The sequence below is a fragment of the Eublepharis macularius genome, chromosome 1 (assembly GCF_028583425.1).
Source record: "Eublepharis macularius isolate TG4126 chromosome 1, MPM_Emac_v1.0, whole genome shotgun sequence".
NCBI classification, from domain to species: Eukaryota; Metazoa; Chordata; class Lepidosauria; order Squamata; family Eublepharidae; genus Eublepharis; species Eublepharis macularius.
Window position 1 is genome coordinate 128,338,882 of NC_072790.1, and position 62,381 is coordinate 128,401,262.

The 62,381-nt window shown below is 41.1% G+C and overlaps 1 protein-coding gene across 1 annotated transcript; it reads left to right on the forward strand.

The window, feature by feature from the left end:
• Nucleotides 1-22,796: 22,796 nt before the first annotated feature.
• On the forward strand, nucleotides 22,797-60,600 carry PCMT1 (protein-L-isoaspartate (D-aspartate) O-methyltransferase). The gene is made up of 8 exons (XM_054978530.1): nucleotides 22,797-23,061; nucleotides 30,178-30,282; nucleotides 33,200-33,231; nucleotides 35,950-36,054; nucleotides 39,468-39,588; nucleotides 47,572-47,657; nucleotides 50,210-50,432; nucleotides 59,801-60,600. Exons 1-7 carry the CDS (start codon nucleotides 22,815-22,817, stop codon nucleotides 50,387-50,389), a joined length of 876 nt encoding a protein of 291 aa, XP_054834505.1. The 5' UTR covers nucleotides 22,797-22,814; the 3' UTR covers nucleotides 50,390-50,432; nucleotides 59,801-60,600.
• Nucleotides 60,601-62,381: the final 1,781 nt, after the last annotated feature.

The following is a 62,381-nucleotide window of genomic DNA, read 5'->3' on the forward strand; positions in this document are numbered from 1 at the left end:
CCGTGTCATTTCTCCCCAAAGCGGCGGACATCACTCGCCCTTCTATTTTATCCTCACAACAACCCTGTGAGGTAGATTAGGCTGAGAGCGCGTGAGAGGCCCAGCGTCACCCAGCAAGCTTCGAACCTGCGTCTTCCAGATCCTAGTCTGGCACTCTAACCACTGCCCTGGCTGTTAGTGACAGCCCCTGGAGGTAGAATATTCTGGGAGTGCACTCGCTGTTCCAGGTGTGGAACGATTTTACTTACGTCATTTATACCCTGTCTTGACCCCAATTGGATGATGTTGTTGTCTTGTCCTCCATTTTATCCTCACGACTACCCTGTGAGGTAGGTTAGGGTCTGTGGTGAGCGTCCTTGTGTGACTGGTCCACGGTCACCCAGCAAGCTTTCATGGCAGAGGAAGGATTTGATCCTGGCTTTCCCAGGGCCTAGCTCAAATCACTCTTAGCGCCACTACACCACATGTGAAATTAGTCCCTGAAAGTACAACAGTCTGCACTGCCCAGAGCCAGTTTGAGATCGATACACATAAACTTTAGTAATTTATATAGCATGCCTTTCTCAGACAGATTAAAATCTGATTACTTTCATTCCAGATTAATTATTGCTCTCCCATTGAGCTATTTGTTCCTGATCCAGAGTATTCGTTCTGCTCCCCTGGATCATGACTGACTAAATCCATTATCTCTTTCCTTGTTTTATCAGCACCTTGGCAGTATTTCAGCGTGTTTCAGTGAAACACAGTGAAGGCTCTTGGAATTCTTTGCGCCCAATATATCAGAAGGGATTTCTCAGCCCCCTATTTCCAGTGGTCATTATAACCTTTTGTTTATGCAGCAAAGAGGCGCGCTGTAGGAGGCAAGTGGCCAGTTTCAAGCTGGGACCGGTGAGCTACACCAGGATCCAAGTATTGTAGCACAGCTATGGGCGGCATAATTCAATTGACAAATACTAAAAAGCAACACAATGCACCTTTTATTAGGAAAACACAAGCACAGGAATTAGCGAGAGAGACCAGTTGAACATGCAAGCCAGTATCCTCCATTTCTGAAGCAGCTAATAAACGATAATCCCGAAGTACGCAAAAGAGAATCAAGGAAACACAGACTTGGTATTTTCCAGCTTTCAAGTTCTAGGCCTACCAACTGACACTCTGCTGGGTTAGAATCCTTTCTTGAGGCAGAAGCATATAGTCAGGAAGCAGAACATTCACCTTTGCCACCTTAGCAGTGCAATAAAAGGAGTGTAGTCTCAGGCATCAGTCTTATGGCTCGTGGGGCAAGTCCAGTGAACACACACGGCATCACGCTGTTCCAGAAAATGGTACTGGTCCATCCCACCTACAAACGTCACCCACTAACTGTCCCTGCATGTGAATATGGTCTCGTCTGGACAAAGCCTTCAATGACTTGTGCTAATGTATATATAGTATTTTCTCTGCAAAGAAAACTTTAGCCGCACTTTTGTGTTTCAGTAAATACATGGTTCAGAATCTGTAACGTTGCATTAACTTTCAAAATGTAGTAAGGCAAAACAATCAACCTTTAATGGCACTTTAATAAAAACAATATGAAATATAACCTAAATATTAACAATACAATCCTTAAAAATACTTTTTTGAAACTTATTTCATTAAGACTTTGAATGGAGACCCATTTAAGGAAATCCCAAGTGAAATTCTGTCTATCAAGGTGTCAGTGTAAATAGGATCCATAGCACAGCTGTGGTCATCTAAAGTAGGCAAATCTGTGTCCCATGAAGGTGGTGTCAAATACATTTCACAATTCTTTCTTTACCAGTCTTGACAACTTGACAGTCTTTATTGTTGCTTGTATTGGCTTACTGAACAATTGTCAATATAGTTACTTTCAATTTGTGAACACTAGTAGAAATAAAGGAACCGCTGTTGTGCAATACTTAAATGGCAATTTCTTTACTTTATGGAAGGTTCAAATGGCTAGAGACTTCAAGATTAATGTAAGTAATAGCCGTATTGTATTCCAAATCATGTCCCTAGAATTTGTTACGGCTTTACTGAAGTATTATGGACCCTAAATTTAAAAATTAGAATCACAATTACAGTATTTTGTCATTTTAGTGGAATAGAAGTCATGCAAAGAGGTTCTTTTTAACATAAATAGAGTCTGCATCAGTTCCATATACAAGACATGATCCTAAAACATCTAAAGTATTAACAGAGAGTGTTGGACTTGAAATTAAATTGGTAGTCTCTATACGGTCTTTAGCAGGATCGTTGCTTAGCCACGGGGTTATTAAAGACTGGTTAATAGCATTGTGCGACAGAAATGTATTGCTTCTCCCACCTGTAATAAATGGAAAACTAGGATAGTCAATTTCAGTCTTCAAAACGTAAAGTGAGAAATAAGCAATGCATATAATTCTGCATGTCACGTCAGTAGTGTTTGACTTCAACATCAACATTCCCCAAAGAATCTATATCCTACTCAGTCAGAAGCTTTTAATTTTCTCATCTCTTGGTACACAAGTACTACTAGAGCACTGCTTAGTTCCATAGCACTGTAGAGAAAGTCTTTGTATTTGGGGTAGACAATGTGATATGCCACAAACTCCAGTACTTCCCCCTTCTCTAACATTTCATTTTATCAGTTCAGTGTGTCTACACCCTTCATCTCAGGTATCCCTACTAAAGCTGCAAGTAACTGATATTTTCATTTCCTGAGCTATCAGAGTGCAGCTGCAATTCATCCTTGGTACTCACATATTCCAACCTGTGTCTGTCATGCTAAGGATTAATGAGCAGGCCTTCCAATATCAAATTCGTCTGTAATTCACCTTTCTGAACAAGCCCTGGTAAATATTAACAATACAATCCTTAAAAATACTTTTTTGAAACTTATTTCATTAAGACTTTGAATGGAGACCCATTTAAGGAAATCCCAAGTGAAATTCTGTCTATCAAGGTGTCAGTGTAAATAGGATCCATAGCGCAGCTGTGGTCATCTAAAGTAGGCAAATCTGTGTCCCATGAAGGTGGTGTCAAATACATTTCACAATTCTTTCTTTACCAGTCTTGACCACTTGACAGTCTTTATTGTTGCTTGTATTGGCTTACTGAACAATTGTCAATATAGTTACTTTCAATTTGTGAACACTACTAGAAATAAAGGAACCGCTGTTGTGCAATACTTAAATGGCAATTTCTTTACTTTATGGAAGGTTCAAATGGCTTCAAAATTAATGTAAGTAATATCCGTATTGCATTTCGCTTAGAAATGAAACTGCCACACTAGATTTATGGAGTTTTAAAAGGAAACAGAAGGCTTATTTACAGGTAGGATGGATAGTTAGATAAGTAAGCAGATACTTTAAAGCTGAAGTAAGTAGGAGGATTTGTTCACAGATTACTTCACTGGTGTAAGGTACAAAACTCTTGGTATGGTTTAGTTTCTTAGGTTGCTGATTTAGATGAGAGAGGTTGGCGTTACCATGCTTTAACTCTAAAATAAAGTTCTTCCTTTGTTGGACACCATAGGTTAGGTGCTCCAATTTATGCACACACAGCACCTCTTCCTTTTTACTGAAGACCTCAGAGTACTCCATTGAGTTAAAACCATCTTCAGATACTGGGCAGGAGTTATACCAAAACTATAACCTTTTTACTTTGGCCAAAGGGGAGACTCCTTTCTACACACTTCCTTCGCCCACTACAAGTTCCCAGATCCCATGTGTCAGTAAAATTTAGTTCTATCTGTCCAACTTAATACAAGGACTAAAAGTGCTTCATAAACTAGGTTTTATTGTAAGGGTACGCTTTTTCCTTTCTTCCTCACACATGAATCTCTCTGGCTGACCCTCTCTGGTCAGATGCCAGACTCCCAACTCTTAACTCTTTAGTTAATTCCAGCTGTCAACCTCTCACTCTGTTAGCACCAACTGCCATTCTGTCTGGCTAGCTACAGAAGGGGGGAGGAACTTGTCAATCAAACTCCTTGCTGCTGTTTCAAGCCTTTACCTGCCTCTTGCTGGATGCAGCATTTGGCAATTGTGACATTTTTATGTCAATTCTGTCACATATACATATGCATTATTTAATAATGGGTGTAATATTCACAACTTCTGCAATCATGAAATACAAATGATGCCAATCACATGTAGCAACTGAGGCACCAAAATTTATAGCATGGTAAGAGAATTATGGATACTGTTATTTTCTTTGAATTGTGGGTTTGTTGGTATAAAAATATTTTAAAATAAAACTAGCCCTTTGTTTTGCTGTCATGCTGCCACCTGAATGTAGGTCAGGATAAAAAGGCAAGCATTGCCTGTATAAGTCCATACTGAATTTCTTTGAGGTCCAGGGTATCACAAGGTTCCCCTCTCTCATATAACTACTACCCAGTTCCAGGACAGCATTGAAGGAAATGCCACTGTTGCCTCTACTAGGGGGGTGCAATTCAGAATATCTGGTATGAAAATATACCTTTAGGTATATTTGGAGATCTTGATTATATTCAGGATTCTCAGATATGCTGGTATTTCTACCCCAATTAATCCTGGAAATATTTGGGAATTATGAGGCTTGCCATTTCAAACTTCACACTAGCTTGTTTTTCTTACTGTCACATGTTTCCAGGGCAAAAAAAAAAGAGGTAGGGGGTAGGGAGGCAACTCTCACAGGCAAATGGCATCATTTATTAGGGGGAGCTCAAGTGTCTGTCCAATCATCATGATTCTCTTAGATCATATGAGAGTGTCATGATTGGACATAGAACTGAGCTCCCCCTAATGAATGATGCCATTCACCTGTGAGAATCACCGTCCCTGTAATATTGGCTGTTTTTTAAAAAACGTTAATAATCCTTTGGGTTTGGATCTTCAATCAGCTCAGTCATGTTACCTTAAACTTATACCTCAGAAGGGCTTCAGTCACAACCAACACTCTCTTTCCTCTCACATACAGCTTCAGTTGCTCTCTAGTTTAACCAGGCTTTTACCTCAGTAACACTTTCCCCTTTTTGTTTGTGTGACCTATATATTGCTGCCTCCCTGGCTCCCTCAAAAAGTTTCTGCTACTTTTGTCTTAGACCCTTTCAGTTTAACTGGTAATATAGGCATGCTTGTTATAGATAGTCATTTCACAGAATGGTCAGCATGCAAGGGGGGTTGTGAGGGGAAAAAAAGATATTTTCAGCCCAATCCTGAGGCCCACCTGGTGCCAGTACACTCGTATCTGCATAACTGTGGCACTGCTAGTCTGCTCTCTAAGGACTTTGGTGGAAGAGCTGCACCAGTGGGCCGAGCCTGGCAAGGCTCAGCCAAAAGAGAATGCTTCGTAGTTGCCCAGGCAACACCGGTAGAATCCACCAATTGCAGGGGAGAGGAAGCTGCAGTTGACAGCCTCGTGAGTGGCAGGGAAAGGCGTAGCCAGTCCAATCAGAGTGGACTCTGTTCACCCATCCAACTCCCCTTTTTTATTTCAGAGGCCTGTATTTTAAAAAAACACAAAATATTAAAAACCTCGCATTAGCAAGCAGAAATAAAATCCAAATTAAATGCAATACAAACAAAAAGCAAAATCAGCACAGGTGTTGGCTTTAGCAGTAGGATGACGACATGAAGGGAAAAGAAGAGATTACTGATGGCTGAGAAGGACACAGGCTCAAGAAAGAAAATGGCAGAATTTCTGGGAATGAGAAAGAAAGCTTTAATTGAAACGTGTACTGAATTGGGAATACTTCATGAAGGAAAATCTGGGGAGATGTAACTGTTTAGGATTTGACTGTAAGAGCTCTGAAATTACAAGAGAAAAACTTCAGGAAGTAAGAATTAGTGCTGAAGTTAAGAAAGAGGTGCAAAAGATAAAAATAGAAACAAAAACAGACTTGAAGAAATAAGACTTAGAGCTGAGGCAGAGAAATTAAATTTTGAGAGGGAACAGCAGAAAAAGAAATAAGAGGGTGAGGCACAGAAATTAAGTCTTGGGAGGGAAAGGCTGAAATGTGAAGATATTTAGTGAAAAAAACAGATTGAATGAGAGACAATGACAGCAGAGGCTCTAAATCCGCCAAGTATGACACCTAAAGATTTTACTTCATATGGGTTGCCACATCCCCTCACCCTCCAGGCAGGGGGCGGGAGACCTGACACTCACCTTTGTTGATGTCTTTGTGTCTTTACAACCCCAGACTGGTAAGTCATATGTAGCCATTGGGGCAAAAGCGGAAATCTTTTTAATAAATGGAAAGCAAATACAGAAGAGAAAGTGAGGGAGCTGATGATACTAGATCAATTCTTAATACAACTTCTCTCCAATATAAAAATTCATGTCAAGGATAAGTTACCTGAATGTCGCGCAAGCAGCTGGGTGAGAAGACAGACTGATGGTTTACAGGGAAGGGTTTAACAAGAGAATAAGAAAACTATATTCCTTTAAGCCATTTTTCAAACCTGAGTACAGGAAGTAGGAAGAAAGGAAGAGGGAATATGTGAAAAAAACATTTTACCAGAGGAATGAACCACTCCAGCAAAAAGGCTGGATACCAGACTGAATATGGTGAGATAGAGCATGCTATGGCCCATGTAGGGTTCCCAGATGCCTGCTGGTGGCGAACAAGCTCCCAGGGATTTGCCCCCTCACCTGCCAATTGATCAGCAGGAGGTAGCAAGCCCCCCAGAGGTTTCCCACCACCGGGAAGCACCAAGGGAACATGCACCGTGAGCAAGTAACATCATCATGCCAGCTGTGGGAGCGTTCTTGTTCTTTGTTTGGGGGCAATTTGGGCCCCAAATGGGCCGAATCAGTCCCGTGCAGAGAGTGGGAGTGCTTGTGCAGCTGGTGCAGTGATGTCATTTCCAGAAGTGATGTCACCGCGTCAGCCTTGAGGCACACACATGCTTTATGTGCATGTGAAGAGCAACTTTGCTCTCAACATGAGGTAAATGCTATGGACCCTACCCTCCTGGCAGGAGGGCTGAGGGACCTGGCAACCCTAGCTATGGGTGTGGCAGAAAGAGGCACCATGTAAATACCTGTCCTACAACACTGTCTAAGGAGATGACTCTGAGCATAGGATGAGGATAGCTAGGACATCCTCTGATTAAAAAGGGAGACAGCCTTAGGGCCCCATCATTTTTACCACAACGATCAAGAGAACCTGTACAGTTCCATGTGGATCCCCAAGACAGAGATACTGAGAAATCATATCTGGGTGCTATCCAAGTCAGTAGCACATACATGGACATAGCACTTAATGAAAAGATACAATTAAATTAACCCTAACCCTAACCCTAGCCATTTTAGATTCTGGATCTTTAGTTACCTGTTCCTGTTTCAAATCAGTATGCCTATGGTACCCCAGGGCACCTTGGCAAAATAAATAGAATCAACAGCCCACTAATGTTTAACTCCAGTAATATTTTGAGCGAATGCCTGCCTAATTCTTCTGGCACAAAATATAAACTTTATCAAAGACAGAGTGACATGCCTATGAGATAGAAGAAAGGCTTAATACACTGTCTGGTTCATATATAGATTGCTTCAAACCAGTTACAATGAGAGATCTTAACACAATCCTGACATCTGTGAAAGCCACTACTTTTGCGCTGGATTCTTGCCCATCTTGGCTGTTAAAATAACAATAATAACAACTGTGCTTATATACCACTATTCTAGACATATTAGTGCCCCACCCAGAGCAGTGAACAAGTTAGTGTTGTTATTATTATCCTCACAATACATCTGGGGAGCTGTAGCTGAGAGGGGTGGCTTACCCAAAGCTACCTACATGAGGTCCTGGCAGTAGTGGGATTTGAACCAGTACAGTGCTGATTTGCAGCCAAACCACTGAACCACTGTGCTACGGCACAGCCACTGAAATATATTGTAAATCAATTGCTAACTCAGTGTGTCTTCCCCTGGCCACTCAATCAGGTGGTTATCCATCTGCTAGTTAAAAAAACATCCCTAGACAATAATGACGTGGCCAGTTGTCGCCCAGTTTCTAACCTGCTCTTTCTGGACAAAGTGATTAGGAGAGCAGTAGCTGACCAACTCCAGGTCTTCTTGGATAATTAGAGTTCTGGACCCTTTCAGTCTGAATTCAGACAAGGTAAGCGGACAGAGATGGCTCTAGTAGCTCCAGTGGATGATCTCCATCTGAATATAGATAAAGGCCATGCCTTGTTATTGCTCCTTCTGGATCTATCTGCAGCCTTTGGCCCAATAGACTATGCCACCCTGTTGAGGTGCTTGGGGACAGAAGTGGGTATCAAAGGTTGTGCCTTGGAAGGGGGGAAATCATTTTGTATGGAATGGACTAAAAGGGTTGCCGTCAAAAGATCAGTTATCTCCAGAATGGGAATTATTGTGTGGGGTTCCACAGGGTACAATCATATCTTCCATGTTATTCAATCACCATGTAAAACTTTTAGGAGCTAATTCACAGCTATGAAGTGGGATGTCATCAATATGCTCATGACACCCAATATATCTCACTATCCAAATCACCACAGGATGCAGTAGAAAGTTCGGGTTGCTGCCTGATAGCTGTAGTCAAATGGCTGAAAAATAACAAATTGAAATTAAACCCAGAGAAGATGGAAGTTATGTTGATTTGGAAGGCAAAGATCTTGAAAGACATTGCACTCCCCACTTTCAGTAGAATTTGTCTGAGCCTTGCAAACTCTTGTTAAGAGCCTAGGGATCCAGCACTAGTGCTAGAAAAGCAAACAAAGGCAGCTGGGGAAAAAACGCGTGCTACAACCTCACCCAAGCCTGGAAGCTGACCTCCTACCTCGACACAGCCCATCTGGCCACCTGGATCCATGCTATGGAAATATCAAGACTTGACTATTGTAATATACTATACATAGGTCTTCTGTCTAAGTTAACTAACTCCTGCAGGTTCCACCCTGCACATGAGTAAAATCAACAGCTGCCCAACACGGACATTCTCTATAGTGGCCCCCACTCTATGGAACGGCCTGCCTGAGGCGGTCAGGAGAGCCCCCACTCTCTTGGCTTTCTGCAAATGATGCAAAACTGATTTATTCAGGAGGGTTTTTTACTCAGATAGGAGGACTGTACTGTAGGGACTAAAGGAATTATTCACTAAAGATATAGGGACTATAGATTTCATCACTATGTACTATCTGTTGCTTCAAGTATGGGCTACTATATACTATATGTTGCTTTAAATATGATCCTACTGGGTAGTTCTATGTTGTTTAATGTCAGTCTTAGAATTACTTATACTCGTTTCAGCATTTCTTCAACTCTGTATTGGATTTTTAGTGATGTTATGTCTTTTTAAATTTGCATTTATATACCCTATGGCATTTTTATTGAAATGCCCTTGATACTGATTGTACTAATCTCACAATATGTAATCCGTCTCCTAGAATCTAAATTAACGGCCTCCTGATCTATTCTCCTCAATGATTTCAAAACCTTATCGCTAACACTTGAAATATCAAAAGAAGGAAAAGATAGATTAGATCCTAAACTTGACAAATTGTCCTCCATTAATTTATCCCAAGATGATTTATTGGGATCAAGCTGGATCCTTTTTAAAAGCTCTGGTAAAGACTCATGGTCCAGAAAAAAGAATTTAAACTTTACTGCAGCTACCCAGACCAAGAGAGAAATTTCATTGCAACATGATCCCAATAATAAACTGGAATTTGAAACACACTTAGGGGCACGCAAAAGAACATGCAAAAAGCCTGCATCAATTCTAGCTTAGCTAGAGCTGCCTAAATTCAAATAGGAGCACCTTAAAGTAAAAAAGGACAAAAAGTTTGCTTCGTAGGTCTCCAACTATTGGAATAAATTCACCCCTAGACTGAAAAAAACAACAACTCATAATAGCAGCCAAATGAACTTTTGTTCCTTCCAAAATATAATTAAGATGGGTAGACCAAGTATTAGAAGCTGTAGATTAAATAAAATGAACACACTTGCTCTATCAAATTGCCCTTTAATTATACAAGTCTGACTAATTTTTCTTTGAATACTCACTTTCTGAAAAATTAAGATTTTTGATTTACTATACTTAATAACCAGCTGGTTGCCCTGACAAAAATTCACCATAGCACTGAGTATATGGTTCAACCCTACTCTTGTAAAAGATAATAATATGGCATCATTTGCATACAATAAAATCAGCAGATGGTGAAAGTTCAATTTAGGAAGATAGAAGTTTCTGTGACTTAACTTGGAAGGAGTTAAGCATCTGACGAAGAGAACTGTGATTCTCGAAAGCATATGCTACAATAAAGTTGGTTAGTCTTAAAGGTGCTACTGGACTCTTTTTAATTTAACTTGGAAGGGAGATCTGTGGACTCTGTCAGACACTTTTCTTTACTGGAATTAGATTAGAAAGGTTCCTGTAGCTGAATATCTGACCTTGACAAAAGATGCAGAATACAAAGATTTAATTAAAAATAGTAATCTTGCTGGCATAGCCATTACTACTGGCACATGTTTGAACCTGTGTCAGCTGAGGCCATTTTAAATCAATTTGTAGTTTTCTAGTCAGAGTCATTGTACATGGCAGGCAACTTTGCACAGTTTTTCTTCACAGTTTTCAAATCTACTATCATGGGCTGGGGTTGTTATTATTTCTGGAAGGGAGGAAAGAGGCAGGTGCTCTCTTTGTATGTCCCTTCCATACCATACAGTACTGATATCATTAGTGGGATGCATAGGACCAGACCAGTTTCCCTTTTGAAAACACTAAAAAGACCCATTCACAGATCTCCTGGAGTCATGTTTCTTTTAGCAGCACTTGGGTGCTCAGTTGCTGTCTTTCTCCTGCTGTCTCCACTGCCTTCCCTCTGCATTCCAGATGGCAGTGCAGTGGCAGCCATGCATCAAACAACAACAACAACAACATTCGATTTATATACCTCTTCAGGATAGCTTAACGCCCACTCAGAGCAGTTTACGAAGTGTGCGACAATCACTCTGTGAGGTAGGTGGGGCTGAGAGAGCTTTGAAAAGCTGTGACTGACTGATAGGGAAATTTTTTTAATAGTACTCTGCTGCAAATTGTAAGTTCCCTTACTATCACTTACCCAAATATATTCAACACACCAAACACAGTGATACAAAGAGATATGAGCTTTATTTGCTAATAAAACTCAGATGCATATCCTTTCTAGAATATATGCATAAAAGACCAGTTACATCAGAGGATCTTCTATACCCTTAGCACTGATTGCTTACAGAATAATTGTTAATTGTTAACAGAATGAAAGATCAAGAGGGTTCATACAAACATCCCTTCAGAATTACATTTCCCAGGATACATGGTACCCAACTCCTGACTGACAGGCCAGTAAGATCTCACTGTAATGTAAACACCTCAATGCTGAAGCCATACTTTTGTTATGGGTTCAAAATGCTTCTGGAAAGTAACACGTTCAAGGTTAAAATCTTAGTTACAGAAAAAAAAAGAAAAATGTTTACAGTTCAAAGAAATTTTCTCACCTCACTGCAAGATTGAGCAGACCTGTAGTTCAATCGCAACAGTTAAGGAGAAAGAATCTGCCTACCGAGGCAAATTTGCCTCTTGTATGGGAGGTCAGCTTCAATAATGCTCACATAGGATTTTAGGAGCGGGGTCCTCAGAAAAATCCCTTAACACAGACCTAAGGTCACCCAGCTGGCTTCAAGCAGAGGAGTGGGGAATCAAACCCAGTTCTCTAGATTAGAGTCCCACTGCTCTTAACTACTACACCAACTGGCTCTCTAGGGGTGCAGACACCTCCTGCTGTCGCCTCCTTTCGCAGTAGAAAAACTGCAACCTGAAAGGTGAGTCTATTCAGCCCGCCGCTTTCTTCTTCCTGCTCTCACCTTGCTTCTTACTCTCATGGCCAGGCAGAGGAGTGGGGCTGCTTCACTCCACCTCTGTTCTGGATGGGACCTCACAGCTCTGTGTTAGAAAACTACAAATCAATTAAAATGCCCTCAGCTGAAACAGGTTCAGACATATGCCAGAAGTAATGTCCAGCTCTGCCCTAAGGTTAATGTAAACATGGAAATTTTGCTTCCTATCTGTATTGGGGTCCAATGGGAGTCATTGGACCCCTATTTTGGGGTCATTACCAGGGATGAACAACTTACTATGGCAAGGAGACCCTCCCGTGTTACAATTTAATGTAGTGGGGAATCAATTCAACATCACTTGACCAAATACAAAAAATCACTGAGCCAATTCATTTAATGATGGCAAAAAGGATTTACTAGAGTCAGGTAAACCTACAATGCAATAGCTACAAATGCAACAATTAATGCCCAAGCTACCACAATTACAGAACAGCAACAAGGACAGTCAGGCTTCCAACTTCTCATTAGTAAGGCAGTTGTAGATGTCAATGTATAGCCTTGAAGCTCTAACACAAGGCTTTGTTAAAATTGCATACAAAAGCAAAGGAAGAGTTAGTAAGACAAACACTAGAAAAACTACAAGGAAGACATACGCAGAATTTATGTTGACCAGCACACATTCCATAAGAAAAAGGGATTCATTTCTGCCATACATCAGTAAGTCTATGTTAAAATGAGGCTGTAAAATCTTTGTATTATGTTTAATCATGGGTGCAAAAGAAAAACCATACAACCTGTTCTGAAGAAAAAGGCAGTTAAGATGCTCTTCCCTGTAAGCCTCAACAAAAGATCTTCACATTTGGCAGTTTGCAAGTAGCATGAACTAGGTGATCAGTGAAGACAGGAAGGATGGCACAAGGTATGCACCAACTACTTTTTGGGGAGTTCCCTTGTACCTAGGCAATCCATATACTATGTAAATTAGGTAACTTAATATGGACACTTGGTATGTGTCTGTTATTAATTGGGTGATCTCACTTAGGCTAAGAATGGGAGTTGGAGTGATTCTGTATGCAGTGGGAAAACAAGGAGAATCCGATTGATGAGCCGTAAGAATTGCCTGGAGACAGACATCTGCGCCCCTGAGGTTTACAATTGGAAGCTTCCTGTTCCGTAGCACCTTCCATGCTGGCATTGTAGTGTGGGGAGGATGTGATATCCTGAGAAAACTCTGAGAGTCTAAGGCTCATACCCTGACAGCTTTGAAGAACAAGAGAAATTAGAGCTATATAGTATGCACTGATCACTGTGTTGTCACATTTCCATTTGATGTTTTTTACAAGAATGGTGGCTACAAATGCAAAAGACTGTTTGTTTCCCTTGTGACCTCTTTGTTTCCCTTGTGATCTCTTTAAATCAAGGTGGAGTTACTGGTTTATTTTAGGAGTTTGGTATGGAGTCTTTGAAGTTTTATAAAAAAATAACAATGCTAGCTATCTGTCTCTAAAAATTAATCTTCATGCCCTTATGCAAAAAAAAAAAAAAGGCTGCTGCTGATGAGGGGGTGTCAGCAATTGAGTGAGCAACTACGTCTTCTATGAAGTCTTTCTTCTTCCTTCTGTGCAAGCAAGGCTGGAGGGTTGAGTAATTCTTCCACTCTCTGCAGATGTCATAAGTCTGAGGGTGGTGTGTGTATGGGGGGGTCATTCCAAGTAAGCCGTATCTTCCTTATATCTTTCTGCTTGCTTTGCAGACTGGGCTGTCCATAGTTTCATAGTTGGCTTATGTGAAATATCTAAGCATTCTTATAAGATGGATACTGCATCATCACACCACCATAAAGAAAACACTGGACCACAGTAGGAGTGGGGCAATATACAGGTCAGGGAAGCAAATATTTTTCCTTAGAGAGCTTGTCACTTATCAGCAGATAAACTGCCTTTCCTAGTTGAGCCCCCCCCCCCCAAAGCACAAGTGTCAATAAGGAAAACTTTCATTGTCTCTACATAAATTAAATTTATTTAAGTTATTTAAAAAGTATACATCTTGAATTCCCATCTTACTCTGTTCAGTAGCACCTTAAAGACCAACAACATTTTCTATGGTACAGGCTTTTGTGCATCAAAGCTTAAACCCTGGAACATACTACAGACTAATACGCTTCTTACCTGACACCATCTTCTACAGAGCTGAACATAGCTAAATCCATTTAAATTCATGCAGCTATGCATACTGAAATTAGTGGTCTGAAGACAGGTTTCACTCTGTCTAGAAATGGACTGTTAGTCAAATAAACGTCAGTTTGGAAGTAAGTCTATAGTAGTCAATGAACATTATTTCCAAGTAGGTATGCAAAGGACTGTACCCCTAAGGAATACTAATTGTTCTTCACATAATGTGAAGATTGCTAACCTTGAAGGTGAGCTATCAATTAAGTGCTTTTTCCTATGCTTTCACATTCACAGATGCTGTGAAGGTCAACAGAACATACAGCTTGACATTGTTTTCCTTTAAACTCAATGCTCCTTTCTGCTGTACGTTTTGTTCTCTATCTTATGTAATGTTTTGATTCTAGGAATCTTGTCATATAAAAAACAGGACAGGTAACATTTTCCCAGTAAAGAATGTTGTGCTACATCAAGTGCAAAATCACAAATGTTCATTGTTAACATAATGAATGAATCCATTGGCTTCTGTATGTAACCAAGTGACAAATTTCAGTTCCCAAGGCATAGGTTGATATAACAGATGTTATGTTAATGTTTTGTTTTGCCTCAAAATAATTAATTGGGGATCCCTTAGGATGTAAGAAGAAACAAAATGTTCACCCACTGTTTATAGTTCCAGGTGAGTACCTGTGTTGGTCTGTAGTAGAAGAGCAAGATTTGAGTCCAGTAGCACCTTAAAGATCAACAAGATTTACAGGGTATAAGCTTTTGAGAGTGAAGCTTGACTCTCAAAAACTTCTATCCTGGAAATTTTGTTGGTCTTTAAGGTTCTGCTGGGTTTAAATCTTACCCACAATTTATGTAACTTTTTTTTTTTTTTGAAAAATTTTTATTGGGTTAGACTCCATTATTTCCACATTTACATTCAATTTTCCCCAATTTTTTCATCTCTAACCCCCTCCCTTCCCCCCCCCTTTTTGTTGACTTCCAACAGCTTTCCAACCCTTTGTCCCCTTTCCCTTACTTTTATTAGCTTCCTCTATCTAAAACAAATATATATTCTCCATTATTCTAAGCAGTACATCCTTAACTATTTTTAACATTATATGCCCAAACTGTAAGCCTTTGTTTCCATCTTAGATAAACAATTTATCCCAATTTTTCAATTTCAGGTATTTCTATGTATCATAAACCATATAGATCATACATTCGTTTATATCAAACAATTTGACTTATTCTCTATATATATTACTCATTCTATCTTTTTATAATAGTTCTATATATCTCTCCTCACGTAGTCAATCAATTTGACCCATCTATATCTTCAGACATTCAGTTTGGCACAAAACTTGTCAGAAAAAAAAGAAAATATTGTTAGTTAATCGCTCCTTATATTTAGTCCTTATAATTAATTATTTTCTCTATGTTCTGTTTGTTAACCTATATATATCTGTATATATGTCAATCTATTAATCTGACTGCTTATTAATTCACATTTATCTCTTCTCCCCCCGGTAAAGTCTCCCCCCTCTACTTCAATACTTCAGTAGTTCTCAAACTGCCACAGTTTTCCTCCCACCTCCCATTTCTTCTCCAGGTATTGTTTCAGCTTCTCCCAGTCTGTGTTGAACTGCCCTGAGTCCAGATCTCTCAATTTTCTTGTCATCTTGTCCATTTCAGCCATATACAGCAATTTGTAAGTCCAATCTTCAATAGTTGGCACTTCTTGTACTTTCCATTTTTGCGCATACAAAAGTCTAGCTGCTGCTGTCATATAAAATATCAACGTCCTGTGTTGGGCTGGAATTCCCTCCATTCCCAAGTTCAGTAGCAGGAGTTCTGGGTTCTTATTAATTTGAAATTGTAAAATTTCACTCATTTCTCTTATTATTTCCCCCCAGTACTGCCTGGCTACCTCACACGACCACCACATATGATAGAGGGAGCCCTCATGCTTCTTACATTTCCAGCATTTATTAGAAGTATTCAAATTCCCTAGCGCAATCTTCTTTGGTGTCATGTACCAACGATAGATCATTTTATAAATGTTCTCTTTGATATTAATACATGTCGTTGTCTTCATTGTAGTTTTCCACAAGTATTCCCATGCCTCCATTGTTATTTCTTTATTAAAGTTTATAGCCCATTTCACCATTTGTGTTTTAACTATCTCATCCTCGGTATACCACTTCAACAGTACTTGGTATACCTTGGATATTCTTTTCTTATCTTCTTTAAGAAGGGTCTGCTCTAGTTCCGAATTCTCTATTCGTATACCTCCCTTTACAGAGTCCGAATTATATAAGTCTCTGATCTGTCTATACTGGAACCAATCGTAGTTAGGTGATAGTTCCTCTTGTGTCTTTATTCTAAGTTTGGATGCTTCAGTTTTAGTTATTTCTTTATACGTTAAACATTGTTGTTCATTATCAACAGCTCTCGGGTCTATCACCTCATATGGAACCACCCACAAAGGGGTTCCTTCTTGTAGATAAATTCTGTACTTCTTCCAGATTATGTATAGACTTCTCCGAACAAAGTGATGCAGGAACATCGAGTTGACCTTTACTTTGTCATGCCATAAATATGCGTGCCATCCAAATATTTTTTTATATCCCTCTAGGGCTAATAGTTTCTTGTTCTTTAATGTCATCCATTCTTTCAACCAAACTAGGCAGATTGCATCATGATAAAGTCTCAGATTGGGCAGTTGCATTCCGCCTCTTTCCTTTGCATCTTGTAAAACTTTCACTTTCACTCGAGGCTTCTTGCCTGCCCAAACAAAATCTGATATTTTCCTCTGCCATTTTTCAAATTGTTTGGAGTCTCTGATGATTGGTATTGTCTGTAGCAAAAACATTACTCTTGGTAACACATTCATCTTAACTGCTGCAATCCTGCCCAACCATGACAAATTCAATCTATTCCATTTAATCAAGTCTCTCTCTATCTGAGTCCATAGTTTTTCATAATTGTTTTTGAATAGATCTATGTTCTTTGCAGTTAATTCGACTCCCAAATATTTCACTTTACTTGTTACTTCACAATCCGTTGTTTCCATTAACAATTGTTGTTTCTGCTTAGTCATATTTTTGCATAATATCTTTGACTTCTTTTTGTTAATGAAGAAACCTGCCAAGTCTCCAAACTCCTTGATCTTATCTATCACTCTTGGCATGTTCTCCAATGGGTCCTCTACAATTAACATTATGTCATCCGCAAATGCTCTGACCTTGTATGAATAGTCCTTTATTTTTATTCCACGAATTTCATCATCTTGACGTATTTGTATCATCAGAATCTCCAATACTAAAATGAACAACAATGGAGATAACGGGCAACCTTGTCTTGTTCCTTTACTTATCGTCAATTTCTTGGTCAATTCATCATTCACCACAATTGCTGCAGTCTGGTCTCTATAAATTTCCTTAATTGCTCTGATGAATCTTTCTCCCAATTGTAGCTTTTCCATAGTGGCAAACATAAAGTCCCAGTTTAAATTGTCAAACGCTTTTTCAGCGTCAACAAAGAAGAAACCAACCTCTTTGTCACAACGCTTGTCATAATATTCAATAGCATTGATCACTGTCCTTAAGTTGTCTCTTATTTGTCTGTCTGGCAAAAAGCCTGCTTGTTCCTCCTCTATGACTTCCGAGAGCCACCCCTTCAATCTCTCCGCCAATATCTTCGCAAAAATTTTATAGTCATTGTTGAGTAGCGATATAGGTCTATAATTTTTCACATTAGTCAGGTCTTGGCCCTCTTTTGGGATCAATGATATATTCGCTTCACTCCAAGTTTCTGGAATCCTTTGATCCCTTAAAACCCCATTCATCACCTCTTTTAGGAATGGTGCCAGTTCATTAGCCATTGTCTTATAGAATTTAGCCGTAAGTCCATCTGGCCCTGGCGCCTTTCCTAGATTTGCAGATTGTATTGCCTTACTTATTTCCTCGTCAGTTACTTCACTATTCAACTTATTTCTCCAAGCTTCCGAGATTTCTGGAAGTTTGGTTTTCTCCAAATATGACGCTATTGATTCTTTGTTTACTTCTTTTTTATTATACAGCTTAGCGTAAAATTTATAAAAGGCTCTACTAATGGTAGCCTGCTCCAAATACGTTTTGTTATCTTCGCAAATTTTATTTATTATCTTCTTTTCCCTTTTCTTCTTCAATTGCCATGCCAGGTACTTCCCAGGTTTATTAGCACCCTCAAACGCTTTTTGATTCAGTCTTTTGAGATTCCACTCCAATTCTTTATTGCTCATTGCTGTTAGCTGTTCTTGAAGTATTTTAATTTCCTGGTATACCTTCTTTTTCCCTGGTCTCTTTTTTAGCTGTATTTCTTTGGCTTTTATTTTCTCCTCAATCTCTTGTCTTTTCTCCTCTTTCTTCTTTCTTGCTCTACCATTTAAGTCCATTAGTATGCCCCTTACAACCGCCTTGTAAGCATCCCAAACTTTATTGGTTGGTACTTCTTTATTCACGTTGTATTGTATAAAAAACTTTGTCTCTCTTCTCAGTATTTCCATATTCTCTCTTTCCTGTAACAAGTCCTCATTTATTCTCCATGCTTTCCTTTTTCTCTTTTTTCCAAATTTCCACATAATTGGGTTGTGATCTGAGCCTACCATAGGCATTATTTCTACCTCCTTAGTCCATAATGCTAAGTCTTTTGAGGCCCAGATCATATCAATTCTTGATAATGTAGAATGCCTTGCAGAATAAAAAGTAAACTGTCTGCTTTTAGGATATTCTCTCCTCCATACATCTTCAAGAGTCTCTTGTTGAATCAACTCAAAAAAAAGCTTTGGTAATAGTCCTCTTTTCTTTTGTGCCGTTGTAGTCTTTTTGTCTAGTTCCAAGTCTGTCACTCCATTGAAGTCTCCAGCAAGAATTATCTGATCGTATGCAAGATCGTCTAAATGCTTCCTTAAATCCTCAAAGAAGCTTTCTTTTGCACCGTTAGGTGCATAAAGTCCGACTACCAACACTCTCTTTAAATTCCAAATACATTCCACTGCTACAAATCTAGCTTCCACATCTCTCATAACAAATTTTGGCTGTAGCTCCTCTTTTATGTACAACACCACTCCTCTTTTTTTCTTGTTGGAGGCCGCTACATATTCTTTGCCCAATTTTCCAGATTTTAAATATTTTACATCCTGCTTTCTGATATGGGTCTCTTGCAAACAAACAATGTCACATTTTTGTTTTAGTAGCCAGTGAAAAGTATTTTTCCTCTTATTCGGTGAGTTTAGTCCATTTACATTCCAAGATAATACTTTACACTCCATACTCATGATCTTGTTGGTAAGTCTTTTTCATTGACCTTAATAAATCGCTCCATCTCTCGCTCAGATCTGATGCGTTTTTTGGCCCCTCCAAACTCAAAGGACACTCCTTCCGGTAACTCCCATCTGTACCTGATTTTCATGTCCTTCAAAATCTGAATTAGCACTTTATATTTTTTCCGGTCCAGTAACACTGATCTGGGCAGTTCCTTCATTATAATGATCGTCTTGCCATCAATCTCCAATGGATCTTGAAACTGTTTTGTCACAATCCTCTCTTTCATATTTCGTGTTGTAAACTGCACAATCACATCTCTTGGTAGTTTCCTCTGGGTTGCTATTCTCGAATTCACACGGTATGCCACATCTAGGATAGCCACAACTTCCTCCTCCTCCTTCCCCAGGTACTCAGCCAACACCTCAGTCATCTGTTCTTGCGCTGACTTTCCTTCCACTTCTGGCAAGCCACGAAAACGTAGCTGCTTCTCCATATGTTTAGTTTCTGCAACTGACATTCTCCCCTTCACCAATCTCATCTCTGTTTGTTGCGTGTCTGCTAAATTCTCCATCGCGTCTTCTACTGTTTTAACTCTCTGCTGCGTTCCTTGTAATTCACTTCGTATTGTTTCCATACCTTTTTTCACTTCTGACAGCTCCGATTTTACTGTCTGTGTAACCTCTTTAACCTCTTTAATCAGCTCCAATTTCGTGTCCTTAAGTTCTTTAATCATATCTAAAAGTTTTTTGTCCAGGTTTTTATCCAGGTTTTCTATTGCCGATTGCCACTCTTTTTTTGACATCGTGGGGCTTGCTTTAGCTCGCTCCCACGAATCCGCTCTCTTCCTTAACTCCGTGGCGTAAAATTTAACGTTTTTCTATTTTAAATGTCCCGGTCTTCTTATAGAAATTAAATTTTAAAGAGTCCAAAATGTCGGGCGTCTTTTCTCTATGGTTTCTCTATGATTTTGTAATCCAAGATGGCCTACTTCCTTTTCCGCTGAAGCCGCGACCCTTCCCCTTTCAAAAATGGCGATTCCCTACTTCCTGCCCTCCAGCAAGGGCCGCTTCTCTCCAGCCACTCTATTGTTATTACGCACTTCCTGTCTCCCGTCTTCCCACAGCAGATCTCGCGATGGTGTCTTTTTCTCACAGCTCCAAAGCCACAGGTATTCAAAACAATAGTCCCATTTCTTTAATAACTTCTTTAAACTTAGTCTCTTTTTAAATTCGATTCCTGCCGAGTCTTCCCCTCCTTTTCACTAGTCTGTTGCAGTTTAAAAATCTACTTTTTTTCCTCTCTGTTTTTATCAATCTGTCCCGTCTCAGAAGATAATGATCTTTACCTTCTCTTCACTTTTCTCGGGTTGTAATCGCTGTTTCGATTTTAAGTTCTCCTCTCAGCTTCTTCCCCCAATCGATGCTTGGGTATGTAGGTCTTATGCCAGCCGAATTGGCCCCAAAACTGCCGCAGAGATTATAGCCGACCCGTCGCAAGGTGGGACCTCAAGGATCGGGGGGAGACTCGTTGTGTAGAGCCCCCCCTCGTCCGAGATCTAGCTCACCCTAGGGTCTTGAGCGTTCTTTGCCTGCTCCCCGCCTGAGAGCAGTCGGCCGCGGGCTATTTTCACCCCGCCGGCCGGTTAAAACGGCAGTCCGGTCAGCTCCGCAAGTGGAGCTGCGTTAGACCTCCATGGATCCCAAACAGGAAGTCCCAATTTATGTAACTTTTATTGGAATTATAAATAAAATCTTAATAAATAAAGAGAAGAAGGATCTCATTCATGCCTTCATACTGATGAACATGATGAATGGCCACCCCAAACATGGTTAGCTGCTGACACAGAAGAGAGTAACAAGGTGCACACACCATTACACCAGGTTGATGTCAAGCTGCTGGGTGATCTTTCCCTTCAGCTTGGGTCAGCCTTGGTCTCCTTATTATACACTTCTGTGGCCCTTCTGTCTTCCAGAGCGTGGCATCCTGACAGAATCTGACTGCCGCTGAGCTCATTGCTGGCTTGTAATACTCATATCTGCCCATCCTTACTGACTTCATATGGGTTGCTGATTCCACCCCACACCCTCAGTCTACTGTTCTTGTGGTTTGAGAACTCCATCTCATGTTCTTTCCTTTTGAAACTGCTTTCCTCAGACTTTTCTAGAGACACCTATTGATATCTCCACTATTTCCCATTCAGCTTTTCTGGGTCCCTTTTAGTTTTTTCACAATCACCAGCCTTTTATAACCTTCTGCTCAGATGTAGTTACACGTTAAAAGTTCAGGCCATAATTCATTTATGATACTTTAAGTTATGCTGATTGTACATTAATCACAATATTAGAACCTATTTTGACAGAGGGACCAATGTAAAAAGTTCAGACTGATTTACTGGTTTCGTTAAAAAGCAAAACTCAGGGACCTTTCAACATGATGTTTAAAACACTTTTTGTTTAGCACCATGCTTATGCTCGTGACAATTCAGCACCAATAATGCAGTAGTCTGTCTCCAGCCAATGGAAGCAAGGGTACTTTCTTTATTCTTTAGTCTTTCAAAAATTAGGAAATCAGGCATGCTAGCTCTGAAAAAAGTTAAACAAAAAGAGAGACATTGCTGTAGCTGGGACACATGGAAGGATTTTCTTTTCTAGTTTTATCCATCTTTAAAAACAAAACAGACTATATGAACTAGGGTCGCCAAATCCAAGTTGGGAAATTCCTGGACATCTGGGGATGGAACCTGGGGAGGCTACATTTGAGGAGGAACCTCAGCAGGGTATAATACCATAGAATCTACCCCTCCGGTGCCATTTTCTCCAGGGGAACTGATCCCTTTAATCTGGAGGTCAGTTGGAATTCTGGAAGATTTCTGGGGCCCACCTGGAGGCTGGCATGCCTAGCTAGTCTCTCCTTTGCAGAGGTTCATAGAACATAAGGGGGGAGGCTTTAAAAAGTGACAAAATAGCACATAAGTGGAGAAAATGTTTTGTCTGTCAGAGAGCAATAGAAGCGTGCTTGTTACATTGCACAAGACCCCTGGAATGGCACTCTAGCTGCGGGCAAAAGAAGGAACCGCCAGCGAGGGGAGGAAGCGTTAACGTTTCCCACCTAACGAAGAAAGCAGCCTTGGACGTCCCCGCACATCCGAGTCCACTTGGATGCTTTAGAACCCCGCGGCAAAATACCGGTGTTGCCAGTAAGCTAGGAAACTTCCCAGCCTCTAAAAGCACTGTCCGGGGCGGGGCCTCTCGAGCATGGCCCCTGCGGCCCTCTAAAAAGCTGCCTCTGAAGGCCTCGCTCTGATCTTAAGCGCTCGCCCGCGCCTCTTGCCCGCGCCCGGCACCCCCGTTCTCCACAGGGAGGCAGAGGAAGCGGTCACGTGGCTCTGCTTAAAGCCGTCGCAGTAGGCTGGCAGCCCCCCCCCCCCGGCAGCCCCCATCACCAAGGAGCCCCCCCCCGCCTCCCAGCCCCTTTATTCCGTGGAGCGCGCCTGCGCGCAGCGGCCTGGGTTGCCCGGCGGCGGCGGCGGCCGTTCAGAATGTCTAGCGCGCAGGGGGGCGGCCGAGCAGTCCCTCCCTCCGGCGGGCGCGCGTCGGCCGCTGCCGCTGCGGGAGGGGAGGAGGCGGCGCCTGTGTCGGCGCTGGAGGTTGTGTCCTTCCTGGGGAAACTCCTGTGCGCAGTCGCGGCGCTGAAGGCGGCTCTCTACCTGCTCCGCAGAGTCTGTCTAGCGATGGCCTGGAAGTCAGGAGGCGCCAGCCACTCCGAGCTCATCCACAACCTCCGCAGTGAGTGTGCCTGTGCCTGTGCCTGTGCCAGGGAGGGAGGGAAGAGGCCAGAGGAGGGGCCGGGGCGCACGCAGCCCCTTGTGCGCGCCCCCTGCCCCGCGCCCCGTCCTGGCCGCCGGGTGGGAGGGGCCGTTACTCGCCAGCCCCCGCGTGGCGCTCCGCGCTGAGGCCAACTCTCCCTCGGCGCCGGGACGGGCCTGTGCGCCAGCCGGGAGCGTACCCGCGAGGGGCGCCCGCCCGCCCGGCCGCCGCAGGGCGGGTCCCTCTGCTGTCTCCGCGGCTGGAGCTTCGCCGCGACGGCCTGTCTCTGGAGCAGCAGGTCCCCGGGGGCGGGCGGGCAGCTCGCCCGCGCGACGCAGGGAGCCCTGGGAGAGCGCAGCAGCTGCCCGTCCCCGAGCGGGCTTTGGGGGTCCTCGCGTCGCGTCGACGGCGCTGAGAGGCGGGGCGGGGGGGGACGAGGTGTTCCCGATGGCCGCCGGGGCCTGTGAGAGAGGGACGGGAGGCCCTTGCCCTCTTGCCTCCTGCCCCGCGTCCCACGCGCTCGCGTCTGCAGACGTTGCGGCGAGGGGTCGTGGGCTGCCGTGGGGGTGAGCGGCAGTGGGACAGGTGCGCTGCCCGGCCTCAGAGGCTCCGCTGATGGAGCGCCCAGCCGCGAAGGGAAGATGGCTTGCGCCGGGAAGAGTGCTTTGCTTCCCCCGGCTCTTCGGCCCGCGGCTGTAGCGTCCCGTTGGCCTTGATAAAAAGGCGGTGGAAATACGCACGGCTTATTTTGAGAGGCGGGGCAGGCTCTGTTGCGACCAAGCGCCTTTAGGTTTGACGTTGGGTTCTAAGCGCCTGTCTCAACAGCGCTTGTGGCTCAGCTCCAGGCCCGTCGGTATCCTGCGGCTCGCTGGAATGAGTGCCGTTAAGTGCCCCGAGTCGTTGAGGATCGCAGCTTTCAAGTGGTGGGGGGGGGGGCAGTTGGACTAGGTAGTGGCCAAGGCTTGCTCGGCTGTTTCCCGTAAAGGTGAGCGCCGGGGGTGGGGTGGGGGTGGTATAGTAACTGTGGTAAGTTGTGAGCGTTGCACACGCTTCCGTAGGGGTGATGTAGCGTCGAGACTGCGCGCGTTCAGTACAGTGCTTGTTCGGAAGACGGCCGTGTTTGTGCGCGTTTGGGGAGCTGTTTTGAACATTTGCTTGCCTAAAACAGTGGGCTTGTGTGAGCAGTATCCCCATGTATCCTTTGGAAGGGAAATGAGTGGGCTCGTCTTCTAAAGCGCTCTTAAAAGCAGGAGGGTCTGTCATTAAAATGATGGACCTGTAGGAACAGTGGGCCTGTGTCTTTTTATTCCTTGACTCCATCCTGGATTCTGCATGGAGGGAAGACTAAATTAGGGTTTCTAGCTTTTTAAGAGGGTAAGTTGGCATAGGAGGCATGACGTTTGAGCAGAAGGATGTTAATTAAACCTCCAGCTTATTTCAGGTTCTGTAGTGTGACATGTCTTGAATTTTGGTACACCGCAGACTTTGGCTGGTGCAGAATGCTGCAGCTCGCTTATTCTCAGGAACTAGATGGAGCATGCATATCATGCCCATTCTGCAGCCACTCCCATTTGCTTCCTGTCAGTTACTGGGCTCAATAAAAGGTCATGAATATCATATTCATAGCCCTTTATGGCCTTGACCCTCATATCTGTACGACCACCTCTCCCCCTGTGTTCTACCATGGCAGCTTTGCTTATCTGGACAGGGCCTTCTGCAGATACTGCTGTGCAGTTGGGTAAAATCAACAGCTGCCTGCCCACGTGCTTTCTCTATGGTGGCCAGCACCTTATGGAATGAGCTGCCCAAGAAGGTCAGGAAGGCAACCTGGCTTTCTGCAAACTGTGCAAAACTGAATTATTCAGGAGGGCATTCTACCCAGATTATAGAGCTGTGTCATAAGAAATAGCTCAGAGAGATGCTTTGGTAAGGGACAGGGACTATATGGTACACTGTATTGTCGAAGGCTTTCACGGCCGGAGAACGATGGTTGTTGTGGGTTTTCCGGGCTGTATTGCCGTGGTCTTGGCATTGTAGTTCCTGACGTTTCGCCAGCAGCTGTGGCTGGCATCTTCAGAGGTGTAGCACCAGAACTGGAACAGATCATGGTTTCCAGTTCTGAAAAACACCAGGCTAACAAAACACTCTATCCCCGACAATAGCCCTGCAGAGAAGATTAGCACATCAAGCACCAATCCATATGCAAAAGAACCTCCTCAGGATACAGTGAAGCCTCCCGCCATTAGCATTCCACACCCTGGGAAACTCTTACAGGATGACTCAGCTCAACCCCACCCCTCCTGAGTAGATACAAATGACCTACATCTTTTCCACACTGTGACACTGAGAGATCTCTGTCTTTTGGTGCTACACCTCTGAAGATGCCAGCCACAGCTGCTGGCGAAACGTCAGGAACTACAATGCCAAGACCACGGCAATACAGCCCGGAAAACCCACAACAACCATATATGGTACACTATTGAGTACGGTCTGCTGATGCAGATAAGCAGTACTAGGAGTTTTCACTTTGCTTAACATGTCATAAATTAGTTACTTGTTTCAGAAATTTCATCTCTATCTCGACTTCTAAGTTTGTTTTCAAATGTCCTGCTACCATACCCTATTCTTTCTGTTCACTGACAATCCTAACTGTTGGTCATTATGGTACTTGCTCAGTTAACATCCTAGCTGTTGATTATATTGTATTTCACTTGCACTATGTAGTCCACCTTGGATCTCAGCAAGAAAGGCAGACTTTAAGTGAATAGATAGTAATAATAATTAGTACCTGAAAAACATTGGAAAGCATTACATAAACCCTGGTGCTGCTTTGTTGATTTTGAGGGACAGGTGCAACATGCGGAGTGTAAGTTTCATAGCCATCCATGAGATGAAATAGAAGGTCTTGTAGGTGTTCTTGATTTATTGATGATGTAAATCTGTGGCTACGGTTGTTATACAAGTTGCCCTGTAGATAAGCAAAGGACTGTCACTAGGAACCATGTCAATGTATTGGCATTGTTTTAATACTCAGTCAGTGGGATTTCAGACCCTCCCAAACTTCACATCTTAGAAAATTTGGTTACAGATGTGTGTGTATTTGTTATGTGCCGTCTAGCCGCCTCTGACTTAAGGCGACCCTATGAATGAAAGACAAAGCATCATTGCATTGTTCATTTATGTAGAAAGTTTTTATGCTGTCTCCAACATAATGGCCAATGTTTCTTGACTAAAACTTACTATAAAACATGCTCTTGCTATTATAAAAGTTTTCTTGCTTCTCTGGATACTGGCCAGAGTTTGATATTACACTTTCAAAAAGTAAATTTATTTCTGAATACTTCTTGAGCAGTTTCAGGTGGGTAGCCATGCTAGTCTCCTGCAGATGAGCAAGGTTCAAGTCCAGTAGCACCTTAAAGACCAGCAAAAAGTAAGCTTCGGAAAGGTTATACACTTAAAACTCTTTGTTGATTTTTAAATTGCTGCTGGATTGAAATCATGCTCATCTAGAGCATGAACTGAGCAACATGAGTTTCCAAAACAAGATTGTTTTGAAATATAAGTATTTAGGCTCTGTTGTATTAGATCTTCTAACTACATCCGTGTGGATGCATGTTTAAAATGCACAATTACGGAAACTTAGAGAACATTTTAATGGGGGCTTGTGGTCCGTTTCTTGGATGGTGTGCTGCTCAGAGGCTCTAATTTTTCCCTTTTTTGCCTTGGCAAATTTCCTAGCATTAATCAAACGTTCCATTTTTGCATGTTAGCTAAAGATTTGTTGAATCCTGTTAATTTGACATGTCCGCAGTCATCTGTTCACAGCTATGCTGTTAGCAGTACAGCAGTTTTTTAAAAAATAACAGCTTGTGATCATAGAATCATTGGATTGGAAAGGACCTCCAGGGTCATCTAGTCTAACTCCTTGCACAGTGCAGGAAATTTACAACTACCCCCCCCCCCACCGACACACCCCCCCCAGTGACCCTGCTCCATGCCCAGAAGATGGCAAAACACCATCAGGATCCCTAGCCAAACTGGCCTGGGGGAAATTGCTTCGTGACCCCAAAGTGGCGATCAGCATTACCCTGGGCATGTAAGAAGGGGCCATGAAAACTAAGCACTGATGTAACCCTTCCTGCCCTTATCATGTTAATTATGTCAATCATATTAAAGTAAATGTAAAATAAATGAACTGCAGAATAAACTATCTACAGATAGAAATTTCATTCTTTGAAATAAAAATAGTGTTAATCGTGGCTACAGTTAGTGATTGTGTATCTATAGGGTGTGTAGAGGAAATTATTTCTGGATGCTACAGAGTCATTGCTTCCTGGTATAATCCACATGAACAGAGACAATTTCTGATCTATTTTAAGTGAAGCATAGGTTCTGGTCCAAGAAGCAAATGTTGTTGTTGTTATTGTTGTTGTTAATGCCATGTATAGTCCGCCTTTCTCACTGAGACTCCAGACGGATTATACAGCATGAGATATTGTTGAGCCTGAGTCTCTGTGGCTGCAATCCTCTTTGCACTTACCTGAAAATAAGCTTCCCCACTGCATACAGTGGACTTTACTTCTGAATAAATATGCATTGGATTGTACTTTAAAATGGAAGGTTAAGAGGTGACAGGGAATTGTCAAGGGGCAGAAGGCCTTGTTGCATTCTAAAAGCTAATCTGTTTATTATGGTACAGGCTTTCATGGACTACAGTTGACTTCATCAAACATGTCCTTAGTTGACAGGGGATGTGTTCTACAGTTCACTAGTACATACACATTTGTTAATACAAAAATGGTAAAAAGTGATGTCAAAAGGGAATAATGCAAAAGATAAAAGCCCTTTTCAGACATTATGTTTGGGAGTATTGAACTGTGTCTCCTGGGAGCCTGTGCTGAGGTTCAGTGCAGCATGTTCTGAAGCTGATAATACATGTCATGCTCCTCTTAGATGAATGATGACTGTGTTTATCAGGAAGATTGTGGGTAATGGGTACTCCCAATGCATGCGTTTGTAATGTCTGAAAAGGGCTACAGTCTCGGTCTCTTGCATTTTGTTGCCTTTTGATCCTGCTGTTTACAGTTTGTTGTGTGAGTGAGTATGCACAATATGTGTCAATTGATAACTTGCTTTGGTTATGCCATGTAGTGAGTTCTAGTTAATATTGGTTAATCTTTATACAAATTGGTTAGTCCGCTCCAAGATAGCTCTTTTTTTCTGTAATGGACTAGCACTGCTACCCTTTGGGGATTCCTGTCTGGAAATAGCTTCTGGAGACAAGGGCCTGCTAGCATGATTTTAAGTCTTGTTGGTACATTTCCCTCTTTACTAGTAATTGCTGTCGGTAGAAGTACCAGTGCCTTAGCATGTATGTAGGTTATAGTTGTTAATTTCTGTTGTACAAGGACTTGCTCATCAAAAAATGTCAAATTCAGAAAGAGGGAGAGAATCTCAGGCCAATTCCACTTAGAGTTGCCTACTGCATTATGTAAAAAGGGAAGCACTATCTTCAGTGCTGAACTGAAACTGCTATGGATGGCTTTATATAAAGCAAATAGCTGGTTTCATGTTTTCCTTGCTACGGCTGAGAAAAAGCTTGATCTTTTTGTCCTCCAAATTCTTCTCAACTATCTGTTCTCCATCCTATGCCCAGTGACTTTTCAGTCCACCAGATTTCAGACTCCTGAAATTTAATGAAATGCTAAAGATTCAATCTAGATCTGTCAAGGACCCATAGTTGAGTTCTTCTCCCCACACCAATGACTGTGGGCTATGTAATTGGAAGGCCTGTATAACATGACCAGAGCCTTTGAGGTCTCTGTGTGTGGCATTTTCCCTCAGCCAACAATTCCAAGACAGCCAGGGTTAAAACAAAATTGAATTTTATGTACAATATGGAACATAGGAGTGAATGGTTTTAAATTCAAAAACATGCTGGGGACACCCAGCGGGGGACACCAACTCTCTCTGGCTCAACATTCTGCCCCCTCTCGTTGGTTGGTTTCTCGGGAGGAGCTGGAGCCAGTCTTGTCTGTTACATGTGCCTATAAAAAGGTTCAGTTTGGAAGCAGAATCTGTCATAAACTACAGTCCCAGCCTATGAAACTTTTCAAATGAGGTGGCAATAGTAGGCAGAAAGGTAAGCAAGGAGGAATGCAGGGATGAATATACTGAGTGGCAAGGAGGAAGGTGCCCTGACCTAGATAGCCCAGGTAAGCCTGATCACATCCAATATCAGAAACTAAGCAGGGTCGGCCTTGGTTAATAATTGGATGGGAGACCTCCAGTGAAGACCAGGGTTGCAGAGGCAGGCAATGGCAAATCTCCTCTGTTAGTCTCTTGCCATGAAACCCCACCAGGGATTGCCATAAGTCAGCTGTGATTTGAGGGCACTCTCCACCACCAAGGAGGAAGGTAGCTAAGTCTCAAACAAGCAAGATCTAAGAGTCAAGTTACAAATGGCGCCTGACACAAGGAGAACACGTGTCATCTTCCCAAAAGTTTAGGTGTCTGTTTGCTTGACAAGTTCTTAGAACTGTGCGAGGAGGAGGGGGGTGTTTAAAGCTCCAGAGCCGGACTGCAGCGCGAGTGGGTGGCCGGCTGGCCCCGCTCCCCTGTGCTCCCCTGTGCCCTCTTGCTGCCTCGGTGCCCAGCTAGAAGGCCATGGAGCGGGCACAGCCATGTGCCTTTCCCAACGCTGGTATGGGCGCCGGCCCAGCTGGGTCTCGCGGGTCCCTGGCTCTCCCAGGCAGCACGGCTCAGGAATCTGGCCAGCGCCGCAACTACCAGCTTTACTGTTGGGGCAAGTGCGCAGGGTGTGGAGTTGGGTGCGCGTGGCTCCAGCTGGGCTGTGGTCCGCCACCTTACTGCCTCGGCACCTGGCTGGAAGTTGTATTTTCTAATAAGATGGTTATGCATTTTTCTAAAAATACCTTTCATTTCTGATAAAGAAATTCAAGGTACATTCATCATCTCAGAGCTTAAAGCAGGATTATATCTAGTACACCACTCTGTGTGTTTTCTCTTGTACATTCCAAAGAATGATACTGCAGTAGAACAATTTTTACATTTTGACTTTTTTTTCTTCTTCAGAAAATGGAATAATCAAATCAGACAAAGTATTTGAAGTAATGCTTGCCACAGACCGTTGCCATTATGCGAAATGCAACCCCTATATGGACTCTCCTCAATCAATAGGTATGAGAGCATTTATCTGAAGACTTTTATGTATGCTTATGACATTATGGATTTAAAATATGCATGTAAAAACATTATCGTGCTGAAGACTTGAAGCTTGATCATACAGCATTTTAAGCCTTTCATGGGGTTGGAGCATCTTCTCTAATGCATGTGAAGGCTTTTAATTAGAGAACAGTTGATGTGGGTATAAGACCACATAAAGGTTTAAAAAATTATGAGTAGAACAAGTGGGGACCTACAAGAACTTGTGGGAGGGATCACTTCATTTCCCCCTTCATCCCTGTCCCCGCAGTAGTTCCTTTCTTTCCTCCCAGCAGCCCCCATGTCTCCTTTTCTTGCTTCTTTCTCTCCTTCCTGCTCATCAACCAGCTTTTCTTTCATCTTCCCCCCACCCCATCTTTCAGCTATATTTTTTATTTATTTGCCTTCATTGAAACCTCATCTCTCCTCATAATGGGAACCTAAATCAATGTACATCATTCTTCTGTCCTTTATTTTATGCTCATAAGCCTATGAGATAGATAAAGCTGAGACTGTGACCAGCCCAACGTTACCCGGCAAACGTCCATGATAGGGTGGAGATTTGAACCTGGGTCTCCCATATCCTAATTTAACCAAAACACCACACTGGTTCTCAGATTATCATCTCCCACCCCCCTCAAGTGGTTTCATTCAAGGAAAAATATGTCCCAGTTGCAAAAGTCATGGAGTAGCAAGTCACTCAGATAAATTGTATTCTGTCTGCTGCTGGATCTGGCTAAGTCACACAAGTTGTGCAGAGGCTGCTGCTGGATCTAGGCAAGTTGTGTTGCATTGAGTCTGCCACACCCTGGTGAGTTATATAAATTGCATGGTAGCAATTGCTGCTGGTCCTGGATCTGATGAGTGCTCCATCTAGTGCAGGAATGAGGGGAGCAGGGGTTGGACTAGGAGGCCAAAATAGCCCTAGAAACAGCCTTCCTTCTCCACTTGCCTTTTACTTACAAACCAAGGTTTGAAAGCTTGCAATACTGTTGTGGTTGCCTAGCAACTCCCACACTGGTCATCAGAGGGCATTCTTGTCTTTAAGTTGCAGGTGCTACTCTTACACATGGGGGGAATAAAACTCCCCAAAATATGTGTGTGTAAAATCATTTTTCAGATTTTTCCACAAATCTGGAGCTTTTCTCAGATTTGTATAGATCTGTCTGTTCATCTGCCTTGTCTGTTCATGGCTTCAGTCTCTAGATTTAAGTATTCATGGATAGGGCCATTTTGACAATTATATTGATAATAGAGTGACAATTTTTGTCATGCTTTCATACTGCTGAAACTTGAGGTCACACTATAACATTGATCAATTGTAGATTCAGTGCAGAAAAAAGCACTGTTTCACATGGCACATAATTATTATGGATGTTAAAGCTACAGGGTGTTGTTATGATTGCTAAGTTAAATGGATTTTAGAAAGACTTAGACTCATTCATGAATGATCATCTGATCTACCAATGGCCATTAACTGTGATCGCTACATAGAACCTCCCTGTTTGGAAGCAGTATAGTCCTGAATATCAGGCATGTGGACATACAGCAGAGAAGACTTGTTGCCTTCATATCCTGTTTGCGGGCTTTCTGAAAGTTTCTGGATGGGCACTGCTAGAAAGAAGATACTGGATTAGATAGAACCTTAGCTAATTCATCAGGACTATGAATGAACAATGGGAAGAAGAAACAGAAGTTTCTGTATTCTGTTCATACCGGTCTGTCAGTGTAGTGCATCTTCTGTCCTTTTGCGGGGTGTGTGTGTACGTGGCAAAAGCCCAGTGTGATCAAGAGATATTGGGGGCAATTACTGTTACAAGGATTTATTGCCTCTGCCCAAAGTGGGGTTACAGAATGCTCACTAATGACTTAACTCTGTTGTGAGGAGTGGCCAAACCATGCTTGAATAAGGAAACACTAGCTAATTGGAAAGAGCTAGGCTGTGCTGAGAACAAGATAATCCCGGCATAGCCGTTCTGATACAGGACAGATTTGACCCCCTAAGGGAAAAAGAAAGTGCAATAACACGGAGAGCACAAACTGATGGGCACTGCTAATATTGAATAAAAGTGCTTGCTATAAATGTTGTAATCCTTTTTCTGTTGGTTTGTGTTCTGTTTAAAACATCTGCAGTTATTTCATATGCACATATTATACAAAGTGAAATTTAGTAGTCCTTAATGAGGTTGTTCCTTTAAAACTGAAAGTTAAATTTCTTTAATAGCATCCTAGATTATCAATTGATATTCAGTGGTCAACATTTCTCATTTCACTTCTGCCTGTTATCCTTTGAGACCCAGTTTTGCCCTTGGATTTCTAGGTGGCAGCTATGGTTCAAGGTTCTTCTTTTTCACCTGTATTTTAAAATTAATTACAGCCCTTGCAGTAAGAGTTGTACTGAAATTACCATACGTGCCCTGGCAAATATTTATGGTTGATTATTGTACTTCTTATGGAGCTGCACTTTGCCAGTTGTTCAGCTCATACAGAATTTGGTGAATCCTCCTACATGAGTCTGTTGCCAAATAGGTGTAAGTATGTTTTGAGATCATTGCACTAACTTTCTATCCGCTTCTGGACACAATTCTAAGTACTGCTGTTTATCTGTAAAGCCTAAATAATCTGAGATGCATATGGATTGAGGGGTGTCTCTCTCCATTTGAGCCTTCTGCTGCTGAAATCTGTGGGAGGAGGCCCCAAAACAAGTTTCAGAATTCTTCCTTAAATCAGTGAGAGCAAGAGCATTAATTGAGTCCTTTTCCTGGAGCCCCAACTCCAGAATGTGAGTGATCTACTGGAAAAAAATTCTTTAGATATAGTACTTTAGAAATTATGTCATGCGATAACAAAGTTGCAAAGTTAGGTAACTCAGACTTGTTCTTTTGCCTTATAGGATTCCAAGCAACAATAAGTGCTCCGCATATGGTAAGTTCTAAACTTACCTACTGAGTGCCAGCCATCTTTGGCAACTAATTGAACTATTCTTGATTTAGTGTTCTTTTCTTTGGGGGATGAACATTTGCACAGTACAAGTCTCAGAATTTCAGGAGACTTAAGCAGGGGTATACACCCAATCCCCCCCCCCAGGTAATCTAGGTCTGGGTTTCAGGGACTTTTCTTTTTTAAAGAAGGGTATCCCTGAAATCTGGATCAGATTCTCTGATCTGGGTTAAAGAATCCCAGATTTAACCAGACATTATTTCCTATGGGGAAAAATGTCTGGAGAGCAGGGAAGGAGCCATTTTAAAAGCAAACTCCACCAAATTCGTAGGTAACCTACTCTTAATTGTCCACTGAAGAATCTCCAAATTTCAGGAGAATTGGACCTCAGGGTTCAATTTTATGGGCCCCCTACACAAGCTGTCCCCAGCCACTCTCTATTGTTTCCTATGAAGAAAACATTTCCAAGGCTTTTAAACTCCACAGCTTGTCCCCTCCCTCCCCCCAGTTTGGGATTCTCAGGTTCAGCATTGCAAGCTTAACCAACAAAGCCTAACAGAATTTAACTGCAGCAAGGGAATCAGTGTCAAACCTGAGAATCCCAATGTTGAACCAGAGAATTCCAAGAATCCCTTTGCTGAAATGGGGGGGAAGGGGGAGCGGCTTGAAGGGCTGTTTTGGAGCTTGGGGGGAGGGGCAAAATGGGATGGGAATCCACTCTGTCTGCTGCCTCCTTCCCTGCCTGACCAGCCTCAGGCTGCTCTCCTAAAGCTTGACTCCATTCAAAGAAGCTTGGCTCCATATGCACCAATGCCCCCTTGGTTCAGTGTGCTCAGCTCTGCAGTGGTTGCTTATGACTGGATAATTTGGACCAGCTGACTCTTGCTGCCCAGATCAGATCTGGGGTTCATTCTGGGAAACCAGCATAGCTGGATCATGTCAGATCAGCATAAATCTGGCTTTTTTGCATGTTCCCAGACCTGGATCGCACATGCCTAGTCTTAAGTAAACTTTGCATTCAATCATTGTAAATGAACCTACAAAACACAGAGGTAGTCTTAATAGAATTTTAATTTTAATACAAAGTACAGAAACCTGTCATGTTGAAGAGCTAAGGTGCTTTCATACTCAATTTTTTATCTACAGTTGACACAATTTATTCACTGTTCATTCTAGAGAAGCCAAGCACTATTCCTTTTGAGCCATTGCATTTGCCTGTCCTCCCACTATTTCAAGTGCTGACTTCAAGTGCAATTGCAGCAAAATATTCAGAATCATAGTTCTAGAGTTGGAAGGGATCTTACAGGCCATGTAGCCTAGCTCCTGCTCAGTGCTTGAAATAGAAGTTCCTCTGAGAGATGGCTGTTCTGCCTCTGCTTGAAGACCTCCAGTGAGAGAGCTCTGCCCCCCCTCCCCAGGTAATTGGCTTCAATGACATACTGCTCTTAAGGAGGTTTCTCTTGGATGCTCGTTTGAAATATGCCTTTCTGTAATTTAAAACCATTTCATGTAGTCTTGTCTTGGAACAGCAGAGAACAAACATTTGTCTTCTTCTATTGATGGCCCCTTAGGTGTTTGAAGATTGTTATCGTGTTATTGAGATGTGAACTTACATTATTTTATCTGGCTTGGAGGAAAGGTTTTTGACATAGGTAATGTGTGGAACCCCCTTCCTTCTTACTACCTGGCTCCTTCACTGCCTTTTGTTTCATAGAGGAAAGTGACAAGATAACAGGGAAAGCTTTATCAATTTCATCAATGCCTCCTTATTTTCTTTATTAAAGTATTGCTGTGTGTTAATGGTGACTCTCAGATTGCTTTTTTGAACCTGAAAAGCTAATGGGGAGCTGAAAAGGAATGGAGGCAAGAGGCTGGGTGAAGGATGACATGGTGAAGATATGGAGAGAAGAAAAAGCATGGTCCAGTTAAGTGGAGGAAGGAGAAACAACAAATGTGAAATAAAGGTGCTGCTGACTCAAGGAAGAACCTGCAGGGAGACAGCAGAGTGCCAAGACAGCTCTGCAGGGCAGCTACCTCCTGCTCTTTGCAAAAGTTCCCAGTTGCTGCACAGTTGCAAGTTGAGGATAGGGTCTAATGGATTATTTCCACCCACCGAGCATGACTTTCTCACCTCTTCCTTTCTGCTGTAGCTCAAAATTCACCTTCCATGCTGCTCCCAAATGACAGGAGAGTTCCCAGAAACAGCATTTTGATAGATATTTGGGGTTGCAGCAAGATGGGAGACAAGTAAGTTGTACTCTGTAGGCAGAAATTTTTCCATCCAGTGGATCCAAACTTGAGGTTTTTTCCTCCTCCTTCCTCTTTTTTTTTAAACAAATCTGTGTTATATTATCTGCTTACTCGAGTAGCAAGAATAGAATTCCAAGATGCTGTATTTCACCAGTAAGTAAACTGCCATGATGAAAAATTTTGATATTGTTAACTGTTACAAGGGAAATTGAGGTCCCTGAACTCAAATCTGGAAGATGAGGCAGTTAGAACCTTGTTTACAATCCAAATTATTTTCTAGATTTATTGTTTTGAAGTTTGGAAATCTAAGCCTTTAACGTTTAAAATTATTTGCTTTTGCTCAAGCATTCATCTCTGTTTTGAACTATGCATTGAAGTATTTGTAGAAGAAACCATATACTGGGCAAAACAAGTGTGCCATTCTAAAAACTTTTCTTTCTTTCTTTTGGATAGCATGCCTATGCTCTAGAACTTCTGTATGACCAGTTACATGAAGGTGCCAAAGCCCTCGATGTAGGTTCTGGAAGTGGAATTCTTACTGCCTGCTTTGCACGGATGGTGAGATAATGAGTTCTGACTACTTTAGGGGATTTTATAAAACTCATTGTGCTGTTGATTTCTGTTTGTTCGGTAGTCTGCTTTCATGTTTTGATTTGATATTTTGTCAAGCTTAAATGGGATATATTCGTACCCTTATTTGTGCTATTGAGGGAGGATAGCCAAAGATATTTAGCCTGTGTAATAAAGATGAATTTCCTTTTTTATCTTGCTACTTTTCTTTATGAGAAAGAAGATAGATTAAATACAACTTTTTTGGATTAAAAGTCTTTGGATTAAAAAGCCAAGAGAATGAATCTTTGTTACATTGAGTCAGACCATGGGTCCAGCACTGTCTGTTCTGGGTAATGGTTGGCAGGTTCTTATACAGAGGCCTTTCCTACCCCTGCTACCTGACACTCTTTAACTGGGTTGCTAGGAATTGAATGGAGCCAATGTGGTATTGTGGTTAGAGTATTGTTCTAGGATCTGGGAGGCCAGGATTGAGTCCTCTTTCTGCTGTGGGAGCTCACTGGATGACCTTGGACCGGTAACATACACTCAGCTTAATTGAATTCACAGGCTTATTTTGAGGATGAAATGGAGGAGAGGAGAACAATATATGTCACTTTGGGTCCCCATTGGGGAGAAAAGCAGAGTATAACCGAAGTAATAGTTGGGGTGTTTTGCATGCTAAATGTGTGTTCCTGTGAGTCCCCTCTCACATATTTCTATTTGTGACTGTTTCCTCATCAGACTTTTTTGTAACAAGTCTCCAGATGTCATGGATAAGAATGGTGGCTATTAATATTTCCCTATATGTTTATTGAATATAACTAATGTTTTATCATGTAAATAGTTTGCGTATTTTATTTCAGCTAATTAGTGTGGTATTTTGAATGTATGTTTACTGAGACTAGAAATGCAGGCCTTTAAAGTAAGAAGGAAGGGGGCTGGGTGGGTGAGTGAAGTGTATTCCAGTTGGATGTCAGCTGTATCCTAGGGGGCTGAGTGAGCTGCAAGTTTTATTGAGTGGATTGGAAAGTATTCAGTCAGTCTATGTAATAATAATAATAATAATAATACTTGATTTATATACAGCCCATCAAGACAACTGTAGAAAACAGTGTTTGTATGCGTCAGGGTTGAATGTTCTTTGAGGGACGTACTGAGAGAAGATGTCTGTAGGCTTCACTTTGTGGATGAAATCAGCCTATGTGGTAAATGAACATCTGGGAACTCGGAGAATTCCATATTCTTTTCTTTTGGGGATATTTTATCCTAAGTGGCAACTGTGAGAAATTTAGTGTTTGTGACTGAGATTGTGTAAAATTTGAAGTTCTGTACCTATTTTGAAACCACTGCACTTATTAATGACATTGAAACCAATATGCTTAAGAATTGCTCTGAAACCATTATGCATATCTATTTATAAATAAACTATTTTGTTTAAATAAAACTTCAATTTCTTCTAGTACAAAGGATCCCCTTTTGCCTCACAGCCACTCCTAAGTGTCAACCATTCTGTCATTCTACCAACTATTACTTTCTAGCCTACAATTCAAACGGAGAGAACTAAAGTCTTTGGCAGCAAAAACCTAAGAAAGAACACTAAGAAAGTCAGGGAGGCAGTAGTATGCAGGTTTCATAAACTGCCACAATAACAAATCTGTCTTCCTTCAATAATGTTCTTCAACAATATTTCTGAATCATATCAGATGAAATTTTGGAAGAGCCCATGTATTCCAGAAATAAATTGATGCAATGAGAAGAGAGCCATATTTATACTGTATTCAGTTTTGTACAAGAATGGGCTTATTTTGGGTCAGCTTTAAAATAAATAAACTAAATTAATATGTTTCTTTTATACTTGTAATTATTAGAGGTCCCCAATCAAAATATCTTAAATGGATACTAAAGTGATCTGAATATTATCTTTTGCTGTTACAAGTCACAGGTGGCAATTTTCCCTTCATTTCTGGGGTGAGGAATCCTGTACAAGTGCCAACTGATCTGAGATACTGATTGAAGGATATAAAAATAGCTACCTTGATGAAAGTGCCAAGTGCTGCCTTGCAACTAATATAGAGTCCCCCATCTTCTGTCTACTACCATTTCCCTTTCCTGCTTGATCTTTGCTGTTAACGTTCTCTTACTGTTTTCCACAGCTAGAAATTCTGTTTAGCTTGAACTATATTGGGACAGGAAATTTTCTGTACAATAATCTTCATCGTTTTCAGACTCAGGGCCCACCTCTAACCCGAAGCATAGGGCCAGTTTTTAATTTTTTGACACACATGTTCATATTTCTCAATCTGCTTGCCTTTCCACATGTCTTTCACCTGCTCTCTTGTAATAAAATAAGAATTGATCTACTGAATTTAAATCAAGGTCTTTTTCTTTAGCATCCTATTTCTGATTGAAGACAGTCAATGACTCTTCTTAATTTTCTCTCTGTATATTTAAATAAAGATATTCTTAGTTATTTTTAATGGGGATACCACCTATATAAACCTTGTTCAGGGATCCTTGGCCACCATTTGAAGATCAAAGCTGTATATAAATTATACTGCATTAAAAAAAATAACACAGGTGGCAGTTTTATGCCCTTTATAACAAGGCTGTTCATGCTGGTTTGAGACCTTAAAGTATTAATAAATTCTAAGAGTATTAATGAAAAAACAAGTGTGATTTCCTCTGGGTGTTTTAGACCTGTGGTTGGAGAAGCAAAATAAGATGAGGACAAGAATGGATAAACAAAAACCTCAAAGTATGCGTGGTAAAAAAACCTAATGAAAAAGGAGAAACCCAAGTGCTTCTCCCCAGAAGGTTTAGAAGCATATCAGGTATAATACTCCTGCTGGCTACCTATGAGAAATAAATAGACCCAGGGCTCATTTCGAGGGGGAATGCACAGGAATGCAGTTCCCCAAAGAGGTCACATGTCAGGTGGTCCCGCCCACCTGACTCTGCCATTTTGGGCCCATTTCGGCCTGGATTGGGGCCGAAACAGCCTGGATCGGGCCTCTGACAGGTGGTGGGTCACTCTCCCACTCATCAGCGGCCCGATCCTGACCATTTTGGGGGCCCTTTCAGCCATTTTCAGCCCCTTTTTGCTATTTTGGGCCCAATTTCGGCCCTGAACAACCAGGATTGGGTCCAAAACAGCCAGAATAGGTGATGTCAGGGGGTGTGGCATATGCAAATCAGTTATACTGACACACTTCCGGTGATGGCAAGAGGTGTGGCATATGCTAATGAGTTATGCTAATGAGTTATGCTAATGAGTTCCTCCAGCTCTTTTTCTACGAAATGATGCCTGAATAGACCTCCCCCGCCCCTCCATTAATTTAGGTCTCCTATAACACTTTCCTTATAACTTAATCAAAAAATAAAGTTTGGTAATTTGATATATCAACTGATTTGTGTTACAGGTTGGTCCCAAAGGAAAAGTTGTAGGAATTGATCATATCAAAGAGTTGGTAGATGACTCAATAAATAATGTCAGAAAAGATGATCCTCTGTTGCAGTCTTCAGAAAGAGTGAAACTAGTTGGTGAGTACTATAGTATATTAATAAGTATGGGATTATGCTTGCTTAATGCAGACTTCTAATTATTTTGTGGCTGTACGGATAAGTGTCAAGCCTACAAATTTCAGAGGGGTGACCATGTTAATCTATAGTTGCAAAAATAACAAAGAGTGTACTGACACCTTAAGACTATTGAGAGAGTCAATGTGGTGTAACAGTGTTAGACTAGGATTTGGGAGACCCAGGTTCAGATCTCCACACTGTTGTGGAAGCTCACAAAGTGACCTTGGGTAGCTCATTTTCTTTTGGCCAAACTTACCTTACACTAATGTTGTAAGGATAAAATAGAGGACAGAAGAATGATGCTTTCTCTCCACTAGAGAAAAAAGCAGGGTATTAATATCTAAATAACATAAATGTTGATTGTGTGAGCTAGAACCCACTTTGCCAGGTGCAGATGTGTCAGCTGAACATAGCACTTAATGGCTCATGAAAACTTGTGCCACAATTTTATTAAACTTCATTTATATCCCATTTTCCTCCTCAAATGGGGCCCCAAGGTGGTTTACAACATTCTCCTTCCCTTTTATCCTCATAACAACTCTGAGGTAGGTTAGGCTGAGAATGTGTAACTGGTCCAAGATCACCCAGTGAGCTTCCATTGCAGAGTGGGATTCAAATCTGGATGTCTTTGATCCTAGTTCAACACACTAACCACTACACAACCCTGCCTCTCAATGAATTTATTAGTTTTTAAGATGCCACAAGACTTTGTCTATTAAATCCACAGAAGAACTTACCATTTGCCTTAACTCCCTTGTAGTGTAAGTTTTGATTTAATTTGCTGAAGTTTGCCAAGCTATATCCTGGTGTTACAGTTCATTTTCCTGAGTAAACAGTTCATTGGATTTGATGGAAGGATGTTGGCAGGAACATTATAATCTCAAATTCAGCCTTATTTGCCTGTACGGGTGCTTCCTCATAATGGCACCTGAATGGCAGAGCTGCTCTGTATACAGTCTGTTGCACAACTCTGGCAAGTGCTGGAACACAGAAAGTTAAGGTCTGTCCTCACATATGTCTGTCCGTGGTGGCAGGAATTGGGGCAGCAGGTTTAAGCAGGTTTAAACTTTTCAAATAATGGGCAAACAAGACTCAGATAAAAAGTCAGCAAGCAAAACAGCTAAAAAGCTGCAGGAATTCTTTAATTCCCCAAGTCAAACAACACCACAAGAATCAGCTGGTGGGAATAGCTCCAAAATGGCAAACGGGGCGATTACAGACATTAACGCTGAAAATCAACCCTCCGAGCCAGATCTCTCCCCGCAATTGAAAGCCCTAAAAATTAGCATACTTAAAGAAATAGCACTACTACTACTATGCCCAATCAATGATCAGCTTCTTGAAATCAATTTGAATTTAAATAACACCACTCAAAAAGCTGAATCTGCGCTTGAACTCAGCAATTCAGCACACAGCATTATAAAAGAAATGCAAACCGAAAATAAAAGTCTTCAAGACAGAATCCTCTCACTTGAGATAAACTCGCGGCAGCGGAACCTCCAATTCAGAGGCATAGATGAGTCTTTAACAATGAAGTTCTAGTTGCCTGGCTAACTTCATGGCTTGCAGGAGTCCTTGCCCTGGAAGAAAGGGTGGCTCCATTGATCATCAAAGCCTATCGTGTAGGTTCAAAGAAACAAAGAACAAAGCCAAGAGATATCCTGGCAGAGTTTGCTGACCAAAGAACTCGCAAGAAAATTCTAATGGAAGCAAGAAGCAGAGGCTCAATACTTCTCAATAACATCCCTATACAAGTTTTCACAGACTTGCCTGGAGAAATCTTAAATAAAAGGAAAGAACTCAAAGAAACAACAGAAGCCCTGCAGCAAGCAAGGATCCGGTACAGATGGATAAATTTTACAAAACTTTCTGTCCAACATCAAGGAAAACACTATATTGTGTCTGATTCAGATTCAGGATCTTCCCTTCTACATAATATTAACTTAAGTGCCGCAATGGAGATTGACAAAACATCTCAGAAGAGGAAGATGCCGCAAGAATTCTCACCAAGTAAAGGAAGCAAGATTCCTGTTAGAAATAACTGAAGAGGAACTGTACTATAAGTGTTATGCTTTACAAGAAACGTTTTACTAAGTCCTATAACTTAAGTTAGCATTAATTGCCGGGGTTTTGGGAAAGGGAGGATTGAGACCTCCTAATTTCAGCTCACTGTTGTGTTTGTTTATAACTTTAACATATAGTAAATTGATATCTTTAATTTTAATTCCAACTCCATTTGGTTTGTTTGGTTAAATACCAACAGTTGGTGTGTGAAAATTAACACACCAACGACACGGAATTGGAATAGCACATATTTAATTCATAATTTGGTTAGTAGAAGGTGACTTACTTGATTCTAATAGTTAGAAAATTATTTCTTACAAGGTTTAAGCTAAATTAAGGGGAAAAGTTATAGGGGGGTGTTTACGGAGATAAAAGGGGAGGGAAGAGGGTAGTGGGTAGGGGAGTTCCATTTAATCAATCTTAATTAATATAACTTAAAGTACATAAAGCTTGTTTAAAAATAGTTAATAGTTTATTGTTGATTGTAAAGTTTATTACAAAACAGTTTTAACATTCCCGTATTTATCATAATTGATATAAATTATAGTTTAAGTATAAACAGAGGGAAGGTTGGTTATACTTAGACCTATTATATATTTTTTTAAGTTACAGTTGTTAGAACTTGATTAAAAGAAAATATAGAAGTTTATTGCAGATATTTGTTGCTTGAATGTTATATTATTAGCATTTATATCTTCCCAGCAACATTGTTATTGTTCTGAATAGTATTTGCTAGTACACATAGATCTAAATATAAGCATAGGAGTTATAACTTTACATTCTATAGTTTGTGTTATAAAAACATAGCTATTTTCATAATTGTTTGTATAAAAATCATATATTGCTTCAAACAGCTTTTATACACTACAACAAAATATAAAGAGGTTTTTCTTCTACTTAGAAATTATTGTTAGGCTATCTAGAATATAATTGATATTTCTAAGCTTTTTGACTGCTTAAGCAAGTTCTGTTCGATTGAAAGCAACAGAGATATTTGACTTATTGATCTAGTTCCTACTTTATAACTAGATTTAATAATACTATTTACCATTTTGAGTTATTCTTAACACAAATATGCAGACAAAAATAAATATAATATCTTATAATGTGAGAGGTCTCGACAACGTAATTAAGAGAAAAGAAATCCTGAGTGTTTTGGCCCAACAGAAAACTGACATCGCACTCCTTCAAGAAATACACCTTCACTCTTCTATAAAAACAGTTCGAAAAGCAAAATGGATCCAGCAGCAATATAATGCAAAAGGTTCATCAAAATCTATAGGGGTGTCGATACTGATAGCCAAATCAATCATCAACACAAATCCACACTGATTGATCCTATGGGAAGATTCATATTTATAAAAGGCACCATTGATAACCAACTAATAACCCTTGGATCAATTTATGCTCCAAACGCCAACCAACTAGAATTGCTTGAAGAATGTCTAAATAAACTGAACAATTTTCAGGAGGGAGAAACTATTATTGGAGCGAACCTTAACTATATAAGTAATTATAAGTTAGATAAAACATCTCACAACCTTCAAAAACATGGGAAAAAACAAGAGACAGAGCTACCAACTCTGCTGAAAAAATTTCAACTAATTGACATGTGGCATACAATGCATCCAAATGAAAAATACTTTACTTACTATTCGACCAGACACAAAACATACACTAGAATAGATTATATTTTGACTACTAACAACATCAGAAGTAAAGTAATTGACTCACAAATAGGTAATATTACGAATTCACATCACACTTGGGTATCCTGTTCACTTACGTTACAATCAACAGACAGAACTGAAAGACATTGGAGCTTTAACAAGTCATTCCTTCAAAAAGAAAATACTTCTAAACTTATTGAACAGGCTATATTAAATTACCTTAAGGATAATAATTCTGCAGAAATATCTCCCCACTTTAGATGGGATGCCCTAAAAGCTGTCCTGAGAGGACAACTAATTTCTGTCTCAGCCCAGGTAAACAAAACTAAATTACAAAAACAATCAATATTGGAAAAGATCTCCCTACTAGAAAAACAACGTAAGAAAACTGGAAGCAACAAAACTTATCGTAAACTCTTAAATGAACGCAAGTTGTTGGAATCTTTGGAAACCAATTGTATTCAAACAAACTTATTGTACTTAAAACAGAAATATTGGTTTCACTCACCTAAACAACTAAAATTACTAGCATGGAAAATAAAAGAAAAAAGAGCGAACAGGATTATAAATGCAATTCAGGATAAAAAAGGAAAAATACTATATAAATCAACAGAAATAGTCCATAGCTTTAAAGAATTCTATAACACATTATAATACTTCAACCAAACCACCTACAGAGAAAATACATGATTTTCTGTCCTCTTCAAAACAAATTAAACAATTAAAAGAAGAACACAGACAAATTTTAAACAACCCAATTACAAATACAGAAAATCAGTGATAAAAAATTTGAAAAGTAACAAATCAGCAGGACCTGACGGTTTCCCACCAGAATTTTATAAAAAATTTAATGCAATCATAACCCAGCCATTGACAGAGGCATGTAACCACCTATTAAACACAGGAAAACAACCCCCAACATGGAAAGAAGCTAACATAATAGTTATACCGAAACCTGGTAAAAACCATCTTAATCCAACCTCATACCGTCCCATTTCACTCCTTAATCAGGACTATAAAATATTTACCTCTATCATAACTCAAAGATTGAACTCCATAATTAAACACTACATACATCAGGATCAGTCCGGTTTTATCCCTGGAAGGGACATAACAGACAACATTCATAAAACTTTACATATCATTTCTACTTGTAAATATCAGAACTCAGAATTATTGTTAGCATCATTAGATATTGAAAAAGCCTTTGATACTCTAGAAACTTCGTATCTACACTCTTTATTGCAATATATGAATTTTGGACCCCAAATTTGTCAAGCCCTACAAGTTTTCTACTCACAAGCCAAAGCAAAAATCCAGATAAACAATACAACATCAACAGAAATAAATCTCACGAGAGGCACCAGACAAGGTGCCACTGTCACCTCTTTTATTTGCACTAGCACTAGAACCCCTAGCCAATGAAATCCGCAACAATACACAAATACATGGAATAAAAATTGCCTCCAAAGTCTATAAGTTAAGTATGTTCACAGACGACATGCTTATTTATATCACAAATCCAGACACCTCACTACCACAACTACAAAAAGTTCTTGACATATTTTCTCAGATTTCTGGTTTGAAAGTTGACATACAAAAATCCACATTAATGCCAATTAATCTCTCGCAATCTGGAAAAAGCAATATCTCCTCTAAGTATAAATTTCAATGGACTAATAAATATCTCCCTTACCTAGGCATTAACATCCCAGCTAATTTGACCCATCTAACAAAATATAACCACTTATTAACAATTCAAGAAATAAAGAAGGACATCCTATCATGGAAAAAACAAAATTATGGTTGGTATTCCAGATTCCATTTGATCAAGACATTTTTACTCCCTAAATTAATATTTTTGTTTCGTACCATCCCTATTTCGATTTCGCACAAAATGGTGAGACAATGGTAAAATATCTTTTAACAAGTTTCTGTGGAGCTATAAAAGGCCCAAAATGGCATTTTATATTTTATGTCAAAGTCCTCGCAATGGGGGCTTCATCTACCCTGATGTTGAACTCTACACGCACTCAATCCACCTTTCAATAATAGTTCAAATATTGAGATCCACAGAAGACACATTGTGGTCACATATCTTAGAGCCATTACATTCGTCATTACCAATACATGAAATCCTATGGTGTAAGCCCCATCTGAGACCAACCCAAATTGAAAGCAACACATTTTGGTCCTACCTACTCAAGTTATGGGACCGTTACAAACCCAAATTAGTTCCATCATTAACTCGATATTCAACAATACTCTTACAAGACTGGTTTCCACCAGGCTGTAACGTACTTAATCGCAAACAGTGGAGAATTTTATTCAACATAAAACTTTTGGATATAACATCACAGCTGGGATTACTGACAAAAAAGGAATTGGAAAAGAAACTAAATATTGCCATTCCATGGTTTGCATATTTACAATTGACAAATATGGCAAATAAAATACATTTAAAAGACATTACATCGAAACCTAAAACACAATTTGAAGAGCTTTTGGAATCCAATACTCAATATAGAAGAGAACTGATTTCGAAAATCTATAAAATTATTATGAATATACACAAACCAAAACAATATGCCTATCAGAATAAACGCCCAGATTTCACAAGACCAATGGCACGAAATATGGTCTTCCTTTACATTAAATTCTAAAGCAATCAATATAAAACTTCAGTCATTCAAAATCCTAACACGTTGGTACTTAACCCCTAAAAAATTATCAGTTATTATATCTAAATACTCACCTATGTGCTGGAAAAACTGTGGAAACATTGGCACGTTTGCTCATCTTTGGTGGCAATGCCCCCAAATTAAAGCATTTTGGGAAGAAATACTAAATCAAATAAAACTAATAACAAGTTATGATATACCTTTAGACCCCCAAGTAATCTTCTTAAATTTATGGCAAAATCAAAATGTTCCACCTTCACGAAAAGATTTAATCAATAATTTATTAACTATAGCAAAATCTTCAATAGCCTATTTTTGGAAGAAACAAACATTACCATCAATGACTCATTGGTTCTCTAGAGTGTGGGATCAACTCATCATAGACAAAATAACAGAAAACTTAACCAGCACCTCATCCTCATCTCACTTTTATGAGAAATGGTGGCCTTTTTTGGATTTTATTGATAGGACAGAAGCACATCCTCCGAATCATCTGTACCAAAATATTTTAGATAGCTAGTTTTATAAGTTAAACAATGCTTCAAAGCATCTCACACATTATCTCTTGTTTTAATTGTACAAGATATTAGCATCTTACTGCTAATGATGTATATATAAACAACTTCCTTGTTTAACCATATTGTTACATTTTGTACTTGTTTAATGTCCAATGTTTATGGTTGGTTTTAATAAAATTAAAAAAAAAAGAACTGACAGTATGGAGACCATGAAGGTTTTGCTTCATTTTTATTTGGTGGCATGGGTCATAGTAGCGCTGCCGTAGTTAAATAGATCCAGAAGACTGTAGTCTAGCTTATTTAGGTTTCATTGAAGTCAATGGGACTTGCTTCCATATAGATGTTTCAGAATCTAATCATTGGTCCCCTAACAATAGCTTGCTGTTCTTAACTCAGTTACAAGAGAAGCAATATTTCAACGTAAGTTTTTGGAGTATGGATTGCATTGCATATTAATTTATATAATGCTAAGGGACCTGTGGGTGCAGAGGCCATATATTGCAATTGACTTCAGATTGGATGTGAACAGTTTAGACCCTTGTGTGAAGTGTGTATGCTCAACCAAGTGTAGCTTATGTGATACTAAACTACTGTAGAATACCTCTGCGTATTTAATATTACAAACATATTGTGATAGTAGCATCCCAATCCTAACAGGTATCACAGTACTGCATTTTGGGTAAGGCTATACTGGAATTCCCTTTCTTTTTCTAGAACAGTACCAATATATCTGACTTAGAATAGCTTTTTGGCTATAGTGATTAATCATTCACTTCTTTGAACCCAGTTTATTCATTCCTGGTAGAGATCCCTGGTGATGATGATACTATTGCAATATAGGGGGGGATAGTTGAGACATTTCTAACAATGTGCAAGGTGGTAATTTTAGAATTTTAGTTACGAATTCAATGCCTTAACCAAACTGCCTGTGATACTTTTAAGACAGCTGTTTCTTAATACTTTTAAGACAGCTGTTCCTTGTCCATGAATACATTATTTTTTTCCTCTCAGTGGGGGATGGAAGAATGGGATATCCAGAAGAAGCTCCATATGATGCCATTCATGTAGGAGCTGCTGCACCAGTTGTGCCCCAAGCAGTAAGTGACTTTTATTTATGTATGGCATGTTTTTAAACAGAAATGTTTTTAAAAATAAAGGGCAGGCAGGGTACCCTAAACCTGCTATGAAGGATAGGTTCTCTAATTGGATTTTTATTAACTGAAACTTATTTAATCCACTGAAGTACTTGATCTGATACACTAGACAAGATCAAGACCAGACCCCACTGACCTGGTCAATTACCACCCGGTTTTGAAACTCCCGTTTCTGGAAAAGGTGATTGAGCAGGCTGTGGTGGAACAGCTGCAGGGCTTCCTGAAGGATGTCTCGGCCCTAGACCCCTTCCAGTCTGGGTTCTGTCCGGGACATGGGACAGAGACGTTGCTGGTCACCCTCACATGAGGTTTTTTTAGACATCTGGATCGAGGTGGCTCGGCACTGCTGATATTATTGGATCTGTCGGCAGTGTTTGATACAGTCGATTACAATCTTCTGACTCACCACCTTGCCAATGTGGGGATACGAGGGACTGCCTTACAGTGGCTTGTCTCTTTTCTCCATGGTCATAGACAGAGGGTGGCGCTTGGAGAGAAATTGTCATCCCACCACCCTTTGGTGTGCAAGGTCCCACAGGGAGCAATACTCTCCCCGTTATTATTTAACGTCTGTATGCACCCCCTTGTCCAGTTGGTGCGAAGTTTTGGACTTGGGTGCCATCAATATGCAGATGACATCCACTTGTATCTAATGATGGACAGCCGGCCCCGGATGTCCTGGAACATGCTTTTGCAGCCATGACTGGTTGGTTGAAGCAGAGTCGGCTGAAACTGAACCTGACGAAGATGGAGGTCCTGTACTTGAGCTGCGGGGGATTAGGTTCGGGACTCCGGCTCCTGGTTCTCAATGGGGCACCGTTAGTGCCAGTTCTGAGAGTTAAGAGCCTGGGGGTGATCTTGGATGCCTCCCTGAAAATGGAGGCACAGGTCACAGCGGTTGTCAGGTCCTCTTTTTTTCCATCTGCGGCAGACCAGGCAACTTGTCCCTTACCTGTCAACCTGTGACTTAACTACAGTGATCCAAGCAACGATCATCTCTAGGCTATATTATAGTAACTCGCTCTACGTGGGGCTGCCCTTGAGCCTGACCCGGAGATTACAGCTGGTACAAAATGCAGCGGCGCATGTTATTACGAGAGTGCCAAATAAGGCACATATAACACCGTTCTTACACAAGCTGCATTGGTTGCCAGTGGAGTACCAGATTAGATTCAAGGTTCTGGTATTGACCTATAAGGCCCTGTGCGGACTGGGACCAGTGTATCTACGGGACCATCTCTCCCCATATATTCCCCAGAGGACACTCCAGTCAGGGGACAAACAGCTGTTGGTGGTCCCTGGTCCCAAGGAGGCCCGCCTAGCCTTGACTAGAGCCATGGTCTTTTTGGTCCTGGCTCCCCCCTGGTGGAACACTCTGTCTGCTGAAATCAGGGCCTACTATTCTGCTGCCGGACCTGCAAGACAGACTTCTTTCACCAGGCATATGGCTGAGGCTGGGCCTCTGCCAGCCTGAAAAAAACGGGGTGTATAAAATCTTAACCCTCCCTGTGAATGCTGTCTACCATCCTGTTTTAAATGTGTATGGATTTTTATTGTATTTTAATATGTTGTTTTTATTATATTTTAATATGTTGTTATCTGCCCTGAGCCCGCTTGCGGGGAGGACGGAATAGAAATTTGAAATTAAATAAATAAATAAATAGACTTCAATGCCAGCTTGATCTCATGTTTCCAAGAAATGTAGGAACTGAAAATGCAGTACTTGCTAACATACTGAGTTAGGAATGGTGTGTGTCAGGTTGAGAAATAATACTGATAACCAAAGCTAGAATGTGAGTTCATTTGTCTTTATATATTGGAGAGTGGAATGATTACAGCAGCTGAATGATAATAGGCAGTGAATGACAAAGTCGGGCGTGATTGAATAGGGTGGGGTATTCAGAGGGGTAGTAGGTGTGGAGAAATTAGCTTTGGTAATGAGACAGGAAGCCTTTGTCTTGATTCAGTCCAGGTGGACACATAGTCTTGAGCTTTGTTATCAGTTGCAATTCAGCAGTCTCTCTTACCTCCCTTTGAAATTCCTCTGCAGGAGAACTGCTACTTTTAGGTCAGCAACTGAATGTCCTGGAAGGTTAAAATGTCCCCCCACTGGTTTTTGAATGTTTGTTTCCTGATGTCAGACTTAGGTCTATTAATTCTTTGTCGAAGGGACTGGCCAGTTTGTCCAATGTAGAGAGTGGAGGGGCATTGCTTCTGTAATCACTCCACTCTCCAAGATATGAGGACAAATGGACTCACATTCTAGCTGTATCTGAAGAAGTGAGCTGTGGTTCACGGAAACTCATACCCTACCACTAATTTTGTTAGTCTTATATGTGCCACTGGACTGTTGCTCTTTTCCACCACTAATAATCAGTTTATCTTATTAATGAAATTAATTATTAATGGAATACTGCCAAATTGTTTTGTTTTGTACTTTGTATAAACCAATCATGTAAGTACACATACCTTATTAACCTTATTTAAAATTATAGCTCATAGATCAGTTGAAGCCCGGTGGAAGGCTAATATTACCTGTTGGTCCTGCTGGAGGAAACCAGATGTTGGAACAATATGATAAGCTAGAAGACGGCAGTGTCAAAATGAAGCCTCTGATGGGAGTGATATATGTGCCTTTAACAGATAAGGAGAAGCAGTGGTCCAGGTGGAAGTAATTTTCTGTTCGACTTTCTTCTTCCACACACTTAAACATACAAGGTGAAAGGGTCTTTATTTTTAAGATGGCAGTTTTCCGTGTCGGCTTTTGCTATTGCTGCTTTCAGCTTGGCTGTACCATCAAAAGCAACCTGTTGCATTGTTACGTTGCCATAAGGAAGTTCTCAAGTATTTTACATTAAATGCTTACAGCTGCATGGATTGCACTTTAGTTCATCATTATTTATGGCCTCTTGATGTTTTGTAGTGTTATTTTAAAATATTGTCTCCATTTAGAGGCTGTGGTGTTCCCTAAACTTCAATCTCTTATCACTGTTTTGTTGGTTAGATTTGGATGGGTATCCATAAGTGAAATGTTGCAGAAGAGTGAACTGTGTTTCACCTCACTGTTACTTTGATCAGAGTAATGTACCACTGATAGGAGTTCAGGAAGTGAAAGGTTACACACTGGTCAGAAACTGTTACAGGGTGCACATAATTACTAAATTATGTAATAAACGCAGGATTCTGAAAAGCAACACAAGTCAAATGCTTGTTGCTTTCAATTTTCATAAAGTTCCCCCTTTGTGTTCTATAGTGAATTGTTATAGTTTATTTAAAATGATTCACTCCTAGTTCAATAATCTACCAGTTCTCAGCCATTCTGAATAATTTACCTTGGGAGACATCAAAGCTTGCAGCACATTGATGATTTGTAATTCAAAACAGAGTGGTCAGCTCTAGAAGTATTCAGATTGTTAGCAAGAAGTATAGCAGATCAGTTAAGCCATCAATCCCACTATATTGCTTGAATAAAAGTGGGTGTAGGCTAGCTTCACTGATGAGAATGCATATATGCTCAATGAACTTTTCAGATGGCATTTAACTTTGACATTGTTATAAATTTACGTGTTCAGCTTGAATGTATAACATTTTAAAAATGTAGAAACATCTGTGTAAAAATAAACTCAGTTTTGCTGGATAGCCTTCTGCCAAAGTCCCATTGTATTCTGGGAGTGCTATTGAACTGCCATGTACAATGCAAACATCTTAAGAATGAGTTGCTTCCTATGAAAGGCTGGTACAGAAAGTTTGCTTCTGTTCATAGATCCAGAGGAGTTAGCCATGTTAGTCTGCCGTAGCAAAATAGAAAAGAGTCCAGTAGCACCTTCAAGACTAACCAACTCTACTGTAGCATAAGCCTTTGAGAACCACAGTTGCATCTGAGAAAGAGAACTGTGGTTCTCGAGGGCTTATGCTACAGTAGAGTTGGTTAGTCTTGAAGGTGCTGCTGGACTCTTTTCTATCTTGCTTCTATTCAAAGGTCTACATTCTACTGAACAAATTACTACATTGTTACATAATCATTATATCTCATTTTCAAGGTGGCTTTGTCTGTGGATGCTTAAAGCTGGAGATTGGGACCCTGCAGGGTGCTGATGCCTGAAAAATTTGAGGTTGAGGGCCTGTTGCCTTTTTAGGTTTTCCAACTCTAGACTGTCTCTTTTAATATAAATGTTCTTTCAAAGACTGACAAACTCTGTAAAAACTGTTGCAGAAAAGCAACTTGGCCCATGCTTCAGAGAGCCTTTGCAAACAAAGATAACAAAACTTTTTGGAAGATTATCTCCAGTGGCCTTAGAAATGTCCAGGCATTCAAATAACTTGCAAATTTCTCCTTCTCCATTTATTTAGTGGTCCTATGGCCAATTTCCCTTCTGTCAACTTGGCTCTCTTTGATAGCTTGCCTCAATGGGATCCCATAACTATGGATGAGATTATCTGACTAATAAACTGATTAAAGGCTGATAAAGCCCCTGGGCCAGATTATATCCTTCCTGACCTGTTCAACACTGATCTTTTCTAGTTGGTTCCAGTGCTCTCCAGACTATTTATAGTGATAGAGGTATCTGGGAATATCCTTCATCAATGGAAGCAGGCTGTTATAGTCCTAGTTTGCAAGAAGGGGGACAATAAATATTCTGCAAATTATTGTCCTACTAGTCTCTTTTTTATGTTGGCCATTTACTCCTGGGATTGGAAACATTGATGATGGACTTCTTCATCCTGGGCCCCAAACACATCAACTTTAAAAAAGGGGATTAGACTTCGCACCATGCCCATATCCTGGCCCATCTTCAAAATATACTTCCCATAAAAAGGGAAAGTTATATGCTACTAGCAACAGAGCCTGTTGTGTGGAAAAATACAATGAGCTGTAGAAAACTGATCTGGCAGGTACCTGCTGTGGGGCCTTAGGAGGGTCATGTTGCTGTGCCAGGCCTCTCTGCCACCACTTTGGCCGCTGAGGGGCCTTGGGAGGGCCATGCTGCCACACTGGGCCTCCTGCCACCTCCTCGGCCCCTCAGAGGCATGGCGCAGGCCTAGAGTTGCCAGGTTCCCTTACCCTCCAGGTACAAAGTGCAGGTGCTTCTGGGCCATGCAATGATGTCACTTCCAGAATATGACGTCATTGCACAGGCTACATGACAATCTGCGGAGCACTCCTGCACTCCGCAGCGGGCCAAATCAGGCCACTTTGGACCCATTTTGGGCCAAATCGGGCCACTGTGGAGCCCAGGAACACTGCTGGGGTGGTGCAGTGGGCCCTGGGGTGCTCCTGCACTCTGCAACAGGCCAAATTGGGCCCGATTTGGGCTAAATCAGGCTGCTGTGGAGCCCGAGATCACTGCTTGGAGGTACAATGGGCCCTGGAGTGCTTCTGCACTCCACACCAGCCTGATTCAGTCACTGCGAAGCCTGGGAGCGCTGCTGGGCCAGGCAAGGGGCTCTGGAATGCTCCTGCACTCTGTAGCGGGCCAAAACAGGCTGCTGGAAGCCTGGGAGCACTGCTGGGGCGACGCAATGGGCCCTGGAGCACTTTTGCACTCCGCAGTGACTCGATTAGCCTGTTTGGGGCTGAAATGTGCCTACTGCGCCGCATAGGAGTACATTTCCCTAATTTTTCTCATGCTGGCCTGTTAAGTGGGGGGAGGGTAAGCACGGCCCTCCTAAGGCCCTGCTGTGGCCACCTCAATGGCCTCCTCGGGGCCTCCAAGGTCAGCTGTGTTGCTCAGGACTCACTTTTTATTCCCACGGAGAGGTGTGCGAGTGTGCGTGCACGGTGATAAAAAGTGAGTCATTGCCAATATGACTTTTGTCTTTTATATAGTAGGATATTTGTTGATCTGAAAGCAGCATTTGTTTCACTCGCCAATAGACCACTGGGAGAAACTGGAGGCCATTTCAATAACACCTAGGTTTTTAAGTTTAATTAATTAATTTAAATCTTTACACACCCTCTGAGCTGAGGGAGCAATATATCCGTCAGGGTTATCTAACCAGTCCAATTGTAGTTACTTGGGGAGTACTCTAGGGATGTGTGTTAGTCCCACAACTTTTTAATCTCTCTCCTGAAACTTTCTGCGAATGACCTACATGTTCCCAAATTGGCAGGCCAATTTAGTGTCTAAATCGGGTTGGTGCTGGGCAGGGGAAGCCTCCAATGCCCGGCAGTGACCCGGCCCCAGTCGTTCTGGCTCCGATCCTGGCCCCAAAGGGCCATTTTTGGCCCTTTTGGACCCAGATCAGGGCCAAAACAGCCCAGACCAGGTCAGTGCCAGGCAGGGGAGGGTTCCCCCCGCCCGGCTCCGACACGATCCAGGCCATTTCGGCCCTGATCTGGGCCTGAAAGGCCCAAAATGGCCACTTTGAGCCATTTTCTGCTGGGATTGGGGTTGAAATGGCGGGAATTGGGTCGGTGCCAGGCAGGGGATGCCTTCTCCTCCTAGCACCAACCCAGTCCCAGCCATTTCAGCCCTGATATGGGCCAAAACAGGGCCCAAATGGCCATTTCTGGCCATTTTGGCCCCATTCTCGCAGGGATAGGGGCCAGAACGGGTGGGATCGGTTGGTGCTGGGCGAGGGAACCCTCCCCTGCCCGGCATTGATCTGGTCCTGGCTGTTTCAGCCCTGATCCGGGCCCAAACTGCCATTTTTGGCCATTTGGGGATGTTTCGGCTGGGATCAGGACCAAAAACACCAGTATTGGGTCGGTGCCTGGCGGGAGACCCCTGCCCAGCACTCACCCGATCTGGGCCATTTGGGGCCTGATCCATACCAAAATGTGCCTCAAATGGCCATTTTTGACCTGTTTTGGCCTGGATTGGGGCCAAAAGGACCCTGATTGGGCCACTGCCAGGTGGGGGAACACTCCCCTGTCTGGCAGCAACCAAATCCCAGTCATTTGGCCCGATCAAGGGGTGTGGCATATGCTAATGAGTTATGCTAATGAGTTCCCGCAGCTCTTTTTATACGAAATGACCCCTGGTCTAACCTACCTCAGAAGATAGTTGTGAAGATAAAATGGAGGGCAGAAGAATTATTTAAGCTGCTTTGGATTCCTGTCTTGGAGAAACGTGGGCTAGAAGGGGAAAAGAGAGCCAGTTTGGTGTAGTGGTTAAGAGCACAGGACTCTAATCTAGAGAACCAGGTTTGATTCCCCACTCCTCCACTTGAAGCCAGCTGTGTGACCTTGGGTCAGTCACAGCTCCTAGGAGATCTCTCAGCCCTACCCACCTCACAGGGTGTTTGTTATGGGGATGATAATAACATATTTTGTAAGCTGCTCTGAGTGGGTGTTAAGTCGTCTTGAAGGATGGTATATTAATTGAATGTCGTTGTTGTTATATAAATGAAGCAAATAATAAATACAGCTGAAGGTAAGGTGCAGATAAAAGGTGGGTGGATGTGATGGAGAAGGCTAGAAAGGTTAGGAAATGGGGGCTGCCAGGGGAGGGAAAGAGGGAAAAGTGAAGATGGCATATAAAGGTAGGTTGGCTGTTGGATGAGAAGGAAAGAAGAGGCAGGAAAATGAGAGAGTCTATGAGGGCTGTAAGGGAAAAGAAAGTGGAAATAGTGGGGAGGGGAAAATAAGATGCCCCTTGAAAATCTTGTGGGTTACCATTTTATCAATATATCTAATTTTCAACGTGGTTCCATATGTGGATATTTAAATCCTGCAGTTAAAGCCATGAAAAGACAAGGCAGATTTTTTTTTGACAAACTTGAGAAAAGCCCCAAATTTGCAGAAAAATCTGAACTTAAAAAAACCTGCATGGGTGGGCTAACCTCCCTCCCCATAATAGCATTATCTGTACTTTAATAAAGGAGATCTCAGAGTCCAGTGTGGAAATTGCTAGGCAACCACAACAGTATTGTCTGTCTTGAAACTTTAGTTTTGTCAGTAAAAGGGAGAGTCCTTTTCAGAATTATTTTGGCCTCCCAGTTCCCCCTCCTTCCCTCCTGCCATGGGGAGGGAAGACTCAATGAAGCCAGATCCAGCAGCATCTGCTGGGCATCTTGCTGCTATGTATTTTGGTAACTCACCTAGGTATAGTGGTAACTACCAGATGAGTAGTTGCCATACAACTTGCTTGGGAGCAGTGGTAGCCTCTGCACAAGTTGACCAGGCAGTAGCCACACAACTCATCTGAGCGACTTGTCACTACATGACTTTTGCAACTGCACCAGACTTTTCTCAGGGAGAGGCGATGAGGGCCCAGGGAGGGAATGCTGAGAGCCAGTGTGGTATAGTGGTTAGATTAGGATTTGGGAGACCCAGGTTCAAATACCCACTCTGCCATGGAAGCTTACTATATCACCTGGGGCTAGTCACTTTCTCTCAGCCTACTCTATCTCACAGAGCTGTTGTGAGGATAAAAGAGTTATGTAAGCTTCTTTGGGTGCCCAGTGGGGAGAAATGTTGGGATATGATGTGAATAATAAAAGCTGAAGACTGGCTGGGAGGTGGGGATGTCAGATAAAGGATGGTTGGTATGTGGAAAGGAGAAAAGGAAGCAGGGAGAGGATTTGGGACTGCCAGGAGGAGACAGAGATAAAAAGTAAGAGGAAGGGGGCACAGTAGAAAATGAAGTGACTCCTCGAACTCCTTGCAGGTTCCCCACTTGCACTATACTATTCTCTTAATACCAGATACTTGTCTTTAGCACATTCTTTAAAAGTAGATTTATCGCAACCTTATAATTTACTACTTGTTTCAGTCATCTGTGACAAGGAAATATTACCTCACTGAACATGCACATCTTCATTGCTGCTATAATGGTTGCGGTGCTGGTAGGGGTATAAGCTGTGCGCAGCTGTCATAACTTCTGTGTCTTTTAGTCTCAAGAAACTATAGTCAACAGAGACATGGTGATCTCATTCTCCCTACAAGACCTAGAAGTGAGAATTTGAGAGCTCTGTGTGTAGACTTACAGTGCTGCTGTGTATCTATCTATGTGTGGGATAATGCTGTGGAAGCTGAGCATATGGCAGTATTCTGATTGGTGGTCTTGGGCAGGGGCTGCTGTTTTGCGACATTCTTGGCAAGATGGTAGGAGGCAAGCATGGATGGCGCTAAGAGCAAGAAGAAGTAAAATTCCGGATATTTGTGATATCTCTGATCTCGTTACAGATGAGACGAATATATTTTTTAAATGTATGCAATCAGTGAATCAAAGAAAATGCTTTATCATAACAGAAGTCGTTTCCTTAAAAACTTGATTCTTGAGCTCAGTTTTTTGTGTTTAGATTGGGGTCTGGTAATAATTTAGTCTCACTGAAGGGCTTCAAACAACAATTCAGTTTAAAAATGGGTTTAATTCATGGCTCCTGCTGAAGATGTCTAAATCATGCAACTTCTATGAATATAGATATTGATGAAACAATGTAGAATGATCAGAAAACCTGGAAGAGATGCAGTTTATGAAAATATCAGCTAACACTTCTGGAGAAAGCAAGCTGTTGGAGAGAAGAAAATTTTATAGCTCTAATAAAGAATGAAAGTGTATAAGACAGCACAGTAGTTTTTATGCTTACATTTCAGTTAATCTTCTGTGGTCTTCCTCATGCTTTTAGGGATCAAGTCATGTCTCCACATACTTGTACAGTGACATCTTGTCATAAGCTGGATGTGGGCCAATTCACATGACTGCTTTCTCTTAACACATTGTAATTTTTGTAACACTTGATGGTGGATATATACAGTGGCTATTATCACAGGATGATTGCAAAAATCAATCCATGTAAGCATCAGTAATCAAAATACTAATCTCAGAATGAGCTCACAAATTAAATGTACCTATATTTAACATAATATAGTATGAGTTTAAAAACAGTTATGAAGCCAGCATAAGCCTACTAATGTGGAAATAAAATCATATTATGGTAATGTTTTCTGGTTTTTATAACATGCTAGTTATGCAAAGCAGTGCTTTTGAAATGGGTTACAAAAGGAATAGCAAAAGTTCCTAAGTGACAACCACAAGCCTTTACAGGAAGATGATCTCAACAATCCATGATGCTACTACTTTACCCTAGTCTCCATCCTGAGTTATGTCCCCACCACCACCATTTTTCTCTATCTTTCTGTACAGCAACACTTTTTGTTTATTTGGTGTACAGTTTCTGCAGATCCCCTAGTTTGTGACTGCTACCTCCTCTTCTTTATGAGCTCCGTTGCACTTCTCTATTGCAGTCTTATAGTCATGTCTGTTTAGTAGGGATACCTGTTCTCTCATCAGTTGCCTGGGGGATAATGTGTATTTCACTGCACGTAAACTGCGTAAGAAGCACAGAAAGTTCTCATAATCTACAAAGGGCACTTGGCAAAGCATCTTGCATTATTTTGTGCCATGTTTCCTTATATGTTGCAGAACTACAATGAGTAGCTTTTCATTCTTAGTCTTAATTTTTTTTTGATGTACAGTCATTGTAGCCTTTGTATTTCTTATTACAGTTGCACTTAGAATTTTGACCCTTGCTGCAGCTTGCCTGAATTTTGTCCTAGGGGCTCAGTGTTCTAAGTGCAATGTACCTAGTCAGATGTCCTACTATAAACAGTGCGTTGTTCTATCAAATCATTACAGGCATTTCATTTATTTTATGTATTGTTAGCAGAGAAGTTAAATGTTTCCTAAAACATCATAAATTAGTAACATCAATGACTTTGGGTTTGCACAGGATTTGGGGGAGGGGGGCGTGAGGGGAAGTATCTGACACCTTGATTCAGTGTATTTGATTCATACAAACCATAGAACCTGGAAGCAGATGTACTGATCACTCAGTCATGGACTTAACAAAGGAATCAGATACTCACTGAAAGCACAGTTCTTGCATAACCCATTTTTGAGTGGTGTTTCTCACCATTCCAGCTTTCCACTGAACTCCAAATGCAGGAGGCTTCTGTGCAGATATGCCTTTTAGAGTTCAATTTTGCATGCTGCCATTCCATCCTCTAACAATGAAATGTAAGTGCTTTGGTGTATGGCTACTTTCTCACTATTTTTACTGTGACCAATGATAACATCACTGTAAGATGCTGGGCATAAGATTATATGAATACAGAATGACTAACTGCTCTGGCTAAAGAAGCAGCTATGTGCATCTAGTGTCTTGTCCTTGGTTTCAAAACTGTGTTATAGACAACATGTAGTCCTGAGTCAGTATCACTTGAGAAAGCCAAGACATCAGCACAACTGACAAGTATTTTATAATTTGCATAATGTCTTTAATGGGCCAATGGCTTTGGAGTTTTTGCCTTATTCTCTTAGAACAGAGCATAGGAGGATACCTTTTCCATCTTGTGGTTAAGGTGAAATAATATTGCTCAAATCTGCTTCACAAGTCTGATTTAACAGTGGCTTGAAGTTCTCTGTTTTGAGTTCACCTCTTTGTTCATCTTTTTAGTTGCACCTGAATGTATAAATCTCCTTTATGACCTCCTCCACACCAGAAAAAGACAATAAATATCTGCTATAGCTGGGAGGTGCTTAATCCTTCCATGCCTATTGCTTTTCCAAATTGTCCCCTCCTGTTGTTCTCTCCTGCTTAATGTTCAATACATTTATAGTGCAATCCTAAGAAGAAGTTACTCCAGTCTAAGCCCATTAAAACGAATGGTCTTAGACTGGAGTAACTTTGCTTAGGATTGCACTGTTAGTGCCTAGTTCAGCTTGCAGTCATTTAAAGGGACAGAACAAACAGAAAAGAATGAGTTCTAGAATGTTACTAGACATTAAACGTTAAACTGGCTTTCACACTTTGCCTTATTTTATGGAGGTACCAAGAATAACTGGACTGTAATTGCAAATGGTTTACACAAAGCAGTCCTTTCGTCAAACAAAATTAATCATGTAAATTTTAATTACTTTTAAATTTACATTTCATTGAAACAATGAGACTTCTCATGTAGGGGATAGGAGCTCCTATTTCATAGCAAGCCTATTTTGGTTTGATAATTATGATTCTTTTTAGGTTAAATGCCTGAACAGACTGGTAGTTTTGTTGTGCATCTGAAGACGTGTTTAGTTTTAAGCAGTGAATTGGATGATCAGGCTTTATAATTATGTTTTGTTTTTGTTTTTTTGCAGGGATGAAATGTAAAACCTATGTCATCTGACCTAAACATAGTGTTAACAGTGGACAGTTCATCTCCTTAAAGCTTTTTCAAAACCAACAGCATTGCAGTTTGTTTTGGACTTTGTTACACTGTTATCAGCATGGAAAAGTGTGTTGTTTTAAAATTTTATTTTGTAGAACTTTAATGAAAATTTGATAAAGAACTGATGGAAAGTTTAAATTTGGGTAATGTTTCTTTTCAACATGCCCATATTTTCACCTGTTTAAAGAAACAAAGTATGTCTGCAGACCTGCAATTGGCAACCTTTGTATTTTTGATCGGGAGACATTTTAAACACTTGTTTCAGCCCCCGTGTTCTTCCATCCAGCTGTTTATCTGCACTTTCTGACACTACATGCACACTTAAAGGTTCTTTGTGTTCAGCTATCTCTTAGATGCTACTAAAATGAGATGAACTTCCTCTTTAAAGCTTTCAAGTGCTGTCATAGCCTAGCATGTAGTACACAATCAGCTGCTTTTTCCCTTTAAAAACCAGACATCATGTATATAAACTTCAGGGCATCAGAAGTGACCGTTCTTGATGTAAAGTCTGCTGTTCAGGATGGACATAACTGACATAGTTTCTCCCTCCCTTAACTTTTAGACTAATTTAAACATTTATGGTCCAGAATTGTTTTCTAGCAGATGTGCAGAATTGATGTGTATCTGAGTTTTAAAAATACTGTGTAAGCTATGTCCTCATCATTGAACAGATTATGCAGTGCTGCTTTGCCAAATAAAATTGTAAAAACAACAAAAAGGAGTTCCAAGCATTGTTTCACTGGGAAAATCTCTGGGTGGCTCAGCATTGTCATAGGTTTATACTGATAATTTTTTTTCAGAAAACTGAGTAACTCGTCCTCCATGGGTTGCACAAGAAACATTTTTCTTCCATTGTACTTGTGACTAACATACTTAATTGTTAATGTTTGTACAGTGTCTTAGGAAGCACTTGCTAAAATTCAAAACATCTGCTCAACAGGTACTATTTGTTTTGACAGGGTCTGTGTTTTCATTGATTTATAGACACCTCCTCCCCCGCTGCCTTTATAATTCTATAACAATTTCTTTATTCATTATATTTCAATAAAAGGTAATTGCTTAACCACTCCTACCCTAAAGAAAACAAACAAAAATAGTGCAGTCCTGTCCCTACCATTTTTAAAAAGAATTCTGGAGAGGCAATTGGCAGCGGAGTTCGGGGGTGGAGGGGCTACAAAATATTTTTTGTGCTTGTTCTGTTAGCAGTCATTGCAGTACTTTGTGATTGCTCTGGTGAGGTTTGAATTGGCCGCTTGGCACAAAATGGTATCTCTCTGCCAGAGCAAAATGTTCAAATGTTGCTGCCCGAACAAAACTCTGTTCTCATTGGCTTCCTCACATCATGTGACCCTATTCTGGGATGGAGAGGGCGGATTCTTGAGATGAGAGCCCCCTCATTTCCAAATCACCATGATCATGAGCCCTGGTTATAAAGAAAGGAAATAAAGTAAACCCAAGAAATCATCAGTGGGGACTATGGATCCCCATCAGGGAACAGAACGGATATTGTCTTTCAAGGGGTAGAATGCACAAATGTCACAGCATTGTGACTCTCCCCCAATTAAAAAGGGGAGGGGGTTGGATGCTCAGGTGCTTGGGATTGTCAGGATTCTCCTAAAACCACAGTCAGAATGATAAAAATGTAATTTGCGGGTACAGTTTGCAAGTTATGAATTTGCAGTCTTGATTTCACAATACAGCTGTATGAGAAATGACACTGGAATGTTACAACTCTTCTCACATTTTTAAAAAAATAGGGAGTAGAGAGCTGGGGAGGGAGGAAGTGGTTTCCACTGGGTGGCCAACCAATCAGCGCCCAGGGAAAAGAAGGGTGAGAGAAGCAGTACAGGACTAAGAATTGTGCACACGTATTAGACACATCAACTGTGACTTAACCATTTCAAAAAAAGTTGCTGTATGTGCACATGGAAAAAGGGTGGGGGAAAGTTTGATTCTGCATCTCATGCCTCTTTTTCTCATGAGGAACTCAGGAGATTGAGAGAAGCAGAATGGAATCTGAATCACTAAACTGACTGTGTAGAAAACACCTGGGCTACAGAGAGTTGGCCAGGGGAGGGGGGGTGTAAGCTGTAGCCCCAGTGGTGCTTCAAGCTACAGGTAATGAAAAGGGATAGCTTCAGTGATGGGGGCTTCTGAAGTAAGTGAGAAAGGATGACTGAGGGAAGCAGACGCCTTGTCTCATGCACTCAAATCCCTTTCTGGGAAAGAAAGGGGGAATAGTTTTACAGGCATCAGTAGGGGCTTCAGCAATAATTGCTTTAATATGCATGTGTACTGAAAACAACATGATGGAGGGCAAAACAAAGACCCACCTCACTTATTTGTGATGGCATTTCTGATAGTACTCTCACTGGTTACTGCTGAGCTCTTGCAGAAGCATATAAAAGCAACGTGAAAGCCAGGTATGTAGAGAAAACCTTGATTTTGGAAGATGTTAAGGTTCTAACTTGCTATGTAGAACCCCCCCCCCCCCAAGGAAAGGAAATTTA

Excerpts from the sequence above, each read along its gene's own strand:
- PCMT1 (XM_054978530.1), top strand. The coding sequence starts at position 22,815 with ATGTCTAGCGCGCAGGGGGGCGGCCGAGCAGTCCCTCCCTCCGGCGGG. Across the intron at positions 23,062-30,177 it reads GCTCATCCACAACCTCCGCA|AAAATGGAATAATCAAATCA; the intron begins GTGAGTGTGCCT and ends TTTCTTCTTCAG. Across the intron at positions 33,232-35,949 it reads CAATAAGTGCTCCGCATATG|CATGCCTATGCTCTAGAACT; the intron begins GTAAGTTCTAAA and ends TCTTTTGGATAG.